Source organism: Arachis hypogaea, chromosome 17, assembly GCF_003086295.3.
Source record: "Arachis hypogaea cultivar Tifrunner chromosome 17, arahy.Tifrunner.gnm2.J5K5, whole genome shotgun sequence".
Classification (NCBI taxonomy): Eukaryota; Viridiplantae; Streptophyta; class Magnoliopsida; order Fabales; family Fabaceae; genus Arachis; species Arachis hypogaea.
The window spans coordinates 72,517,379-72,589,467 of NC_092052.1; the positions used below are offsets into that span (position 1 = coordinate 72,517,379).

Consider the following 72,089-nt stretch of genomic DNA (forward strand, 5'->3'; position numbering starts at 1 on the left):
TCTTCACTCTCTAAGTCAGATAACAAAGAAATTACAAGATAAATAAAGGGTCAAAAAATTATTGCACTCACATCAACATTGGTTAGTGAATACAAAGGTAAGATCTTTTTCAAAAAATTTTAAATCTATTATTTTTCTTAGTTCAAAGAATTATATTTATATAATACATTAAATAAGACAAATACAACACAATTTTATTTTATATAACCTATTATAATATTTTAGGTGATTATTCGGTTAGCACAACTTCAAGGACAAAAATCTACATCAATTCACAAACTGAAGAATTCACACAGCTGACTTATGTGTATTTCATAACTAATAAGTCTCTTAAAAATTAATTCATTTATTTAATTATTCAATTTAACAAATATAAAAAATTCTAAATAGGACTGATCAACATGAAGAAGTAATGGAGATACCAAGCCAAGACAACACCAACATAAATCCTCAGAGCAGAATGATTAGAAATCGAATAACAATCCAATATCTAATGGCCAGACAATGGAAATCTGATAATCAGGTATGACAAAAAAACTCATAATACGCATCATACATTCATACTTACTCAAATACCATATACCTAATGATAACATAAATTGAATATTGGAATACATCTTCACAATTTTAGCAACTATAAACGAAATTGATGACAAATTTGGATGAAACTATGTTGAATGTGAAAAGTGTCAGAAGAAAGCATATAAAAAAGGAGATAACTACATTTGTGACACATGTAATCAAACACCACAATATCCAACTATGAGGTAACTCTATATACTTTTCATAATCCCATCTATCAAATTATTAGTTACTAACCCAATACTTATTTTAGGTTTAGAATTCAATTAAAGGTTTCAGATCAAAGTGCTACAACAGCTTTTGTAGTATTTGATGAAGTAAAAAAATGCTTGGGCACAACTGCTTCAAATCTAATGACACTCTAGAAAAGTAATGACATTGAAGCACCACCCCATAAAAAATTTGTGCAACCTCACACTTATATTTGAAGTCAAAGTAAATGATTTTAATCTCAAAGAAGATTCTCAACAATACATTATTACCAAGGCATTTGTTCCAACTAAAAATACTGAATCTCAACACCCATTATTTTGATATATGCTGCTTGAATTTATAACTATACTTACAAAGTTACTGGCAAATGATTTGAATTTGACCTTAATAATGGATTTATTATAACTAAATATTTATTATTACGAAATTCATATCTTGAATTTGCACATGAGACCATATACTTTTATGAGAGCATATTCTTAAAACAAATTATTAATACTTACTATTCTGAAATGGTGAAATATGTTAGCATCTTTTATGATTTAAAAAATATGACTGAAAATAATTTATACCAGAAAGTATTGTTTGATTTGATTTGATTTGAGATTTTGTATATCTGAAAGATTAAATAGTTTGTTATAGTTTTAATTAAATGTTTTGAATTGGTTTGGGAGGCCCGTATTAGAAAATCGTCCTTAACAACGGTCATGACGTTAACCTAGATGCATCTGACTCAGACCTCAGCTAAATAGGGACGTTGTGTAACACCCTACCACACAGAGCTTTACACCTAGGATGTAAAACAGAGGTAGCGAGGTGCTACGACCTCTAATAATTGAAAGGATTTAATATACGTGGAGCCTTGATGAAAATGTAAAGCAAAAATCACAAAATATATAAAAGCGCAACGTTAAGAAAACGTGGTTACTTGCGTACGAAGAAATCTAAAGTCCACTAACATAACTATACAAAAGATAAGAGTAGAAGATCAATGTTACAAAATAACAAACTCCTGACTAAGCCTGCGAAGCTAAGGCTGGCCAGAGAATATATATATATATATATATATATATATATATATATATATATATATATATATACACACAAAGCCCCAAGTCCCAAAATGCACATGCATAAACCCTAGTTCTCCATAAAATCTCTAAGAGGTACATAAACAAAGCATTCTTATACACAAGAGGAGAAACTATAAATTTATACATAATAATATCAAAATAACAAAAGGAAATCCCAAAGTAAATCACTTTGCCGCAGAAACTCCAGACGCCTACCGAGGTGCCTCTCGACCTGCATCTGAAAAATGACAACACAGTATGGAATAAGAATCGGAGGTTCTCAGCATATTAAAGGTGCCCTGCACATAAGATATAAGGTCCTGAAAATGCTAGAGGCAATCCTAGAACGCCGACATTCAGATTATAAAACTTAAGAATTAAAACTGAAACCATATATAAGGGTGGTTTTCTAAGGATTCTTAAACTTAACCAAATACTTTAACCTAACCCTCCATCATCCTCCTTCCTCCAAAGCTTCTGTCACCAGTATAATCACACAGACAAACAAGCAGACAATAACAAACACAATTAGGATACAAGTAATGCAAGTAGCACGTATACAAGTAAGCATATGAAAGTCACATAGGCATTCCTAATTAGAGCATGAACAAGCAATTCAAGTAATATGCTTATGATGTATGCCTATGGCTGTTGATATTAACTGTCGGTTACTTAGCCAGCCCGACATGTCCTGGTAGCTAACCTGGACAGAACACCAAACACGGAGCAAGTGGGACAATGCCTCAACCCTTGCATCTTACCCGCATACTTGGAGTAGGGGACAACTTCACCCTGCCTCTTACCCAGGCAGTGTTATATTCTCGGCCCGGAGCAAGTGACAACAGAACATAGCCCTTGCATCTTACCCGAAGCCTTGAACTTTTTCGGAGTAAGTGGATAATACCACTGCATCTTACCCGGCTTATTGACTCTTACTCGGAGTAGGTGGATAACACCACTGCATCTTACCTGGAGTCACATACAGAAACACACTTTCATTATCATTATCATTCATTCATTCATCCATTCATTCTCAATTCATATCCGGAGCAAGTGGATAACACCACTGCATCTTACTCGGCGTCCTCGCCTCTTACCCGGAGCAAGTGGATAGCACCACTGCGTCTTACCCGGAGGCACATCACAATCAATTTCAATTTCATTATCATTATAATTAATTCATAATCATCTATAACCAATGCATAATCATCCTTTTCAACCATGGCATCACATATACTTCAATTCTCTGCATTTTTCATACATAATTCATCATTTTTAAACCTTGCTTCACCCCCAAGTTACCACTCTTTTCTAGTTCCATCTCATCACTAGGCTTACTAACAAAATCTAGGACCAAAGGAATGAAAATAGAGGTTTAGAAGTTTAAAATTAGGTATAAAATTCAAAAACCAGATTTGATAAAACAGGGGCCACGCGTACGCGTGGGCGTGAAAATCTTTGCTCGCGTACGTGTGAATCCCGACCCGAAAGGGTTGGTCGCGTCGCGAGCAGCTAGACGCGTACGCAAACCCTAGGTCATGCGTACGCGTGGGCGTACGTTTTGTCAAAAATTTTAACCAAGTCTAAAAAGCTGCAGAATTTCAATTTTAAAACCCAAACTTTCGACGTGCATAACTTTTTCGTTTTAAATCATTTTTCTTCCATTCTTCGAACGACGTAAACTTCACGGATCCAATTTTTATATAAAATAGATTTGAAACATTTGGGGTCCAAAAACTGAGTTATGGCTCGCCGAAATTCGGTCAAAAACTAAAGTTACACAAAACTTCAAAACCTCTACTTTCTTAAAAATCCAACTTCAATTTAACTTACTATACCCATAAATCCCAACACAACACATTTTTCTCAACACCACAATAACCACCATATCTTACCATATCTCAAATCAACAATGTCATGCATCAATCTCTCAAATACATCAACAAAATCATAATTCACCCATCCTAAACATATACATTCATGTCACTAACCCATTAATCATCAATTCATCAATTCACATTCTAATATTATCATCAGTAGCAATCACCCAGTCAAACACACAACTCATATTACAAATCATCACAAGGATGCTAAGCATTAATCATTCCTTTATGTTCTAACCTATCCTATGGTGGTCTAGCCTAAGTTTTCGTAGAACATTATATACTAAATACACGAAAACTAAACCATACCTTAGCCAATTTTCACGTATTATCCGAGACAAACCACACAAAGTAAGCTCACAAGTGCAACCACCAAAATTCAACCTCCAAAGTTTCACCAAGCATCCAACATTTGCAATTAAGCTCTAATTCACATTACCACATCCATATACTAGATTTTCAATACCCAAACACATATAATCAAGAAACTCCAATAGGGTTTAAGGGTTCTCACCTCACCAATGGAGAATTGGAATAAGACTCGGCAAGTTCACCAAGTTAATTTGATCCTAAACACCGAAATTACACAAAATTCCAATACCAAAGCCCAATGATTTTCGAAACTGAAACTGAGGAAATCGAGGAAAAAAATTTGACTTCCTTACCTTACAATATATCGGGCTTTGTAGAGCTCGACGCCGCAGACTCGTGGCCATAAATGGTGCAGCGATCGGAGTTCGGAGCGAAAAGTTATGTGGATTTAAGTTAATGCCAAGGGTTTGGAACCTTGGAAATGTTCTCCCTCATCTCTTGTTGGATTCCAGCGTTCTTGCATGCAGAAGAAAGAGAAATGAGCTGAAGCTCACCTAAGTAAGTGAGTTGGTTGGGTTCACGGGCCCGGTTCGGGTTCAGTTTGATCGGTTCGGTTCGTTCGACCCAATCTTGGGCCAAATTCTTTGAAATTGGTGTCAAAATTCTTGTTTTAATGAACTCTATCCTAATTTAATATAATATTCATATTTCTAATTTTTTTATTAAAATTTAATTTATTGACTAATTATTCGCTAATTTTGCAGGGTTTACACGTTGTTAAACTAATGTGTAGACCACACGTTAGATCTGTTATTCTATATAGACACACAAGAAGAAATGACTACCTTTAGAAGTGGAGCTATCTAAGTGTGAACTATTTGATTTGATTTATGTACTGAGAACTAGTACTATTTTTTAAATAAAATTACTTTGATAATAATGTTTATATAGTCTCGTGTGGATTATAGATGTATTACCTACTTATTAAGTTACAAAACTCATTTCATTTTTTAAAAAATATTTTCCAAAAACAAATACATGTATATGTGAGCCCTTCTATTTAAGAATAATGATCTGTAATTGATATCTATTTTTTGTTAAATTCTTAAACGTTATATGCTCCATATGTCACATATATGATTCAATTATATTTTATATTTTGTTAAAAATAATGTGTAACTATTTATTCTATTATTTATAAATTTATTAAAAATATTTATAACTTTTTTATTTAAGTTATATTTAAATTTATTAAACTTGTTAAGGAACAATTTTTTTGGAGACTAGTCATAGCTCATTTTAGATTAGGACAAAAATTATATTGTTTTTAGTCCAAAGTTCAAACACCATGTAATGGAGCAAATACAAAAGGAGAAGTGGTTGAATTTTTTCACAGAGAGAGAGAGAGAGAGCATGTAATATAGTCATCCGCTCTCACCAACTCTTCTTAATTTTATGATGATCGTAAAAATTGTGAACATTTTTTCATTTTAAATAAAATTCAAAATGTAAAAAAAAAAATCACATTGGATAAGAACTCATGGATTTTTTTCAATGACTGAAGAAGTAAGAATACACGTGTATGCTAATATTGCTTGATGATTAATTTATATGTATTATTTTTGTATGTTGTTTTTGTATATTTTTTATTTTATTATTAAAAGTAGTTGAAAGAAGTAAAAGAAAATTAAAAAAATTGTCTTTTATACTATAAAAAAATACATATAAAAGAAGTGTTTACAAAAAATTATGTAAACATTATCTCTCTATAATTGGTTGTGCAAGATTTTTTTTGGATGCAAGATGTATGTTATTAGTTACGAAGAAAATATTAAAAACAAAGGCCAAGCACAAATGGAACAAAATTTCAGCTTTTCAATAACTTAATAAAAACTCAATAAATTATTGTCTATTTAAAAGGCTTAGATATAGATTAGTCAATAATTGTTAATCAGTTTTATGGTGTCTATTATTTTGTATTGCTTATTTTTTATAGTAAACTTCAAATCTTTAAAGTTTATTAATTTTTATATTTTTAAATTAAATATTAACTATTTAATTCAGTGTTATCAAACTCGGCTCGACTCAGTCGGTTTGACAAAAAATTCGGTCACTTGGCTGAGTCGAACCACTCGTCGAACTGGATAAGTATTGGATTCGGTAAAATCCGGTTTGATCCAACCGATTTTTATTAAAACTGTGACCCGGCCGGTTGATTTAACCCAGTCCTGGTCATTTTTTTAAAATGCCTGCAACGACGTCGTTTCAAGTCCCTCCCCCTGTGTCGATTTGAATGAATGAAAATATGAAACCCTAATAGTTAATGTCCCTAATCTGAATGGAATTGGAACCCACCCCTAACCCCAACAAGCCTCGTGTCTCTTCTCTCTCAAGCTCGACAGTCCATCACTCACGGTGGCTCACGACCTCACCTTCACCTCGTCACTCACTCATCTCTCCCTTCACCTCGTCAGTCATCACTCTTAGTCTCTCACGACCTCACCTCGTCACTCTCTCGGTCTCTCACCCTATCCCCTCACCTTGGTCGTCGTCGTGGTCTCGTACTTCTACGTTCGCTTCGTCGGCGGCAGAAGCAGACGTCGAAACCAGTCAAGTAGCATCTACTCCCTCGGATGGTGGTGGTTGTCATCTTCTTGTGTCGTGGTCTCGAAACTAGTCAACTAGGTGAGCTCCCTTCAATTTTCGGCCCTGTTCTTTCACTGGTTCAGTGTCAATTTCGGTGAAATTAGAATTATTGTTGAACCTGAGTAAATTTTAATTAGAATTATTGTTGAATTTGGTGGTTGTTGTTGTTGTATTTGATTTTTTAGAGTTGTTATTGAACCTAAGCAAATTTTAGTTAGAATTGTTGTTGAATCTAGAAGTTGTTGATGTTGTATTTGATTTTTTTAGAGTTACTGCTGAACCTGAGCAAAATTTAGATAGAATTGTTGAGTCTATATGTTGTTGTTGTTGTTGTTGTTGTTGTTGTTGTTGTTGTTGTTGTTGTTGTTGTTGTATTTGATTTTTTTTAGAGTTGTTGTTGAACTTGAGCAAATTTTAGTTAGAATTGTTGAATCTAATGGCTGTTGTTGTTGTATTTGATTTTTTAGAGTTGTTGAACCTGAGCAAATTGTTTTTTGCGGGATAACATAATTAAATACTTGAATGGTTAAATTTGTTGATTCTCATCAGTGAACTCTGGTGGCTGATGAGGGAAAAACAATTCCACACAAAACTCACCGGCAAGTGTACCGGGTCGCATCAAGTAGTAATAACTCACAAGAGTGAGGTCGATCCCATAGAGATTGATGGATCAAGCAACTTTAGTGAGTGATTAGTCTAGTCAAGCTAATATTGGTGAATTGGATGAAATTGAAGCAACAGAAAGTAAATTGCAGAAATTATAAAGTGCAGAAAGTAAATTGACTGAAACTTAAAGAACAAGGAATGTAAATTGCAGTAAATATAAATCAGCAGAATGTAGATTGGACAAAAGCTTAAAGAGTAAGAAAAGTAAATTGCAGCAAAATGTAAAGGGGGCTGAGTGCTGGAAAATTAAATGGAAGCAGTAAATTAGAACTCAGAACAATTGACAGAATCTTAAACTTGCAGGAAGAGTAAATCAAATTGAATCAAGAACAGAAATGTAAAAATTACAGAGAAGTAGAAGTGCAGAAGAGTAAATCAGCAAGAAGAGTTAGATCAATTCTGAAATCTCAAAGAGAAATTAACAATTTCAATGAAATAGCGAAAACAGAAAGAAAGCCAAGAGCTCAATTGCTCTCTCGATCAAAACAGAAAGGAAATTGCAGAGGAAGGAAAATGAAATAGAAAGAAAAGAAAACCCAGATCTGATTGTCAATTCTCAAGTTCAAAAAGGAAAATTTAAACAAAGAGCTCTCTATTCTACTCCTACTCCTACTGCTCTCTAGCAGAGCCAGCCTTTTTAATGAAATGAAATTGATGCCTTTATATAGGCTTTACAAAATGAAAATGAAATTAAAATTGAAAACAAATTATAATTTAAATGAAATTCCTATTCTAACTATCTCTTGAGCCTTTGAGTGATGATAGTGGGCTTTGCTTTGTTTGGATTTGAAGAAGAGTGGATCCGGATGGCTTGGTTCAAGTGGCATGGGTCAGGGTTGCTTGGTTAGCTGCCAGGGGAGCGCTCCGTTTGGTTTTGTGAACTTGGCGTTCACTTTTGTGCCAAATTGGTGCTCTTTGTGTGCGCTTGGCCTCCCCTAGCTTTGCCTCTCCTAGCGTTCAATAAGTGAACGCTATGTTGCCTTTATGAACGCTGGCCTTGCTCCTTTGGAGCTCCCTCTTGATTGAGTGCGATAAAGTTCACAAAAGTGAACGTGGCGTTCAAACTCTTGAACGCTGCCTCTTGTTTTGCTTTGTGTGCGCCCAGCTTTCCTTGGTTCCAAGCCCAAAAACGTTAGCTATAGTGAATGTAGCGCTCACTTTGCTGAACGTGGTTTCTTGGCATGCTGGGCGCTCTCCTTTGATGAGCGCTCCGTTTGAAATTTTGAGCGCTGGCCTTTGTTGAGTGCTGTTTTTTGGGCCTTAAAGATGCCTATCACTTGTGCTTTAATCTCATTCCAAATATAGATTTCTATATATCGTTGGAAAGCTCTGAATGTCAGCTTTCTAACGCAACTAAAAGCGCATCAATTGGATATCCGTAGCTTAAGTTACGGTCCTTTGAAGAAGGCATGGTCGCGTTGTTTGGAAGGCCGAAAACGTTCAATTTAGTGAACGTGGCGTTCACTAAAGTGAACGCTGGCTGTTTGGAGGCCAAAGTTTAGCACCCGCTTCTGAGGCCTAAACTTGATGTTCATCCCATATTATTATATATCGTTGGAAAGATCTGGATGTCTACTTTTCAATACATTTGAGAGCGCATCATTCCAAACTCTACAGCTCACATTATTTTCCTTGGAAAGTGAAGAGGTCAGCTGGCCTTACTGCAGGTTGATACTATGTTCATCTTTGCACTTTCGGAGTAAGTTTTCTCCCTTAGATTTAGTGTCCATCATACCGTGCCATATATGTTTGGAAAGCTCTAGATTCCTACTTTTCAATACCACTTGAATCACCTCATTTGGAGTTTTGTAGCTCAAGTTATTCTTGTTGGAGTGTAAAGAGGTTAGGGTTGCAAATCCTCTTTGCTCCTCCTTGAGTTTGTTTCCACTCTTTTGCCACCTTGGGGTTGTGATTCTTCTTTTAGTGCTTTTGTTGCTCCTTCTCCTTCATCTTTTCACCTATCAGCAACCAAACAAATACATCAAAGCCTTGGCATAATTATCAACTCTTGCATCATTCATATTATCAACTAAATCTTGCAAGAAATCTAATGAAAATGCATAAAATTACCAATGTTTGGTTGAATCTAAATAAGCATGAAATTCTCACTCAAACACTTACTTATTGCCTAAAAATGTATGAAAACCAAATGAAAACTAATGAAATAGGCTTGTGAAACTAGCCTAAGATGACTTGTCATTAGTGGTTGTTGCTATGTTGCTTAAAAACTCTTTTGTTGAATACTTAAATAGCTAAATATTTTGTTGCTTAAAAACTTTGGTGGTTGTTTCTTTTGCTAGAATATTAAAATGAAAAAAATATTGATCAAGCTCCAAAGTTTTCCTATGAAGATATTGATGCCGACTTTGAGATCACCTATTGAACTTGATTTACCGATTGCGTTATCTTTCGCTCGCCTTTGTTGATTTAAATTGAGAAAGTATTTTGTACGAGAAACTAGTTTATTATTTTTTTAGATCATTAGTTATGTTTAAAAATTGATATTAAATTATTAATGTTTGTAAAGAGTTGAATTTCTAGTTTTAAGAGATTATTTTAATTTTATTTATATAATTTTATATTTTCTTAATTTATAACTGAGTTAACCAGGTGAATCAATAACCCACCGGTTGAACTAGTAATTCGATGACTCCGTCATATGACCGAATTGAATACCAGTTCGGTTCTGATAACTATAATTTTAACTATTTTTAAAAATTAGATACTAAAATTTTAGATACCATAACAAATACTATAATTGTTTAAATATTTTACTCTATGTTTCTCAAATTAAATTTTTTATTTATTATAAAACTAATATCTAAACAAAATTGTATCAATATATATTAATTCTTTATAAATTTAAAAGAAAAAGAGGTAATTAATTTAAAAATGAGTATGAGTCAAGTTACAAATTATTTTTCATATAGAATACACATTAGTGTATTTGCTGAATATTGAGAAGTGGGATATTTTACCGCGTTGTGAGTGTCAGATTCAATACGTCGGAGACGTGGTGACAGAGCCAGTCAGTGGCATGGCAGTTTTCAGCCAGCACGCAGGGAACGTGGTGATGTGGCGGGTAGAGATGGGTGGCAGTGCCCTTCCAACACGCGGGGAACATGTTGCCCTGGAGTCCGTGAAGAATTACAGATTTTTGCTTGTTTCCTATGATGCAGCAGTAACACGGGACATCGTGTTGCAGACCTATCAGCATGCAGGAGACAGCCCCCATCCCGATAACCAGCGACGAGGTAATGAAGCTCTATAAATTGAAGCTTCATGAAACTCATTCATGCATATGTACCAAAAGAGGGGCATCACCGAAAAAAAAGAAGAAAATTTTGTTAACAGTGTGTTAATAGTAGTAATAGTGTGAGTAGTGGCTTGAAAGAAACAAAAAATTATATTAAAAAAAATTATTAGTTTGTAGTAATTAAAAATGGTACGTAATTATACGACACCCAAAAAACATATTATCAATTATTTGGATGCTCCAGTTTATGTAAGTTGATAAATTTTATTTTTTTATGTATTTAAAATTTTTTAATTTTTGTTATTGTTCGTATCATATAAAAATATAGAAGAATTATTTTTTTTGTATTTTATGAATATTTTTAATAAAATTTTTATTTGTCTAATATAATTATATTTTATTTTATATAAACATGAATATATAATTTTTTTGTTATCATGGGATTAATTTTCTGTATATTTAATAAATAATTTAAATATTAATAAATAAATAAATATTTTTATATTTTACAAATAAATATTTTGATAAATAAATATTATTAAATATTTACTTATAATATTTAAAGAAATAAATGTGAATGTTTACTTTTTTGGAATTTTTTTGTTATAATGGAATTATTTTTCTGTACATTTAATAAATAATTTGAATATTAATAAATAAATAAATATTTTTATTTTTCAAAAATAAATATGTGAATATTTATTAAATATTTTAATAAATAAATATTATAATAAATATGTGAATATTTATAACAATATTTATATTGATGTCAATTTGTATTATAAATAAATATTTATTTGTAATAATTATTATTTATTTAAACTAATAAATCTATTTTTGTTAAACCAACCTAACAGGAATTTGATAGTTCGTAAATTGGATCCACCGCAGATGTAGAATCCGATGGTCGAAAACTACTTATGCTCAATGGGATTCTACCACGTTTCTAGGATTGTGTGATAGGAGGATTTTACCCCTTATTAGCTGCTCTGGTGGAAAGGTGGAGACCAGAAACTCACACTTTTGTATTGCCGGTGGGTGAGGTTACTGTGATACTGGAAGATGTCACTTATATATTTCGCCTACCCATTGATGGAGAGCCTGTGAGAGACTGGACAGATAGTAGCAGTGACTTCGTACATAGCCAAAGCATCGCAATATTCGGTTGCGAACCGGGTGTCAATAATTCTTAGAAATCTTATATAAAGTTGGGTTGGGTTCGGCGTATCAGAGATATAGATCCATTGGACACTGAGCAGTCTATTAAGAGATACATCAGATGCCAGATTTTCTGTTTGTTGGGTTTGACCCTATTCACGGATAAGTCAACCGCATATGCCCACGCGAAGTATCTCCCGTTGCTTCGCGATTTCGAGTAGATCCATACTTATAGTTGGGGGTCAGCATGTCTCACACATCTTTACAGAGCACTATGTCGTGCATCACCCTATGATACAAAAGAGATGGTGGGCCATCTTAATCTGTTGTTTGTTTGGGCATGGGAGCAACTGCCGTGTATTGCACCCGTACCGAGACAGGCCTTTCCACCGGCTGAGATACCAGTTGCCATGAGGTAACAGTTCTTATTTTAGTCCTGCATTATATTCACGATGCATATTTGATTTACGGTGACTTTTTTATATTTTTTTCAATGAACCATGTTTCAGGTGGAGTCATTCGGTACAGACCACAGCATGGTTATCGAAGATCGCAACGAGATTTAGGCAGGATATAGACTACATAGACAAGGTAAATATTTAGGGTTTGTGTGATTTCCATTTCCAAACATTAATATTAGGGTTCTAATTTTCCTATAATATGTGGCAGTTTGAGTGGCAGCCGTACGAAAGATTGATCAAACCCGACGAGTTACATGTACACCTTGAGGTGTGTGACATTATTGCTCCGTTGTTATCGTTTGAGTGTGTCAAATGGCACCCTACAAACCGAGTAATGTGTCAATTTGGGTATGCACAACCACCCCCGCGAGTAGCAAGAGACATTCGACTGGACCAGCACTGCATCACTCTTCGTGGAGTGCAACTTCATGACTAGACAGTTTTACATGAGAAATGGATAGAGGAATGGGGCAACCGCCGAAACACTCGGCTGCGGGATCTACACCCCCTTCCAACCTGAGACTTTAGACCGTCGGTGGGGTACCGAGATTGGTATGTGAGTTCGTATGGACATCTACTGAGATTGTCGGAGCACGTTCCTCAACATCCATATCAGCCACTAGCACCTCAGGGTCCACCTCAATATACAGTGTTTGAGCTGTTTCCTTATTATGTATCATAGCCACCAGACCACAGTCATGGTAGCCATCACAGTCACTATAGCCAATCTAGCCACCACGTTCAGTCTGGCGACCACGGCGAGGGCAGTCATCACAGATGTCGTAGTCAGCATAGTGGGTACAGTTAGCACAGTGGGCACAGTTAGCACAGCCAGCACTCTCAGCACAACCAGCATAATCAGCCCATACTTCAAATTCCGCTCGGATAGGAATGGTTTGACTTTTCGTCAATTCCATCGTAGGATCCTATTGACGGTCATGGAGATTAGCAAATACAGTATTGGGCAAACGCTGGTTTGGGTGGTCGGCCAGATCTCACCACTCTGCCTTCACCGTCAGAGTCGGCTGATCCACATGGGGCATCTGTAGATATGGCCTATGGTATGTGGGGTCCTGCTTTTGAGCACACGTCAGGGCGGGCATCATGTGACAATGGTTTCATCCAGCCGCATGGGAGATTCGAGGTTGTTAACGAGTACAATCCTGGTGTATCTGCTCCAGCAGAGGTAGGTTGGTCGGCCACTTCAGCAGAGGCAGGTGGGTCGTGTAACGATCCAATTCCCAATACGTCATGATCATACTGGAAACCGAGCGTCACCAACTTGCTTACCCAAAACTTTAACTATTTACTATTAAGCCTGTAATCATATTAGCGCACTATCGAACTTTTGGAAAAACTTTTACTTTATAAAAAGATTTGCGAGGGTAGCTAATTAAACATACACAAGCCATAATGAGGAATCAAGTAAAGCATACACAAGGCCAACCTTATATGTGAATATAACTTATATCATAGATCACACATACATATAAAGGTACTGTCATATATATCATAAGTTAGCATACAACTCTTCACATCCCGCTACTATGTACAAAACCAACACTCCAGGCCCTGGTCCATATAGGAAGCCCCTAAGCTAGCGCCAGAAACTAGCCTAATCAACTATGTACACCCTACTCTCACAGTGAATCTAATCAAAAGTGAGAAACTAACACAAAAGCTAGGCTAACATAAAAAACTATCAAAAACACAACCTCAGCTCCTAGGCATCAACTATCATCGTCAGAGAAAATCACAACCACGTCAGAACACTCCTCAGGATCCTCGTCCTCATCATCAGAAATCTCGATAATCTCCAGAGGGGCACTAGCGCTCGTACTACTGGTCTAACCAACATTCGTCGGTCCACTAATGGAGGCGGTGAGCGGCTCCATAGAAGATGGCTTAGATGAAGATACTGAGATCTGCTCTATAGGAATATCCTCCCCGATATAGGCTCTGGTATATGATCATCCATAGACTCAGGCTCAGGGTCCACCTGATCCGCAGGTTGATCGGGATGCTGATGAGGTATCGGCCCGTCATGGAACGGGTGAAATGGAGCATCCGGGTGAAGCCACTGCAACGGGAATTCATAAGGCATATCGGGGTTGAAGTGCAGAGTTTAATTGGATGACGGAAGGGGTGGTCGCGCAGAATGTATATACGAGTCCTAATCAGCTGCTACGTAAAACATATGCTGTACAATATTCTCACATATATAGGGAGGGTCTATCTCATAAAACAGGACTCCAGTCTCTATCTGAAGGGGAAGAAGAAAAGGGGTAAGAACTGGGAGGTTCTTAGTAGGGTCAGGAGTAGTCAAGTCAGGATTATCACAGTTCAATTAATTCACAACGAAAAATACAAGTGTCACGAAGAAGTATCTAATCACCACAATTCAGAATAACATTAAGGAATGCATAAATACAAGAAGACAATCACAAACAATTTCACCATATAAAGTAAAATGAAAATGCGCAATAAGGATGATGCATGTCTAGTCCTATCAAAGGTAATGAGCTCATTTGTCGGTTTCGACCCGCTCCCGACGCAATCCGACTCGCAAGTTAGATAAGGCATTCCAGCGGTATAACCTCTCCAAGGTTTCAACCTCTTGCAGGCGCTGATTCTCCAGCTAAAGTATGCCAAACATGATCCTTGCAAGTACTTGCAAGCACTGATTCTCTAGCTGAAACATGTGACCCTTTCTTCTGGAAGCCACTACATATACACGGACATCCCCACACAATCATTCACGTATAAAGCCCATGGCTTAACATTTTTACATCAGCACTATAACTATTCACTTTCCGTCACCCTCTCGTGACTTTTAATCATTTGATAATCACATGTGCCGATTTATCTTCTCTTTTTCTTTAAAACCAAAACCAATCCCCTTTCATCCTTAAAATTAATTCTTTAACTTTTTCTAAGACGTTGCAAAACTAAATCATTCAATAAAATTTCAATTACTTTTAAAGTTCACTAAAACTCCTCCGAATGTAATCCTTAAGTCAAATTCAAAACATAAGCCCTTTTTGTATTTAAATCAAACTCAAAACATAATACTTTTCTTAAATAATTTAAAATCATAAAATAATTCTTTTTTAAATAAATTGAACTCAAAATATATATACTTTTCTTAAATGAATTAAATCCGACTTATAACTATTTTCTTAATAAATCAAAAATCAAATAATACAATTTCTCAAATCTAATCTTTTTTGTCTAAATAAAATTTCAAATAAAGTATTAAGTTTTATAACAAAATTTTGGCGGCATCTCCCTTAAAACCCAGATTCTGCCACGCTTCTCGAGTTCCATTCAAACCACTTTCCACACTCTTTTCAAATCATTTCCAATAAATCAAATCGATAAATTCTAACATTCTCAAATTATCCTATCATAATCTAGAAATTAAATTCATCAGAATAACTCATTTTCTGGCTGCACCTAAACCCTCCGAACCTCAAACTTATCACAAATATCAATATATCACAAAAATTTAATATAAATTCAATCGACAAGTAATCCTGACATCAATTCACTTATCCAATACCAATTTAACCGGTGAGAAATTACTAAAATCCTACCTTTGTACGAAATAAAACACTCGAAGTTCTAGAGAAGCCTTCTGACCGAGCTGCTAAAAGGAAAAATATTAGAAATCGTCTATGCCTCCTAGAACTCCAATTAGCTGAACCCAAAAAAAAGGTGAGCTATGTCTCCGTCAAATTTTATTGAACAAAAATAACGCTAACACGTTGAGAAGAAGGATACGAACTCTTTTATCGGATTAGATTTTTTATTGGAATTACGGATTAGAAGAAATCGAGAAAGGAAAATGGTGGAGGATCACGGTTTCTCTCAAGGGTTACTCTCGGTCTCCTTCTCCTTTCTTTTTTTTTGAAAGTTTAGTTCGATTGAGTTGAAGAAAGAAGATTAGAGGGAAAGAATATTAGAGGGTGATAGCAACATTGAACAAGGATATGTGTAGGGGGTTATGTGTCATGTTTTCTTTCGTTTTTCCTTTTCTCTTTCTTAATTCATTCGGTCAATAAAAAGCATTAATCAAAAGATAAAGGCATTGAATGATAACTCATGATTAAGTGTCTTTGGTTAATAAAAGAAGGAGACATGTGTTATGTTTTATATATGTATACATATGTATATAAGCCATGCTAATGAAATCCTAGGTGGACGAATCATGAATCAAAATACATGGATTCTGTTTGTATACAAGGTCTAATAATATATATATATATATATATATATATATATATATATATATATAAATAAAGGTTGAATAATAATAATAATAATAATAATAATAATAATATTATTATAATAATATAATATAAGGTTAAATATATATGAGTCACTAATATAAACGATATTAGTAGTTTAAGAATTAAAAAATATTTGATAAAATTTTTGTAACTCTAAACTCATCAAGAAATACCGATATTTACTTATATCGGCAAAAGTCGGACTTGATAATAATATTAATATTATTATCTAGGCTCTATTATAATTGAAGCAAGTAAAATAAATAAATATCATAATAATAAAATTAGATTACCATTTATTTTACTTCGGGGGTTCAAAGTCGACTTGTCAAAATAAAACTAATCGCTTTAAAATATTATTTTAAGAAAAACTCGCGTTAGTGCAAAAATTAGAGTTGTTACAGGTCGGCCACTCTAGTTGTGGATGACTCAGTTCAGGATCACCCGTATGACCTACGGACGGAACAAAATCTACCTGATAGGTTTACTCCGTCGCGGTTCGGTCAGGACATGATGGGCAAGGGACTGAACTAGTTGGTTCGAAAGAAGTGAGTTTGGGTTTAGGATTTTTAGGTTTAATTTTAAGAATTAAGTTAATGTAATTCGTAGTTAATCTTTTGTATGTTTACGTATGTTTATTTTTAATTATGGTTTCAATATTAGGTGAATGTAAATCTTAGTTAATCTTTTTAATGTTTACCTCACAAAGGTAGTAAATGATAATATTAACCTAACATTAAAAATATAAAAAACATCAATGGATAAACCCAAATTTAAAAATACAAACACGATGAACATCAAAAATATCAACTGAGAAAATCCAAATTTAAAAATACAAACACGACAAACATCAAAAACATTAATTGACAAACACAAAAACCAAAAAAGATCTAGGGACTACCATCATCGCCAACACCACTCGTTCCAGCACGCTGAGGACATCGACTCCAACTATGACCCTGAGCACCACAGATACGGCATATCCGAGGACCACGCATGTCGCGTGAGTCCATTTCATTCAAGTGTCGGGTCAATTTGGGGTGACCTTTTGACGTTCGCCTCAAGGCGGGATTAACGACCAATGTGGGTCCCTCATAAGCAGGCTATGTCTCTGGATCGCCTAATGGTGTGAACTCAAATCTATAGACCTTATGAACCTCTGTCATCTTATACACATCATGCACATACAATTGCCAATTGATAGAGAGAATTATCGTCGGTCTAGATTTTCTCTTATAGAAAAGAAGAACTTCGTTGTAAGCATAGCTCCAAACCAACAAACAACTCTCACATCAAATTTAAATTAGTTTTATCACAAGTACAAACCCCAATGAAAATTAACCGAAGTATTGAAACCTCGGGTCGTCTCACAAGGAATTGCAATGAAGTGGTCAATTATTGGCTATGAAGGGACAAGGGGTTTGGTTTATAAAAGGGCAAGAAATTAAATGGGCAAGAATTTAAATGACAAGAAGAGTAAATCAAGAATTAATAAAGGCAAGGTAAAGAACTCTTGGCTAGACATAGGTAATTGAGATCACCATCCTTGTCTACAAAACATGTATTGACAATTATGAGGAACCAAGCTCATTAAGTCTACTTACAAAAGCCTTAAGTACATAATATCTACTCCTAGGCTCGAAGTACGTCAAATGGCTTGATCAACATCAATCCATAAGTCCTAACCTAGCTACTAATTAACTTAGTAGTAGGCTAGAGTCAATGGTTATCAAATTGACCACTAAGGGTTCTCAAATCACCAATTCAATGAGATCCAATGACTCAAGGTCACTCAATTCCCTTAGCCTAGGCCAAGAGTAAGAAAACTACTCAATAACTAGAGAACATATTTCATCAAACACTTGGAAGGCATAAAAGGGAAGCATAATAAATGTGCAAGAAATATGAATCTACCAACTACCAATTGTAAGAAAAGTAAATCAACAACTTAAATCATCAATAAAGAACATCAAACATCAATTGCATTAAAAGGAATCCAAATCCAACATAAGTGTATGAACATAAAAGAGGCATAAAAGTAAAATTAACAAGAGAACTAAGAGGATTAGAGTGTAGAAACAAGAAATTATAAAGGAAACAAGATGAAATCAAGTAATCAAATCTAGATCCAAGAGAAATTAACCTAATTCTAACCTAATTCTAGAGAGAAGATGGAGCTTCTCTCTCTAGAAAACTAACTAAAGGATCATCATGACTAACTAAGTACTCCCCCTTTACTCAAGCTTGAATTCTGCATGAAATACCCTCAGAAACGAGTTTGATTTGGGCCTGGACAGCTCAGAAATTGCCCTAGCGATTTCACTTTAAGTGGGTCACGTGCCGAGCGTCACGCGTAGGCGTGGGTGACGCGTGCGCGTCGCTGGCCAAAACCTTTACTCACGCTTACACGTACGCGTGTGCGTGGCTTGCAAATCTTCAATGCACGCGTACGCGTGCATGACGCGTGCGCGTGGCCCTCAATTTTCCAAAGCTCATTTCTTCATGAATTTTCTGCTTTGCATGCCTTTCTCTTCACTTCTTCCATACAATACTTGCCTTATGAACCTAAAATCACTCAACAAACACATCAAGGAATCGAATGAAATTAAAGTGAATTAAAATCACTAATTTAGGGCCTAAAAAGTATTTTTTTACACTTAAACACAAATTAAGGGAGAATTACAAAACCATGCTATTTCATTGAATAAATGTAAGAAAAGGTGATAAAATCTCCTAAATTAAGCACAAGATGAACCACAAAATTGAGTTTTATCAAACCTCCCCACACTTAAACCAAACATGTCTTCATGCTAAAATCAAGAAAGAAACAAAGGGTATTAATATTTATTCAATGTAAACTACCTATATGCAATCTATCTAAATGAATGCAAGTACTTGGTCAAAATAAATCAATTCCCAAGAAAGCATATACAAGTACAAGGGCTAAAGCACTAGCAATCAAAATAAACCCACAATTGAATTAAATTATTGAAAAGATTTTACAAACTTGCAAGAAAAGACGATCATGGGTGGAAGCATATAATTGAGCGATCGAACCCTCACCGGATGTGTATCCGCTCTAGTCACTCAAGTGTATGGGGTTGATTCACTCAATTCTCCCCTAATCATGCTTTCTAATATTTGTTTTTCATCTAACAATCAACAATTATCTCATGCATGCATACAAATATCATGAGGACTTCCCATAGGTTGTAATTGGGCTAGGGTCAAGGTAGGATGCATATGGTCAAGTGAGTTTGAGATTTGAATCTTTGATAAGCTTAAACTTCCCACCTAACTTATATAATAACCTATACAATTTCAAAGCTAACCTAACTTCCCATTCTTCACTTTTTCACATACTCCTGCATTCTCTTTTGATCACCACATATATGCATTGATTTTTATTGAACTTTACTTTGGGGCATTTTGTCCCCTTTTTATTACTTTTCTTTTTCTTCTTTTTCTATTTTTTTCTTTTTTATATATTTTTTTCTTTCTGTTTTCCTCACTCTTTTTTTTTTCTTTTCACAAAAATATATATAAGAATATCAATGCATATGGTTTAACATTCAATGCATGAGTATGCGCCCAATTCCTATGATTTTCAACAAAACCACAAAATACACTTTTATCTATACCCAATGTTCCCAACTCTCCAAAAATTAAATGATAAACACTCTCACTAGCCTAAGCTAATCAAAGATCCAAATAAGGGACCTTTATTGTTTTTCACTTAGGGCTTGTAATGTGCTAAAATTAAAAACAAATGGGTTTAGCATAGGCTCAAAGTTGGTTAACAATGGAAGATAAAAGGTAAGGCTATTTGGGTAAGTGAGCTATTTGAAACAATGGCCTCAATCATATAAGTGCATGTATACACAAAATAATGGACATAAAGAATCAAACAAATCAAATATTCAATCATAGAAAGAGAATAATGCACACAAGAATGAAAATAAGTGGTCATATAATATAATCACACAATTAGGCTCAAAACTCACATGCTTGTGTTCTTAGCTCAAAAATCATGTTCCACAATATATGTAATTCAAGCAAGTTCTAAAATTTTTTTTCAATTAATTGGGGTGTCCTATAGATAAATTTCTTGAAAAATCTCATGATTTTGACTAAGCTTATTATGTATATGTATGCAGAATAATAAAATGCAACTAAAAATCCTAGAAGGCCCAAAAATGAAATGCAAAAGTGTTGGGATTAGAAATTTGTCACCCAAGAATGCCGACTGGTCGGACGACCTCCCCACACTTAAAAGTTTGCACCGTCTTCGGTACATTCAAAGATGAGCAAGGGGGTACGGCGAATTTCTGAATTGCCACCTTCAGCTGGCGGATCAACCGGTGCTACGTGTTCTTTCTTCCGTTTCCATTTTTGCTTATGGTGCGTCGGACATGAAAAATAGAAAATAACACCGTAAGATGAGAAAATACAAAAGCAAGGAACCATGCATTGTTAGAATGAGGTGAATCACTAGAATGGAGTGAGTGAATTAGTGTGACATTAGTGAAAAATAGGTGTGTGAATTCTAAATTAGTCACCCTTTAGAAAATACACACTATCATAGAGAGATATGTCACAATTACGCAAAAAAAGTATGCACATCACTCATTCTAGTGTTCTTGAGATACTTTGAAGAGAACTTGTAGGTTAAGACAACCAGACAAGCAATAAGAGAGCATAAAAGCATTCAAGCAAAGTCAAGTAATTGTGAATTGGATAATGGATGGATATTGATTGATGTGCAAGGTAACTTTAATGAACAAGGTGTGATGTGAAACTTACACATCAAACGATGACACATATTGAAGTTTATTTGCAACACCTAAGTGACATAGAAGTGGAGCACATGGATGCTATGGAACTTAAGAAAGAGAATATAAAAGTGAAAATCAATCACATAGCAAGCATGGTCCACAAAGTTTAGAGAGCTCAAAAATATGTCACTTAGGTAAACTTTCGATCCAATTTCACAATTTCACAATCTCAATGAATGAAATAGGTGAGGTAAATAAGGCTCAATCATAAATAAGCAACACCTAAGAAACAATGCATCGATAACGTACAATTGCCTAACAATAGATGATGAATCCATGGTGGCCAAAACATGCAATTCAAAGAGTTAAGATGCATGAAGGCAATGTTACATGTACTTGGTATTCAAAAATATTAAGCATGAAAAGTTCCAAGCCAAGTAACTAAATATAACCTCAACAAAGGATCCAACAAGGAATATAAACAAAATTGATGTTAAGATAACATCCTATTAGTAGTCAACAGTAGTAAACAGTAAACAAGATTAGTAATCCAATACTTATAATGGAAAACAAAAGTTAAACAAAAATTAAACTAACTAACTAACTAAAAGAAATGGTGTTACATGGTGTTTAGTAGCGTCAGATGATAAGAAGAGAAGGGAAGGAGAAGAGAAGAAGAAAAGAAACTGAAAGGAGAGAAGAAAAGAAGTGTGTGAAAGAATACGACCCACACGTACGCGTGAAACGACGCGTGCGCGTGGATTGGGTGAAATGGATGCGACGCGTACGCATGCTTCACGTGTGCACGTCGATGGGTTATTTCGAGATCGACGCGTACGCATTCTATACGCGTACGCATGAGTTCACTTGCGCAAAAGGCACAAAACGCGCACAGTGCAGGCACAACTCTCAGGAAAACGGCCACGCGTAGCGTGGTTGACGCGTGCGCGTGGATGGTCGAAAATTCTTGAGTCACGCGTACACATGAAGCACGTGTACGCGTGGATTGGTGCTCTGTTTTTCAAAAATTTTCAAGTTCTTGCACCAAACCAAGTATTCCAAGCCTCCAAACAGCTACCAAAACATCATAAAACCTTATTTAACCTACTAGACTCCCAAATAAACTCAACTAACTAAACAAAACATGAAATTAAACCTAAATTACCAATATTTACAAAGAGTAAAAAGGGAAAGATTTTAGTATGGTGGGGTGTCTCCCACCTAACACTTTTGTTTATTGTCCTTAAGTTGGACTTATGGGGAGCTCCTCTTCATCAATGTGGCTTGTGCTTGAATCCATCCTTGAAAATCCACCAATGCTTGGACTTCCATTGTGCTTCATCATTCAAAGTTAATAATTCCAAGCTTTGATGGAGTCCTTCACAAATCATAGGCTCCCAAAGTTGATCCACACCTTGTAATCCGGGATCCCATACTTTGTTTTCACACCCGTCTTCAAATTGATCACTTTGATTCTGTTTGGATGGTGGAAAAGATGAATTCTCATGAAGGGACCAAACTACCCTCCTAGACCCGTCCAATTGAGCACTACACCAATCCATGCTCCTCAATTTTGAGCTTCCAACCATAATGAGCCTAGACTTACAATGCCAACCACTAAACATTCTCCTCTTATGCTTAATTCCACAAAGCGCCCTAAGTTGGCCATCCGTTTCAAGCAAACTAAACTCAAGTAGGAAAATAAAGCTAAGAGTTAGGAGTTTTACCCATTCAGATGAAGGATTAGATGGCAACCTAGGTGGAGGAGTTCCCAACGGTCTTGATAAGGCGCATTCCGCTCCCGTCAATCCTCTTCTAGAGGCGTCCACCACTTGGCAAGGTTCTTCAAGCTCTACCTCTTGCCAAGCTTCCTCAAGTTCACATTCTTCTTCACCAAATTCTTCTATCTCTTCCCCATCACTCAAATCATAAATAGGAAGTTTAGTAAAGTCTACCTCATCGTTAATTTCAAGCATAGTGGGGAAGGACTCATCATGCTCAAAAGAATCATATGTTGATGCAGAATCATCATAGATAGGAGGGCTTGTTGCTTGGAACACTTCTTCCAATTCTTCACTCACAATATACCGTGGAGGTTGTACATCCCCCTCAACATTGCTTTCTAATACGATGGGAGAAGGCTCAACAAGATCATCAAAGGGATTGATCAATGTGGACAAAAAATTACTAATGATGGAATCTACTTCTTGATCAATTTCCCTCCACTCTCTATCCACATTCTTAACATCACTCTCCTCTTTAACATTTCTTCCAAACTCCGTGGAAGAAGGTTCTTCAGCTTGAGATTCCTCTATGTGCCCAACATATCCTAAACATCCAATCATTACTTCCTCTTGTTTAATAATCTCTACCTCCTCCTCTTGTTGTATTTCTTGCTTTAACTCCTCTTCTTCCCCTTGAATCTCCAAATTTACTTCCTCGCTAAGCTCTTTGGGTGCTTCTCCACATTCAACAATGGGAGTGCCTTGATTGCATAGTTTTAGGCGGGATGAGACCATGTTGCTAACGGCTTCCGCTATGATAGCCATCTTGGCTTCTAGCTCCTTGAACGCTTCTTCATGATTCATACACCTAGCTAGAAGTTCTTGTTATTAGATCTTCCGATGAAGGTGGTGGTGGAAGAGAGGGTTCATTGTTGGAGGGGGAGGTATTATAGTTGAAAGGTGGTTCATATTGGTGAAAGTCTTGAGGTGGTGTGTATGAAATTTGTGGTTCTTGGGAGTATTGGTGTTGGAGTGGTGGTGTCTCTGGATATGGTTCATATGGTGGTTGGTATGGTAGATATGGATTGGGATCATATGGAGGTGGATGGTGGTATGAGACTTGTGAGTATGGTTGTTGAGGGCTATATTGAGGGAATGGGTCATATGTATGTGGTGGTTGTGGTTGACAATCACAATAAGGATCATCACACCATTAGATTGATATGCATTAGGATTTGGATTATACCCATAAGAGTTCGGAGAGTAGCCATGTTGGGATGGCGCTTGAATGGCTTGGATGAAATAGAATGCCTTTTGGTCCTTTTGCATCTCCGTGAGGAGAATAGTCATGTCCCCAAGCACTCTTGTCAAACTTGATTCGGAAGGAGGTTGTTGCCAAGAAGGTTGTCCATAAGCTTAGGGCTCCTCCCACCGTTGATTTCCAAATCCTTGATGCACATCCTCATTGAAGCTTCCATTTCCTACAACATAGTTTGAACCCAACTCATAGCCACAGTGATGAGAATTCATGATGACTAGAGAAAATAAAAACAAAAACTAAATAAAGAAAGCAAAGTCCTACAACTAGCAACAACTAACAAAGAAGAAAAAGACAAACATATTCACAATATATACAATAGCCAATAACATAGCACCATTGCAATTCCCCGGCAACGGCGGCATAAATTTGATAGAGAGAATTATCGTCGGTCTAGATTTTCTCTTATAGAAAAGAAGAACTTTGTTGTAAGCATAGCTCCAAACCAACAAACAACTCTCACATCAAATTTAAATTGGTTTTGTCACAAGTACAAACCCCAATAAAAATTAACTGAAGTATTGAAATCTCGGGTCGTCTCACGAGGAATTGCAATGAAGTGGTCAATTATTGGCTATGAAGGGACAAGGGGTTTGGTTTATAAAAGGGCAAGAAATTAAATGACAAGAAGAGTAAATCAAGAATTAATAAAGGCAAGGTAAAGAACTCTTGGCTAGACATAGGTAATTGAGATCACCATCCTTGTCTACAAAACATGTATTGACAATTATGAGGAACCAAGCTCATTAAGTCTACTTACAAAAGCCTTAAGTACGTAATATCTACTCCTAGGCTCGAAGTACGTCAAATGACTTGATCAACATCAATCCATAAGTCCTAACCTAGCTACTAGTTAACTTAGTAGTAGGCTAGAGTCAATGGTTATCAAATTAACCACTAAGAGTTTTCAAATCACCAATTCAATGAGACCCAATGACTCAAGGTCACTCAATTCCCTTAGCCTAGGCCAAGAGTAAGAAAACTACTCAATAACTAGAGAAAATATTTCATCAACACTTGGAAGGCATAAAAGGGAAGCATAATAAATGTGCAAGAAATATGAATCTACCAACTACCAATTGCAAGAAAAGTAAATCAACAACTCAAATCATCAATAAAAGAATATCAAACATCAATTGCATTAAAAGGAATCTAAATCCAACATGAGTGTATGAACATAAAAGAGGCATAAAAGTAAAATTAACAAGAGAACTAAGAGGATTAGAGTGTAGAAACAAGAAATTATAAAGGAAACAAGATGAAATCAAGTAATCAAATCTAGATCCAAGAGCAATTAACCTAATTCTAACCTAATTCTAGAGAGAAGAGGGAGCTTCTCTCTCTAGAAAACTAACTAAAGGCTCATCATGACTAACTAAGTGCTCCCCGCTTTGCTCAAGTTTGAATTCGGCATGAAATACCCTCAGAAACGAGTTTGACTTGGGCCTGGGCAGCTCAGAAATCACCCCAGCGATTTCACTTTAAGTGGGTCACGTGCCGAGCGTCACGCGTACGCGTGGGTGACGCGTGCGCGTCGCTGGCCAAAACCTCTACTCACGCTTACGCGTGGGTGACGCGTGCGCGTGGCTTGCAAATCTTCAATGCACGCGTACGCGTGCATGACGCGTGCGCGTGGCCCTCAATTCTCCAAAAGCTCATTTCTTCATGAATTCTCCGCTTTGCATGCCTTTCTCTTCACTTCTTCCATCCAATACTTGCCTTATGAACCTGAAATCACTCAACAAACACATCAAGGCATCGAATAGAGTTAAAGTAAATTAAAATCACTAATTAAGGGCCTAAAAAGCATGTTTTTACACTTAATCACAAATTAAGGGAGAATTACAAAACCATGCTATTTCATTGAATAAATGTGAGAAAAAGTGATAAAATCCCCTAAATTAAGCACAAGATAAACCACAAAATTGGGGTTTATCAGACGTTGGTTAGCACAGCAAGCAATAACATGGCGAATGGTAGTCGTTCCATCTGAAAGTGCCCACAGTCACACGTCCGTCACGCAAGATCAACAACTAACACCTTTCCACTAGTCATTTCGCGCACCTCAAACACGTCATTTCGTCTATCAAACCGGTGCACAACTATATTCCCAACCTGTTGGATATTTGCTTCTATCCACTGTTGTGCAATTACGAAGTAAGTAAATCCAATACGCTTGCATTCGTGAGTCTTGACACTCTTTCGCGTAAAAAGTTCATTTAATCGATAATATGTTGCTCAGACGAGCAGCAACATAGGTAGGTTTCGGGCACTCTTCAACACTAAATTAATGTACTCAACAAAGTTCATCATCATATAGTCCCATCGATGTCCCTCGTCGAATGCCAATACCCAGTGTCTAAGTCCAATGGCATCGCACCACTTGGCATATGCCTCGGCTCGCTCTTCCAACCTCTTATAGTTGATGTTGTACTCCTTCACCGTCCTTGAATACCTTATGTTGACAAAAAGTTTTTGTAAGTGCGGAATTTTAAATGCCCTTAAGAAGTTGCTGCCGACGTGCCTTATACAAAACATCCATCATGCTCTTGGAGGTTGCCAGTCACCTCTTGAACGATTTACTGCTGCCCGGATTGACTCATATCGATCTGAGATCATACCCACACCCTCTCTTCTAATAACATGGATTTGCATATTCCTGATAAAGAAGTGCCACGCATCAGCTGTCTCCCCCTCTACTAAGGCAAAAGTGATAGGCACAATGTTCTGGTTCCCATCTTGTGCAACAGTAACCAGAAATGTACCTTTGTATTTTTTCCGTATAGATGTGTGCCGTCAACTTGAACTAAAGGCTTGCAATGCCTGAACGCCCTAATGCATGGTTTGAAACTCCAAAATACGCGATGAAGTATTCTGACACCGTCTGCCTCGTCACTCCTGTTGTACAGTGGTCGTGTTTCTATTTGGACAATTGAACTAGGCATCTTCTGAACCATGACCGAGAGCCACTATGGCAAAGCTTTGTAAGAATCCTCCCAACCACCGAAAACTTTGGCCATGGACTTCTGATTTGCCAACCAAGCCTTTCGGTAACTAATGGTATAGTTGAACCTTGACTAGACTTCCGCTATTATAGATTTCACCTTGATGGATGGGTCGGTCTTGACCAATGGCCTTATCAGCAACTTTATCCGAGTCCAACTTGGAATGATCATGTGAAATCATTCCCATTGTGCACATGTGCCTACCGTTGTATCTGCGTATCTCCCAACAACCTTTTTCGTATCAAGCTAGCTCGGATAAGCCAATCGCATCCACGTCCGTACGTCTTGCATTTTGTATAGAACGTCTGTGGCTCAGACTCACACACATTGTAGTCAACTCCTCTAGAAATAGTGTAACTTCTAATTGCTGCGATGACCGACTTTCTAGAACTATAATCCAATCCAATCCGGAACTCTCCGTCCTCAAGATCAGCAACGCCTACAGAAAGAAGAAATCATCATTCATTAATCAATCCAAAATATAAATTAACAAAAACATATTATTCATTCATCACGTACCTATGTTTTCATATTCCATAAATTCTGGTGCATGCATGGCATCAATATCCAAGTTACGTTCATCGGTTGACTAAATAAGAGATGAACCACTACATTCTCCGCTGCTGCCTCAACTCTCCCATCACATCCTCGTCTTCGTCGCCGGCTTTATAAGTGGCTTCAAAGTCCTCTTCGTTGTCACTATTCATTCCTTCGTACACTGCAACTCTATCATCCTCTATATCTAAATCATTTTGAAACTTATTTGCCTCTACGTTTTCAAAATCAACATACAACTCAATATGTGGCTGTCGCCTCTGAGTCTGCTAGTGAATTTGGAACATATTCTGCATACGCGCTTCGTCAATGATCGGCATAATATCAAACTGTATTAGACCACCAAAAACTACAACCGAATTTTGGTGCAGAATACTGCTCACTCTCCTCAACATACCGTTCTCCATGCTTTGACAGAGACTGTTCTAAAGTTCCATTAACGTCATGGTGCATGGAACCACAAATGAAAATGGATTCTAATGCACAAACCTCACTCTCTCATAAGTATTCCGTATAATCTCACCGTTGTGATACACTACCAAATTTGCAGTACCTTCTATTACACTATCAACACACTCAAAAAACACTCAAATAACACTCTTCTTCACACTATCAACACACTCAAATAACACTCTTCTTCACAATGAAAATGGTACCTAACTTTGCCTTATATAGAGGGGAGCCCTCAGCACGCCCTCCATGTGTTGTTTCATCAGCTAATCAAAGTGAGTCACGTGTCAATACGCCCCATGCGTGTTGACTTAGCACGCCCCCACGTGTTGCAGATCCAACCAAGCAAACTTCGTCACGTGTCAACACACTCTCTGAGTGCTCACTCAACACGCCCTCCCACTACAAAAAAACTGGTATAAAATGGCATAAACATAATGGCAAATTTAAAACATCGCCGTTATATTGATAAACTGAGGCGGTTTGTGTGACTGCCGTAATTTGCTTGTGGAACGGCGATTCTTTAGCGAATTTGGCGGTTTTAAACGGCAGTATCTTATTATCTACTTCACTAATATAAAAAGTTAAAACCTAACTCTTATATTTTACTAATAAATACTGTGCTAATCAATCTATGGAAACTCCATCACAATGTGAGAACCAAGAAGAAACTCCATTGCAGCGGCGTGAGATCTGCGATCTCATCCATGACGCTCTCTTCTGGCGACTGGCGGCAATCTCCTCAATCAACGCTTTTCTTCCAGCTGCGATCTCCTCCATCAAAGTTTCCTGCTCCACTGTGTTGTGCTCTGTGAAGCTTCTCCTTCTCCATCTTGGTTGAACTAGTTTTATATACAAATGCACATTCTCCTCTTTTAATTACTCATATTTGTATTTGCTAATTGTTACTACTTCTATTTCTTTAATGCTATGTTTTGATTTTCTCTTTGTTAGCAGAAATTGGGGGTAAGATCTTCATGAAATTTCTTCGATTTTTTTGCTTACATGCATGTATACAAATATGCATTCGCTTCGCGGTTTTGATTTGTAGATATGCTCGTTGATGCTGATTTACATAGCACATGTTTGATGAATTGCTTCAATGAATTAAGAGCAGTTATTTTCAGGTCCCAAGGAGGACAGTCGGGTTTCAGAAGCAACTCGAAGAGCTGTGCAAGAAGAAGCGGAAAGGCTAATTTTGCAGAAAATTCCACTCCAGAAAATTTTGTTTGAGATTAGTAAGTGTCATTTTCATGTGTTATCTCCATCTATTTTAATTTTTCCTTTTGAGCTTATATGGATACAAACTAGCCACAACAGGCCTTATAGACAGTTGTTTTGTGTTATTACTGTCAGTGTTTAAGTATGGCTTGAAGGGTGTGAACAATGATGTGGAGAGATGCTTGTCACTGGTGAGATTCAACTAAGATTTCAATTTTTATAACAGTAGGTTTGCATGTAATCTTACTTATTCAAACTGAGTTTTCAGTGTGTGGAGGAAAGAATGCGTGGACTGATAAGTAACCTGATTAGAATGTCAAAACAGGTTAGTTGTTCTCTACCTGCTTGCAGGAATATTCTCTCATAACTTAATAAAATTTCTTACTTTCAAGAATTTTCCTACTAGCGGGTTGATTTTGAGAAGACAAGACATCAGACTGTTGTCACCTCAAATGTTTAGCCGCAAATCATGACAATAAATAGGAAAGTAAGAGAGGAGTGGGAGAAAAGACGGATAGAAGCAGAGAAGCTTCTGAAACAAATGACGTGAGAATTTTTTCTTATTTAATTTTGCATATTTATCAGTATTAATTTGGATTTTAGAGCAGTTAAACATAAGTTTGGCATCCATCCTCTTGGCTTGGTCTCTGGAAAAAGAATGTTAAAAGAAAAATATATTTTCATTAGGAGTTATACTATTGATATATGAAGTAATTTATGTGTGTTTATTTTAAAAATGAGTTTGTCAATATTAAACAAGTAATCTGAATTCAAGTTTCAACACAGAATTAAACATGCAATGTAACTTGTTAGGAGTTATACTATTGATGTATGAAGTAATTTATGTGTGTTTATTTTAAAAATGAGTTTGTCAATATTAAACAAGTAATCTGAATTCAAGTTTCAACACAGAATTAAACACGCAATGTAACTTGGTTTCTTGTTTTGTTCTGAGCCCTTAATCAAAGAATATTTGAATTGTGTAGTGGATCTGAAAGGTTTGGGTCAAATTCATTCTTTCAAGTCCTTTTATTCTTGTTTAATTCAATTTAGCAATGGGTTGCGTTTTCAGGCTATGACAATGGCATTATCCCGGCATCATCATTCGGTACTTATCATACTCCACTCAACAAGCATGTAGGATTTCTTGTTGTTTGTTCTATGATTACCGTAGCATCAAAGAGTCCAAAGTTTAACAGTAAAATTTTTTTAGATTTACTATGTTAATTCCATGAGGGCTGCTCAAGAGTTTGCTTCAAGAGTTTCTGATTCTTTTTAAGGTGATGTTTCATTCATTTCTACTTGGTGAATCATGTTAATTTTTGTCCTTTTAGATATATAATGTTGAGATAAATAAAATCAGACTAGCCATGTATGTTTATATATATATAACAACTTAGACTACTTGATCATATTCATGCATATATACTTAACCAAATTATTTAATTCATGCAGTAATAGCTAGTACTGAAATTATATAAATATAAGTAAATTTTCTATGCCAAAAAGTTCATTGATTCTTAATATGAAAGCTCATGCTTTATATCTTACTATGTGGTGGATTGTTTTGTTGAAAGCTTTAAATTTTGGTGTCGTGGGACAGGGGCAACCGTGGTCGAGATTGCTTCAGGAATCTGCTGTCAAAGAATATGGCAAGTCTGGAGACCCCTTTCTTCATTCAATCCCATTTCAGGTGTGACCCTTATAATCTCCTGTTCCTTCATGTTGAACTTTAGAAGGAGAAGGAGGAGTATTAATATATTTGGAAGTTTAGTTAACATCAGCAGTAATTTAGATTTAATGGAGACTTTAGACACCCTTTCTACTGATAAAAAGATTTAGAGTTTGATTTGACTCCTAAAAAAAATTTCATTAGACAAATGAAAAGAGAAATAAACTCTATGTGAATTTCTCCGTGTATAACTAATATATTTTTCTATGTGAATTCATTTTTATTTTACTAGCACACAACCTGCTCGATGAAATGCTTCAACTAAATTCTGCCCTTATCAATGCTTTTATGACAGAACTGGAACCTGATTCTCCGGTTATCCAGGTGATAACTATGATCTTCTTAAGAGGTTATTTTGGTTATTTAAAAGTTTACTTTATGTTATCAACTAATGTTTTTCCATTGCAGTGTGATTATGATCGTCTTCAATTGTCAACTAATTAATGGAGTATAAATTTTGATTCCACTTACATATTATGGAGTTTAGCCTTTACTCATGAAAGTATTTTATCAGTTTAGCTTTAACTGATGACCAATGTTATATTTATCTATCTGATTTGCTGTTACCTTTTAATATTTGAAGGTACATTATGTTTGAACTTTGCAGGTTCGAGCTGGTTCTGGTAGTATTTCTTCTGGGGCTGCTGACAAAATTCAGCTGGCTCGTTCTGAGGTTTGGACCAAAGATGTTATCAATTACTTGCAATCTCTTTTGGATGAGTTTTTCTCAAAAAATGCATCTCATTCTAATCATAATAAAGAGCGATCACCATAAATTTCTTATGCTGGATCGCTACAGTTATATATTCACCCTAATATATATTCATGAACTTAATTATATATACTCTACTCCACAACTACTACTCCTCCTGTCCCATATCCTGGCACCAGATTGATGCTGCTACTTTTGAACTACTACATGTCACAACTTTATACAGCATGACATTATATCATTGTAAATACTGAAATATTTTGTGTATGCATTGCAAGCAAGAGATTTAGTCCAATTCGTTCATAGCCCCTAAACTTCAAAGAGACACAGCTATATGTTTTGCCGAATAAATATTTGGGTGATATATAAATGTACGATATATTTATTTAAATAAGAAGAGGACAATATTTATTTGTGTAGGCCTTGTTGCTGAGAGTAATAAAATTGTAGAGATATATGTATGGTGAAACGTTTCTATCGTATGATTAATGATTGCCTTATAATTGTTAAATATTATATAGTATGGTCAAATATAAGTAGTATGTTACTGTAAACAAGCACTACTATATACAGTATAGTAGTGATATTTATTTGGGGGCATAAAGGGAACAAAAATGCAGGCATTATATATAGGTCTTAGCTAATTACAAAAAGCCAAAAATATCATCCTAGATCCCTGCCTACCGATGCAGATTAATTGCTTTGATTTAATCTCTAAAGTTTATTACTTTATGGAACCCACTATACTCTTCTTTCATAGGACCATGACTTTTGGTGTTTAATTAATATCCATCCATTTAATTAATAGGGGCCACGTAAATCCAAATAGTAATTAATATTTGAAGGTACATTATGTTTGAACTTTACTATCTATTTCTGATGGTGAAGAGCCATCCTTACATTTTATATGGTGGTATATTGTTTGGCTACTTCAATGGCATAATTCTGATGTTTTGAGTGTAGTAATTTGAATTTTTCATCCATCCATTGAAGACTAAAGCCTCCTCTTCGCAGCACAGGAAACCTTGTAATGACAGCATCTCTTACTAGTTAATAACACTATAATTGAGAATGCGTTATTAATGAATTTTCCCAAAAGAATATCTTAAGAATTTTCCCAAACCTCCTCTTCGTAAATGTTGTTAACCACTTTTTTTTGTTACTATATTTGTTCATTTTTCTACTAGTACATCTATTACACCTGCTTGCCATCATTTAACACCTTTCTTTGAGATTGTCCATGATTTGGCTGTTGTTAAGAGCTATCTAATGGCTTCTTGGGAAATCTAAAGACTTATATTCCGACAATTATCTTGAAATCAAAATTTCACTATTTTTCAAATTTTGATAAAACATTATTTACATGGTTTTGCTTAATTGATTGCCTTCCATGGTCCTATGCCATGTATCTTCTATCAACCAGTGAGTACCGACTGACACATATGCATCCAATATCTTTCAGTGTCAACAAAATTCGTCCTCCTATAAACCATTATGTACCATGGCCTCCTTTTAGTTTATATTTGATTGTGATATCATTGTGTTCTTAAGCTGGGTACTTATCCTTTGGATCCCAAAACTTACCAAGTTCTAAGACATTTCTATTCATATCTTATATCTATATGTGCCTGTGCTAGTATGTGCCATTGAGTGAATTCTCAGCTTCAAGTCTTTCTTGTTCAGAAGTAAGATTTTCTGTTACAACATAGTAATTCTAACATCTAATGTCTAAGACTTGTTCCCAATGCAAAGCATGCTATTGAAGCCATAAATGGGATAATAGATGGAACTGTGCATTTTTTTTTGTTACATGATCTCAACTGCATGAATTGGTTAATTACGGTGCTGTAAATTGTTCCAGATCTGGAATGCTAGAGAATGCCTTAACCTATATCCAAATAGTGCAAATGTCAAGGCAGAGGCAGATATTATTGATGCACTTACAGTTAAGCTTCCCAACCTTGGGGTGAACATTCTGCCCATGCAATTCAGGCAAATAAAAGATCCTATGGAGATTGTGAAAATGGCAATCACAAGTCCAACTGGAGCATATTTTCATGTTGATGAACTTATTGAAGTTGCTAGACTTCTTGGCCTGAGGTCTGCAAATGAAATAGCAGCTGTTGAGGAAGCTATTGCTAGAGAAGCTGCAGTTTCAGGTGATTTGCAATATATATATTATTTTTTTCTGCTTTCCACATGTCATTCATATCCATATATAATTAGAGCGTATTTCATCTTTTTTGTATACATATACACTTAGTATATGATCATTTTCTGAACTTGAGTCATTTTCTATCTCAGATTCTCCTTACAAGATGGAGTAAGAAACAAAGATGTTGGAACAAGTTCTCAGGATGAAACTCACATAAGAGACCAAAAAACTAAGGCAAGCTTGTTTTAAAGTTAATTACAAAAGGAGAAAACTTTTGGCCTCCAAATCTTATTCATCATCACTTAGCTAAGCTAAGCTAAGCTACTTCTCTTGTATATTCATATTCTAAGTAGTAAAAACAGCACTTATTAGATGATTTAAATACATTATTAGATATTAACATAGTTTAGTGAACTGGATGGTAGATTTAACTAATTAGTGTTTATTGCAAATTTGCAATGCTTGTATTTTGGTAAGTTTAGTAAGACAAGGTTTTGTATAAGAGTTATTACTTTTGATTTTCAATAATAAAAAATTATATATTATATTAATATTTTGTTTATGAGTTATATAATATTTCATTTATGGATTATGATTTTTTGCTATTGTGAAATTTTAATCACAAAATTATTTATTTAACGCAATAAAAATAACAGTAAAAATTATTTTTTTAAACGATAAAAAATGTCACTGTCAGGGTAAAACGGCGGTTCAAAAATGCCATTTTAACTAATCAAAATGCTACTGTCAGGGTAAAAATGGCGGTTCAAAAATGCCGTTTTAACCAATTAAAACGTCACTCTGTCAGGGTAATAATGGCGGTTCAAACCGCCGTTTTAACCTATCCAAAACCGCCATTTTAACCTGAAAATAACGGTGGTTTGAACTGCCGTTTTAACCTATCCAAAAACCGCCATTTTAACCCTGGAAATAATGACGGTTTGAACCGCCGTTTTAACCTATTCAAAAACCGCCGTTTTAACCTAAGGAATTGTGGCGGTTTTCAGAAAACCACCGTAATAACCAGAATGGCGCCCAGAATTACGTCACTTCACGAAACCGCCATTATTGGTAATAATGGCGGTTCAAACCACCGTAAATACCGAAAAAAATCGCCGTTTTTACCAGAATTTTTTGTAGTGTCCACGTGCTGCAAATCTAACCATGCAGACTTCGTCACATGTCAACCATACCTCCCACGTGCTACATGCACCACACCCTCTGTGTGTTGAAGCTTGGATGTGATACATCCACTAAATTGTAAATACACTCCTTATACCCATTTTCAAGCAAAATACCAATAATAAATCCATAATCAAATTCTTGAGTCTGAGTCAAGTAGTAGACGAAATCCCATTTAAGTATTTAACATTTAATAGCATTGGGACAAGTGACAATTTATGCACAATAAAGAGAAAGTAATAAAGTCGCATGCGCGCCTCACCCTCTATATATACAGTTTCTTTCTGCACTTATTGAAAGCCTTAGACAAGAGTAGAGAAGTAGATAAACGAAATATATTAATGGCAGCAGGGGGATTCGCCATTGATGCTTCGGCTAACGGATTCGATGGTAGGATCACATTCTCCGTTGTCATCACTTGTATTGTTGCTGCATCCGGTGGACTCATTTTTGGATATGACATTGGGATTTCGGGTATTTTCATTTTTCTTTTATTTAATTTAATTTGTCTAAATTACCCACAGTTACGTTTTGTTTTTCTGTTTCGAAATATGTAGTCAGTCTTACAGTCTATAATAAATTTTTTTTCTCTAATGACAATTGTTCATATTCATATAGGTCTCAAATCTAAGATATTGTAAAGAAATCAAAATTAATTCCCAACAATTTCACAACTGTGATTTGCTAATTTTTGTTTTCTTATATATTCAAAGTGTTTCGATCCAATTAATTATCCATTTTCTAGTTTAGCCCCTTCTGTAAGGTCAGGTGATTGTTTAATATATGCTATTCATTTTTGTCAGTTAATTGTTGTAACATTTTCAATGTCTAATCCCTAAATTCGCCTTTGAAAATAAAGCGGAAGATTTTTTTGGTACCGATTGAACTTCTGTTGAATTTGTCAATAAGTAGTGCAAAGTAAGGTGGGATCTATCCCTTCATTTTTGAGTCCTATAAGTAAATTTTAAGCACCGTAGACGAGATCTTGAAAATTAGTAAACCATTAAAAGAGGGGAAAAAACAGAGGTAATAGTAAGGTTGTTATGTGGTTGGACTATTCCTTATCTAACGGTCTTCGTTATGTCATGAGACTAAATTATGCAAGGGAAAATGCTAACAAACCAAACTGACTTTGCATTTTTCAATAATATAGTACCAAACAGTCAGGATGTCTTTCAGGTTGCAAACCGTTAGGTAGATATGTAATGTTAGTTTGTGCTTCTAGTTATGATAGTCATACGAAAAATATATTTTTTCTTCTAATTCATGTATTGCTCTAATTTTCAACTATTTATAAATATGCTATTGAAAAAAAAAAAAACAATTACAATTCAATATTTTTTTTTGAAATTACCTTTTCAAAATTAAAATTGGTGGTTTGGTATTGGACTAACTAGTGTTTTTAGTCGTAATAACATTACGAGAATATAAATTTTTTGAAACTATATCGATTTTGTCACGATATTATAGAATATAACAAAAAAGATTTACAAAACCAAATTGTTTTTATAAAAAGGTTGTAAGAGACAAAAGTTCTTATCAGATAAGAAGACTAGGGTCTTTGTAGATAAAAAAATCAAATAATAAGTTTTTTAGTTATCATTTTCATGTGAAAAAGATTAATTTTTTTATTAAAAATTAATTTTAACATTCATTATGTAAAAAATTGAAAGAATTTAATGTTTATACTTTTATATTTGATTAGGTGTTAAGTTTGTTGTATAAATAAAAATAATTAATTTTTATGTTTATTATTTAAAAAAATATTTTTCTCTTTTTATATATAAAAATATAATTAAATATTAGTATAGAAAAATTATATTGATAGTTATAAAATTAACTCAAAATTAATTTTTTTAAAACAATTGAATATTGATTCTAATTATTAATCACAACATTAATATTCTCTCCAAATTATATGTAGTAAATATTTGAAAGAAGAGAAGTAAAAATATAGATTAGAAAGATAAGCAGTAAAAATATGAAACTAAATAAAAAAACTAAAAAAATATGTATATAATAATGATAATATATTTTTATGTGAATAATATTATGAAATAAATTTTAATTATATTTAATTATAAATTTAGTGTATTTTTTATAATTTTATGAATTTATTTGAATTGTATTATTTTATTAATTTTATTTTTAGTAGAACAGAAATGTAGAGAGAGATAGAGAATGAGAGAGAAAAGAGAAAGAAAGATAAAGAAGAAGAAGAGAGAGAGAGAGTTTGCTAATTTTAGAAAAAATATTTTATTTTAATTATAATGAAAGAATATATTGAGACACATTTTGGTTTGTCAAATTAATAATATAAAATATAAATTATAAGTTATATATAGAGTAGGAATAGTAGAGAAAAATAGAAAATGAGAGAAAAGTAGATAAGAAGACGGAAGAAAAGAATTTATTAATTTTAGAAAAAAATATTTCGTCTCAATTTTAATGATATAGAGTGTCATGTGATATATTTTTGTTGTTAAATTAGTAATATAATATAATTATATTTTAATTTTAATTTTAATTATAATTAGAGAATGCCATGTTGTATCTTTTGATTGTTAAATTTATAATTAATTATTGATAATGATATATAAGAGAAATAAAATAGGTGAAGAAATGAGAGAGAGAAAGAAAAAAGAAAAAGAGAAAGAGGAGGAAGATAAAGAAAGGAAGAGAAAATTTATTAATTTTAAAAAAATATTTAATTATAATTATAATAAAAAAATAACATGTGATATATTTTAATTACAAAATTAATAATACGTGATAAATAATAGATAAAATTGAGTAAAATTTATTTTCATTCCACCAAGAACGCGTAATTAGCTATTTTGTTGAGCCAGCCTAAATGACCAAAACTTATTCAGGTTAGAATTATAAAATATGAGGGAAATGTTATGTGTATGATTTTAGTATTAATATGTTATGGTGATTACGGTAGATATGTTCTTTTTATTGATAAACAATGTTTTTTAATTAAAAAATGTTATTTATAAAGAGTGTTATCAAAATATAAAAAATATGATTTTAATTATAATAATAAAATATTAAAATATTATTACTATTTTTTAAAAAAATTTATAATTTATATGTATACTATTCTTGTATCTTAAATAATTTTAAAATTTATATATCGATATAAAATATATCATATCGTATCTTATATCTCTATTCGTATTCGTGCATTATAGTAGTTAGCCAAGTATAGTCTTATTAAAATCCATGATGCTATTATTGCTATATAAGGTTGCATGCACTAATAATCACTATGCACCAAAATTTTGCAAAAGACGAATAATGTGCTGTGGATAATTAAGTTTTTAAAGATTATTAAAGTTCAATACATTAATTTTTTGTTTCCTTTTACTGTCAATTGACTTCTATGAAGGCTGTGCCTATTTGTCTGATATGGTGACTGACATGATAATTAGATTTCGGAAAATTTTTGTAAAAAATTAATAAATATTTGAAGAAACTATTAGAATAATTAATGAATCTCTCAGAATTATTAACGTTTGCCATATGTTAGATCATTTTATTAATCTCTTATTGGCTTCGATCAAATTCATGCCTCTGTGTCCATTAATGTGTTATGTGTCCAACATATTTGCTCGATAAAATGGCACGTAAACATAATATAAATTTGACGGAAATCAAGACTAATGAACGGATCTAATGTCTTAATGTTAATAATTTTTGGAGACATTTTATTTGTCTAATTATTTTTTTAAAAAGACATTAGTTCTTCGCAGAATTTTTGAAAGACTCAAGTGTTTGGTTTACGTTTCTATTTTTTATTTTTATTGTTAATATTTTTATTTTTTAGATTTTGTAAAAAAATAAAAATAATAAAATCTTATTTTCTATTTTTATTTTATTTTATTTTATTTTTTTATAAAATTTAAAAAATAAAAAAACACTAAAAATAAAAACAAAAAAATTAAAACACAAATCAAAATTTTTAGTTGTCCTACACCTTTGTCATATTTATTAGTTTATACCAGCAAATATTTGCATATTTTTATGTGAAGACCCAATTGAAGCTTCCAAATAAGTAGATAAAGCAAACAAAACATTTAATTTTCGGTCATCCCTTTTTTCAACTACATACGTATAATTTGAATTTAGATCATCCCAAAAAAAAAAAAAGAAATTAACAAAATGATAAAGTGAGAGATTATTTAATTATTATTAATTTTGTAACTTTCATAAAATATGTATTTTACTATTTTAATTTAGAAGTGATTATTTCTTTACTTTATCACTTTACTAATTTAAATTATATTTAATATTTTTTAATTATTCAAAAAATAATTAAATTAACTGACATGTGCTATGAATAAATATTCTATTGTTACTGCTATATTAAAATATGAGAAATGTTAGAGACAGTAATTTTTGTGGTTTGTATTCATCAAATAGCCATTAATGATAGTTTTAATAGTGTGAAATTAGTGTGAGATTTCATCCAATGACTCATTTTTTTTGTTGGTTATGGCCCTAAACCTAGACTTTTCCTTAAAATATTTACTAGGTTACATAAAAAATTACAAAATATGATAAATAATAATTAAAAAATAAAAGAAGATATTTTAAACCATTTTAAATTAATTTTTATTATCACCAAAATATTTTTTCTTTTCAAATTTCAGGAGGTGTAACAACTATGAGACCGTTTCTTGAAAAATTCTTTCCAGCAATACTTAGAAAAGCTGCTAGTGCGGAAACAAACGTATACTGCGTGTATGATAGTCAAGTATTGACATTGTTCACGTCCTCCCTCTACCTGGCGGGGCTGGTGTCGTCTCTTCTAGCTAGCCGAGTCACCACGGCATTGGGCCGGAGAAACACCATGATCTTGGGTGGTTGTATCTTCTTCGCCGGTGGGGTCATTAATGGTAGCGCTGAAAATATCGTCATGCTCATATTGGGTCGCATCTTGTTAGGCTTTGGAGTTGGTTTTACTAATCAAGTGAGTGGAAACATACTTAAATTCGCTTATAAATGGTAATTTAGAGAAAAATGTTTGTTTTAGGAATAACATAAGAATAGTTGTGCTTGAATGACATATATATAGTTCGAAAATATATTTTTTTTTTGGTGACTAGTTCGAAAATATTTGATAATAAAAATAAATTAGTCCAAAATAGTTAGAATTTATTTTATTTGATATTTATTAATTATTTTTTTAGCATTATTAGGTAGGTATTTTTGGAGCGAAATTAGGAGAGAAATAAAAAAGAGGAAAGAGAAATTAAAATATTTTCTACAAAATTATTTTTAAAATTTTTAATTTTTTTTCTCTTTTATTTTTCTCTTATTTTACTCTAAAACAAAAGATATTTTTAAAAAAAATATTAGGAACCAACGTACTATAATATTTACTCATTATTTAATTATCATATAATAGAATATCAATTTATAACTAAAATAAAAGACAAATTCTTTTGGCAACAGAGCAAAACTCATCTAGGATGAGTTACTAAGTTATAGAAGTAATATAGGAAGTAATTTTTAATGGAAAAATCTAGGGGATGAGCAACTTTGTTAAATTTTGGCCAGCATGTAACTAGAAAAAAAAAAAGTGAGCTATTGGATAAAATCTCACATCAATCTCACACCATTAAAATTATCTTGATGGCTATTTAATGACTACAAATCACAAAAATTGCTGGCCCCTAGTATTTCTCATTTTTAATTAATTAGTCAATAATTAACAATTTTTTTATTGTAAATAAAGTTGTTTTTTAACTTATTTTTTTGAGGATTTAGAGGTTAGGATTATAATAATTTAAGATTTAATATTTAAAATTTAAAATTTAAAATAAAATAATTTTAAAAGATTAACTAATATTGAATAAAAAAAGTTTGCTCCATTCTAATAAGTAACATTCAATATTTGAATGAAAAAATATAATATTTACATCACTTTTAGTATATATATATATATATTACAAATTTTTTTAGAATATAAAAAATAGATATTTTATTCTTAGTTTCTATTAATAATTTTTAATCCAAAAAGTAAAAGTTACATTAATAAAAGTAGTATATATATCCTGCCATTTCTTTGACATGACTTCATGACTTTCATGTTACCAAATAATAAAGGCCACTCCAGTGTACCTGTCTGAAATTGCACCACCTAAATGGCGAGGTGCCTTCAACACAGGCTTCCAATTCTTCATCGGAGTCGGCGTGGTGGCCGCGAACCTTATAAACTACTTCACAGCAAACCACTCGTGGGGCTGGCGACTCTCTCTCGGCCTCGCCGCCGTCCCAGCCACCTTCATGACTGTCGGAGCATTCCTCATCCCCGACACCCCGAGCAGCTTAGTAGAACGTGGCAAAATAGACCAAGCACGACAAGCGTTACAGAAAGTAAGAGGCCACACAACAAATGTGGGACCCGAACTAGAAGAACTGATTCGGTTTTCGAAAACCGCCATGATGGATCAAGAGAGATTCGTAACCATATTTGAGAGGCAGTATAGGCCTCAGCTGGTTATGGCTTTTGCTGTGCCATTGTCTCAGCAACTTACTGGGATCAATATCGTTGCATTCTATGCGCCTAATTTGTTTCAGTCTGTGGGATTTGGTAACCGCTCCGCTTTGCTTTCAGCTGTTATATTGGGACTCGTCAACCTTGGTTCCATACTGGTGTCTGCTTCCATTGTTGACCGATTTGGTCGCAGATTCTTGTTCATTGCTGGTGGTATTCAAATGCTTCTCTGCATGGTAAGCAAATCTTTAAACCTTTTGATCTACGAACATGTATCTTTTGTCTTTCAAATATGACATACTCATAATAATTAACCGTACCATAGCCACTACATATGCACCTCCCTCTAAGTTGAAAACTTATATGCAATTGTTTGTATATAAATTTCATAGTGGAAGACTCTTAAATTATAACTTAATCAAACATGTCAAAATTAATTTTTTTAGTTATCAGCTGCATGCATAAAACAGAATTCGAACCTCTTATAATACTTACTTAAATAAACGAGTGAGCTAATCAAAGAATTTAACTAATGCATACAAATTAGCTAACATCTTTTCTAAAAACACATGTCAAAAGTTATTAATAAAAAATTTATTATAAAAGTTTGTACAAAATTTAATTTTCAATACAATTGTTATGTATTTATTAAAATAAAATATTTAAAAATTTTTATTAATAACAATCTTAATTATGCTCTAAAATCACATTATTAGCCAAACCCAAAATTATAAACATACTACATATCCAATTTAACCAATTTATTAGCCACTTATATTCAAATAGGTAGAGTAGAATTCCGTATTTTTTTCTAGTCTAATTAATGGGATTGTAAGGTTAGATCATATTTTAATAATAAGCTGCTAATGGTAGCTGATGTTATTTTGGTGCACTATAAGAAGAGAGATGTTAGAGATTATAAGAATTTATTATTTTTTATTATTATTATTTAGTTATTAATTTAATTTTTTTAGTTTAATTTTTTATAGTTTAATAATTAAATAATATATTTTATTTCATATTTTTAAAAATTAATAGTTAATTAATGGCCAAAAAAATAAATTCTGATTGTTTTTTAATATTTTTCCAATAAAATACACACAATTTAGGTTGATTCTTTAAAAATATATTGAAAGTTGTCCTAAAAAAACTAACGTTTTTTTAATTAATATCAGTTAATTATTTTAAAATTATTTTATTTATCTTAAATTTTAAATTATAAACTATAAGTCGTAGATCCTGAATTCTCTGCAAAATAAATAATTTTAGAAAAAAAAAAAAAGGATTTGCTAATTTTAGTCAACTGAAAATTGATTTTCTATACTCTCTCTCTCCTCTCTTCTGTGAATAAGACGTAAATAAAGTAATTTTCGCTTTACTTGCTCAAACCATGAGGCTTCAGTAATCGTATTCTGTTATAGGTCGTATGACGGTTATTAATGTTAAAATTGATAGCATAACTTATACGCATGTCACATATTTATCATGATTGTATGTCATATGGTTGTGAAGACTGCAGTGGGTGTGGTGTTAGCACTAGTGAGTGGCGTTGAAGGCACAGAAAGCATTTCGAAGGGGAACACTATACTCATATTGGTGCTGCTCTGCTTCTACGCCGCAGGATTCGGTTGGTCATGGGGCCCCCTCTGCTGGCTGATTCCTAGTGAGATCTTCCCCTTAAAGATCAGGTCTCCTGGCCAAAGCATTGCCGTTGCAGTTCAGTTATTAACGGTCTTTATTTTATCCCAAACGTTCTTGAGAATGCTATGTCACTTTAAGTTTGGGACGTTCCTGTTCTATGCGGCTTGGATTGCACTGATTACTATCTTCATTATTCTGTTCATGCCTGAGACCAAGGGGATTCCGTTGGATTCCATGTATATCATATGGGGAAAACATTGGTATTGGCGTCGGTTCGTTGTTGAACCACAAGTTAATCAATAAAATCTTCCATGAATTGCAGGGTCATGCTACTGTAAAGAATAAAATTTTGGTGAAAAATAAAGATGGCTTCTTTTAGTAGAAGAAGCTCCAAGCAAAAATTTTATGATTTGCATTGTATATATTCTTTAAAAATTTAACAAAAATCTTCATTCTCCATCAAATTGTACTCATCACTAAAGAAATTTCCTAAAACAGAGAATAAAACTCCCGTTGGGTTGCCTTTGATTTGTGATATTATTTTGTAAGCCGGGAATAATGTTTGATTTATTGACTCTTCTTCTGTAATGAGTACAAGAATTTATGTATGTATTTGTACCTTCAGAAGTCTTATGTATATGTTTTGTTTCCCTTTTATTGAAAATTTGAATTTATTCGAACAAAAGTATCCTGATGAGCTAATAAGGAGCAACATGCATCTAGCAAAGATTTTCCCACAAGATGTATGTTGTTTGGCAATAAAGCTTTGAGGAGTATCTAACTCTGAAATGACTAAAAGCATTGAGGCAGCAGTGATAATTGATAAAGACACCATTACTAGTGTATTAGAGGTCCAATGTATCTTCTAAATAATCATAAAACCTTAGCGTATACCAAATGAAACCTGCACCCTCCTTAGCAGTCACAATCTCTGTTTTGTGGGCCTCGGTCTTTCCATAATCATATGCTCTGTTCTGAGTTTTATAAAGAAATGACGTAGAACAACTAAAAATATTGTCAAGACTCTAAATTCTAATTGTTATAGGGTAAGGTAAAATCTCTTGTTAGCTAATAAGAGTGAAGCTGGTTTGTTAGTTTGATATAATCTGCAGCTTTATATATTGTATGCTGTTAGTGTAAGCTATATATACACAGGGAGCCACTTAGATAAGACGAAAAACGTCTTTTTATAGAGATGATTTTTAATAATTAAAATTTAATACATATAATCGATTAAATCGTATTTTTTTTTGTCAAAATTAGGCTAGACAAATTAATCTGACCGAAAAATGATGAATTAAATCTTGAACTGGTTTAAATTAATATTATTTTTTTATAGAAAATGACTACAATACCCTATTATAGAAAATGACTAAAATACTTCTACAATATATATTAATTTTGAGAATCCTAAATTTTAGTCCTTTATTTTTCTATCATAGTATTAGAATTTAGAATTTTTAAAATATATATATATATATATATATAATAAGAATATTTTAATTATTCTCTATAATAAGAGTATTGTAGTCATTTTTTATAAAAAAATAATATTAATTTAGACCAGTTAAAAATTTGATTCACCATTTTTTCGGTTAAATCAATTTGTCTAGCCTAATTTTGACAAAAATAATATGATTTAAATTTTAATTACTGAAAAACATCTTTAAAAAAAGACGTTTTAAGCGAACTTGATTTGAGTGGCTTCCATATATATATTATATATATAGGACCTCCCTTTTGTAATACTCTACAAAAAAATTAATCATATATTCATTTCAGTTTTCTTCTCTGTTTTCTCTGTCTGTTACAGTAATTAAAATAGTATCAAGAGCCTCTTCTTAAAACCTATGTTTTTCTTTTTTTCGTTCTACAACAATGACGTTCATTCCCTCTGGAGAAGCTGACAACACCAAATCAGCATTAGTGCCAATTGCAGAAAAGCTGAATGAAGCAAACTACAACACCTGGAAACATCAAGCATGGCTAATAGTTCAAACATTGGACATGAAAAATCACTTAGATGGATCAAAAGCGCCACCACAGTTCGAACAATCTTCAAAATCCACCACTGATACAGCTGCCAAAGTGGCGAAGCCTTCAACCACGACCACCACACCTGAAACGCTCCAAGAATAAAAAGAATACAAAGAATGGAGGCAGATTGATTTAGCTCTCACCACTTGCCTCCTTGATTCTAGTCCACGAGCTTCCAAAATAGATTCTTCATTGCAACAAATTTTGTGATGCTTGGTCTACAATTTTGAATTACTTCTCTGTAACCTCTAAAATGTGTGTCCAAAGTCTAAAGTCGCAGCTCAAATGTATCTAGATAACTGGTACAATCACTGATTATCTTGCGAAAATTCGGAAACTTGTTGCAATTGGTTACCAATTACAAGAAGATGATCGCACTTAGGCGATTTTGGATAGATTGACTGAAGACTACAGTGGATACATCACCTCCATCATGTCAAGATTAGGAATGTTCTCTGCGATTGAGGCTGAGGCCTTTCTTCTTGCTTATGAGGACATGCTAGTGAGGTTCAAGAACCCCTCACAAGGAGTTGCCATTGCAAATCTCTCATAGAGTCTTTCTTCACAAATTCTAGACGTGGTGGCTTAGTAAGGAGAGGAAGAGGAGGAAGATTTCAGAGGTGGGGTAGATTTTCATGGAGTAATCAAAGACCTTCTTGCCAAATTTGTGGCCGAAACGGCCATGTAGCTTGCAATTGTTATTTCTGCTTCGATTATTCCAGCAAGGTTCAAGTTCTTCTTAAACACAACCAACTCAAATCCCAACTCAAACATCATCCCGCCACCACCAACCACGAGCATTCTAGTAGTGAAGCTTCTTGGTTTGCAGAATCAGGAGCGAGTCACCACGTGACTAATGATTCGAATAATATCCTTTCCTCCTCATACATCAATCATGATCAAGATCAGCTCTTTATAGATAACGACACAGGTATTTCTATTCAAAATTCTGAAGTTTCTTGCTTAATTGATAAAAATAATGTCCAATATAAATTACTTAATCTTCTCTATGTTCCTCAAATTACTTAAAACTTATTAAGTGTGTCAAAATTAGAGGACAATTGTGTATTTTTAAATTTTGGCCTAAACATTGTAAAACGTGATTAGGTATCTCGAGAACTTCTCCTGGAATTACTAAGGATAGCATGTATGTTTTTGAGAATTCAAGTGTTCCCAGAAATTTACCACCTGGTTCTTCGTATTCTGTTAATTGTACCTCAACAAAATCTAGTTCCGTTAATAATAGCTCTAGCTTGCCTTTAAATTTTCTTTCTAATAAATCAATTTGTACTAGTCAGATTCAACCCTTATCAATAAATGGAAATTCCAATGATTGCATGAATCCTGTTTCTTGTCCTGATAGCATTTCTAATTCTAATACTATTTCATGTAGCATGACTAAAGATTCTATTTGTAATCAATTTACTGCACAAACACAAACTAAATTAACAAATTGAAATATAACCGAATGCATGAATTATGCTATGTGCCTCTAAAAAAATCTGATTCGGCCACTAACATACCCGATATGTTTTTACTCAATCAATTGGCATTAGTAATATTAAACATTCACCTATAAATGTCACATTAACTAAGACAAGTGCTTATGACCTTTCAAGCAAACTCTTTATGTAACACCCTAAATTAAATCCTATCCTTAAAGGCCTTTAGATAAATCCTATCCTTAAAGGCCTTTAGATAGGGTGTTACCCTTGACCCAAAGCAAATTAACTCAATCGTTATTTAAGGAAGGAAAAAAATACGCATGAAATTTTAGATAACAATCAAATACTAATAAAAAGACGGAATTGGACACACTCAATTAAGTTCGAGCAAATAGAACAAAATTCCCATGAGTACGGAATTTAAAAAGGCCTTTAAGGCATTATAAGGACAATTTAAAAAGAAATTATATGGCATGACATGTATTATGAACTTTTCTTGTAAAATGTAAAACATAATAAGTATAAAAGAAAAGCATGTGACGTTGACATAGGCAAGTCAAATAGAAAGGATAATAACTTATCAAAAAGGGGAATACTATTTGTACACCAAAATCAACCACTAAAATCAGCCACCAATGTATTTATGTATAAATACATGTGTAGTTTAATTTATGTTCAATGTGTATTTGTATTCTAACATGTATTTTATACTGGTGGCTGATTTTGGTGGCTAATTTTGGTGTACACCTAGTATAACGCAATAAAAATCAACATAATCCTAACTTAAGAAAATAACCTTAAAAATATAATTACAATCAAACTTTTCTTTATACTTTTCTTTTCTTAACTTGTAGCTTTTATGGAAGGTTTTTAGCTCAAACTGTTATAAAGATGGAGTCTCATTCCCTTACCAAAGGTTCTTATCCCGAACATTTTGGCGATCACATTCCCTTACTGAAAGATCATCTCGATTGATCACCCTCCCTTATCGAGAGGTCATATCGATATCTTGTCTTTGCGGTCACCTTCCCTTACCGAATGATCATTCCCTCAGTTCAATTTACAAATAGGGTTGTTTAGGCATACACAAGAAGAAAATCATGCAAGAAGATGGACAAATATGATGATAAAAGGGACATGTGAGATAATGATACCAAAGTTATATGGCATAGGATATGCATGTACTCTCTAATTAACGAGATATTAGTAACATAATGGCATAATTAAAGGATCATATTAAAGCACATAAAAATAGAACATATTCAATAATCGAACAAAGCTTATAAAAGGGTATGTACTCTTAACCTAAAGGAATATTAATAACATAATGGCATAAATTAAAGGATAATATTAATACACATAATGAAAATAGGACATATTAAATAATTGAACAAAACTCATAAAAAGAGTATGTACTCATGACCTAAAGGAATATTAATAACATAATAGCCTAAATTAAATGATCATATTAATGCACATAATGAAAATAGGGCATATTAAATAATTGAACAAAGCTTATAAAAAGGCATATACTCTTGACTTTAAAGGGATATTAATGACACAATGGCATAAATTAAAAGATCATATTAATGCACATAATGAAAATATGGCACATTAAATAATTGAACAAGATTTATTAGAAAGACATGTACTCTTAACTTAAATGGCTTGTGAGGTAGTGATTACAATTATAGGAATAATATTCATCACGAAACTACACAAATATGCATGTACTCTTGATATAAAGGATTAAAAAAATGATAAATTTATGTGTGGGAGAAACCATGATGACAAACAATGTATGCGTGTAAAGGAAAGAAAAAAGAGGAATAATGCCATAAGACACACAACCATAATAATATGATAAGGACAACATAGATGGTAAAAAAAATAATAAAAACAAAGCATAATGCATATCAAACATAAAAGGAAAAAGCATAATTTCCTACTCTTTTTCTAATGCCTCTTTATTGCATATGAGGTTGACTCTTGTGTTTACACACAGAATATTTTTGTAGAAAGAGGAGGGGGATGATTAGTGTTTGAGAGGAGTGATCTTCTACCTATTGGTGTACCCCCTATTTATATACTTTTAGTGGTAGGTGTGGTTGGGATAATTTTAAATTCAAAAGAAGGGTAGTTGTTAGATTCCTATCCATAATTCAAAATTCTAATCCCATCTCCTAACTGATTTTCAAATTTTAAATTGAATTGTTTCTAGAAGGGGGGGGGGGAGGGAGGGAGGGAGGCTGTTGTTACATTATCACCCCATAAAAAATAGAATTTGTCCCCAAATTCCACGGCTTGGATTGGTCGATGAAGGTTATTAGATAGCTTAGGTGTCCTGTCGGTAATCCTCTACTGCTGGAAAGGAAAGAAAATCTCGTCATGATCATTACCTATAAACAAGTCCAGAAACTTTTGTCTCATGTTTGCCTCTATATCCCATGTGTAGTCCCTTGAACTGCCGCTACCCCATGCCACTTTCACCAGTCGTATTGTCTTGCTCCTTAGTTGCTTCACACTTTTGTCTACAATCTTCACGGCTGGTAGATCAAAAGTTAGGTCATCCTTGAGTGCTACATCCTCTTGTTGCATCATAGGGCTTGGATCGTGCTGGTATTTTTGAAGTTGAGACACATGGAACACATTATGTAGTCTCGACAGATTCAGTGGTAGGATGAGTTGGTACGCTGACTTTCCTATGCGCCGAAGGATTTGAAATAGACCCAGGTACAGTGGGCTTAATTTTCGCACCTTAAGAGCCCTTCCTACCCCGGTGGTGGGGGTGATTTTTAGGAACACATGATCACCCTCCTGAAAACTCGAGGGGTTTTCTTCAGTGATCTGCATAACTCTTTTGTCGACTTTGGGCGGTATGTATTCTTTTCCTTATCCTTTTGATATCTTCTGTGGTTTGTCTTACTAATTCTGGTCCTAAGTAGCCTCTCTCTTATGGTCCATACCAGCATAAAGGAGATTGGTATCTTTGTCTGTAAAGGACCTCATATGGTGCCATCCCGATGCTAGCATGGTAGCTTTTGTTATAAGCAAACTCGATCAGTGGTAGGTAACTCTGCCACTTTCCAGGTCTGTCTAGGACACAAGCTCTTAATATGTCTTCCAACGTCTGGATGGTCCTTTTTGTTTGTCCATCTGTTTGGGGGTGGTATGACATGCTTAAGCACAATCTTGTCCCGAACGCCTTTTACAACACGTTCCAAAACCTAGAGGTGAATCTTCGGTCACTGTCCGAGACTATGGTTGATAGTATCCTGTGTAACCTCACAATCTCTTTGATATATAGCGTGGCTAGTCTTTCCAATAAGTCAGTCGCCTTGATTGGTAAAAAATGGGCAGTCTTTGTAAGCCGGTCTACAATAACCCATATGGCATCACGTCCCGCTTGAGTACGAGGAAGTCCCATGACGAAGTCCATCGATACGTCCTCCCACTTCCATTTTGGAATGCCAAGGGGTTGCATTACCCCCCGATGGTTTCTGGTGCTCAATTTTTACCTTCTAACAAACCAAACATTTATTCATGATGGTAGCCAAATCCTTTTTCATCCCTGACCACCAGAACATCTTCTTCAAATCATGGTACATCTTTGTCATGCCAGGATGAATGGTAAAATCTCATTTATGGGCTTCTTCCGCGATCTTGTTCTGAAGATCGCCTCCATGTCTTCAGTGCAAATACTATCATGGCTAGTTCAAGGTCGTGGGTTGAATAGTTGGCTTCGTGGGTCTTTAGTTGCCTTGACGCATTTGCCACTACCTTCTTGTCTTGCATTAGTATGCAAGACGCAACCCAGTCCCGGTCCTGAGGCATCGTAGTAAACTTCAAAAGCTATGTCAGGGTTAGGTAAGACTAGCACTGGGGCAGATGTCAAGTGATCTTTTAATTCTTGGAAGCTACTTTCGCAATCTGGTGTCCAAATAAACAGGGTGTCCTTCTTGGTTAGGCGAGTTAATGGCAGGGCTAGTTAGGAAAACCCTCTTATAAATCTACTATAGTAGCCTGCCAATCCTAAAAAACTTCTTATTCCGTCACTGATGTCGGCCTTTCCCAGTTTAGTACAGAGTCTATCTTACTTGGATCTAATGATATTCCGTTGCCAGAAACCATATGTCCAAGAAACTGAACCTCCTTCATCCAAAACTCACACTTGGATAGTTTCGCATACAACTTTTTCTCTCGAAGGGTCCCCAGTATTACACGTAAGTGCTCCTTATGTTCTTCTGTTTTAGAGAAAATCAAAATATCATCTATGAATACCATCACGAAACTATCAAGGTAAAGTCAAAAAATTCTATTCATGTAGTCCCTAAAGATGGCGGGAGCATTGGTCAGCCCAAAAGACATCCCTGTAAACTTGTAGTGCCCGTATCTTGTTCGAAAAGCTGTCTTTGGAATGTCTTCCTCTCTTATCCTTATTTGATGGTACCCTGATCTCAAGTCAATCTTAGAGAACACCATTGCACCCTGTAATTAGTCCATTAAGTCATCTATTCTTGGGAGGGGATACTTGTTCTTCATCGTGATTTTGTTGAGCTGTTTATAGTCTACGCAGAAACACATACTGCCATCCTTTTTCTTCACAAACAGTGCCAGAGATCTCCAGAGAGAGGCGCTTGGTCTGATGAATCCGTTTTACAACAATTCTTCTAGTTGGTTCTTCAGTTTAGTGAGCTCCAACGGGGCCATCTGGTAAGGGACTATGGAGATTGGCCCTATCCCAGGTACTAATTCTATGGAGAACTCGACTTTTCGTCTTAGGGAAAAGGAGGGTATATCTTCGGGAAAAATATATGAGAAGTCTCGTACTACTGGTATCTCACACAAATCCTGATTAGAGTTTGCTTTTACCAAGTTAGCAAGGCATATCCTCGCCCTAAACTTGTACCTTTGGAGGGTCTTCGGGGTGCAATGAGAAGGTCACTTGTATTTTGTATGGATTGAGGGAGAAAGATGACTTTTCTCTCAAAACAATCTAACAAGACTCGATTTTTATTGAGCCAATCCATTCTTAGGATGATGTCTAATCCTACTAAAGGGAGGTATACAAGGTTAGCAAGGTATAACCTATCTAAAATGAGGATACAAGTCCTCTGACAGACCTGCTGAGTTTTGACACTCTTACTAGCTGGAGTGGTCACTAGTAGGACAAAAGGTAGTTTGGTCATGGGTAAGCTAATTCTACTAGTAGCAAAGAAAGATATGAATGAATGAGAAGCACCAGTATCATATAGAATAGTTAAAGGAACTCCATCAATTGTGCACTTACCCTCGATTCAATCTTTTGACTCGTGGGCTTCCTCGTTGTTGAAGGGAAAGACTCGTCCCTGACGCTGTGGTGGATCAGCAGGTGGTGGGGGAACTGCTGGGCATTCCCTGGCAATATGCCCCAGCTAATAACACTGGAAGAAGACATTTTTCCCAGCAAAGTACCTACCCCTATGATGCTTCCCACATGAAGCACACTCCTTGAGTTCGGTGGTCTTTGGTGAGGCATCAGTGGGAGGTTTCTGGCGATTCATGTCCTGTTGAAGTTGCCTTCTTGTAGGTCTTCCAAGAAAGACCGTCTTCTGCAGTGGCTGCTGAGAAGATCCTTGGTTCAGCTGCCTTTTCTTAAAAGCTTCGCTTCTTTCTGATGCTAGTTTTTTGGGTTCATGGATAACCATAGGGAGAAGTTTTTATTAGTCATACCTCCTAAGACAGGGTCCCTAGGATTGACTTTTTTCTGATACCAATAATGTAACACCCTAAGTTAAATCCTATACTTGAAGGCCTTTAGATAGGGTGTCACCCTTGATGCAGAGTAAATTAACTCAATCGTTATGCAAGGAAGGAGAGAAATATGCATGAAGTTTTGGTTAACAATCAAATAGCGATGAAAAGACAGAATTGGACACACTCAATCAAGTTCGAGCAAATAGAACAAAATTCCCATGAGTACGGTTCTAATAAAAAAGAAATGCTTAAAAGTAAATATGACAAAAACCCAATGCATCCTAACTAATTTCATTGAAGAAACTCCCGTCCTTGTGTCATATCCTGTCCTTGGTCAGGACCTTTTAGTCTTTCATGAATTGGGGTACTAGCAGTCCTCTTCCAACACTTTTCTGCGGGTGAAGATCCGATTCCGTTGTGTGGGGTGAACTAAGATCAGACGGGGTGTTGAAGTGGGAGAATAGAGCACGTACTCCACCTTTGGACTTCCGCAAGAGGTCAACTCCTCCTATGGATCCTCCTTCATTGGGTCCTCCTCATGGCTAGGGCTTCCAGACACCTCTTCCTCTGTCTTAGGATCTAATTCAAGGTAGACCACCTCAGGTGACAGTTTCTTAGGTGCTGAAGTCTTCGTATCTAGGAAGGTTACTACAGGCAGTTGGGGGTCTCTTTCTACAAAATGTCGACCTAAGTAGATAGTTGGGAGCACAGTAGTAGTGGTCTTAACTACCCACTCGTGCGTTGAGGGGTCATACTCAGAAGTTACCCTCGGGGGCGCTGCGTTATCTCTATCTGCTGTGCCATGTTCCTCTGGAGATAGTATGGGAAAAAGAAGGGATGAGAACTTAAAAGGTCTCAATAGGAGTGCTATATAACACCTCCATATCTATCTCCAGCCCACATTCGGGATTTAAAAAGAAATTATATGGCATGGCCTGCATTATGAACTTTTCTTGTAAAACGTAAAACATAATAAGCATAAAAGAAAAGCATATGACGTTGACATAGGCAAGTCAAATAGAAAGGATAATTACTTATGAAAAATCAACATAATCTTAAAAATATAATTGCAATCAAACTTTTCTATATACTTTTCTTCTCTTAACTTGTAGCTTTTGTGGAAGGCATTAAGCTCAAACCGGTATAAAGATGGGAGTCTCCTTCCTTACTAAAGGTTCTTATCCCGAATGTTTTGGCGATCACCTTCCCTTTCCGAAGGATCATCTCGATCGATCACCCTCCTTTATCGAGGGGTCATATCGATATCTTGTCTTTGAGGGTCATCTTCCCTTACTAAAAGATCATTCCCTCAATTCAATTTACAAATAGGGTTGTTTAGGCATACACAAGAAGAAAATCATGCAAGAAGATAGACAAATATGATGATAAAAGGAAAATGTGAGATAATGATACCATAGTTATATGGCACAGAATATGCATGTACTCTCTAATTAAAAAGATATTAGTAATATAATGGCATAAATTAAAAGATCATATTAATGCACATAATGAAAATAGGACATATTAAATAATTGAACAAAACTTATAAAAAGGGTATGTACTCTTGATCTAAAAGAATATTAATAACATAATGGCATAAATTAAATGATCATATTAATGCACATAATGAAAATAGGACATATTAAATAATTGAACAAAGCTTATAAAAAAGCATATACTCTTGACTTTAAAGGGATATTAATGACATAATGGCATAAATTAAAGGATCATATTAATGCACATAATGAAAATAGGGCACATTAAATAATTGAACAAGGTTTATTAGAAAGACATGTACTCTTGACTTAAATGGCTTATGAGGTAGTGGTTACAATTATAGGAATAATATTCATCACGAAACTACACAAATATGCATGTACTCTTGATCTAAAGAATTAAAAAAAAATGATGGATTTATGTGTGGGAGAAACCTTGATGACAAACATAATGTATGCGTGTAAAGGAAAGGAAAAAGAGGAATAATGCCATAAGACACACAACCATGATAATATGATAAGGACAACATAGATGGTAAAAAAAATAAAAAATAAAAACAGAGCATAATGCATGCCAAACATAAAAGTAAAAAGCATAATTCCCTACTCTTTTTCTAACACTTCTTTATTGCCTATGAGGTTGACTCTTGTATTTACACACAGAATATTTTCGTAGAAAGAGGAGGGAGATGATTAGTGTTTGAGAGGGGTGATCTTCTACCTATTGGTGTATCCCTATTTATATACTTTTGGTGGTAGGTGTGGTTGGGATAATTTTAAATTCAAAAGAAGGGCAGTTGTTAGATTCCTATCCATAATTCAAAATTCTAATCCCATCTCCTAACTAATTTTCAAATTTTAAATTGAATTTTGTTTCTAGAGGGGGAGGGAGGCGGTTGTTAAAGTTTACTTCATAATTCTCGTCTTAAATATGCTTATTCAACTACTTCTCATAAAAATAATCTCATTGATTTATGGAACAAACATCTTGCCCATATTGCTATCCCAAATGTTATGAGAATTATAAAGACATCTGGTGTACCTGTTTCATCAAAAAATTTATCTAAACCTGTCTATGAATCTTGTTCTTTGTCTAAGATACATGCTTTACCATTTTCAAGTTCAAAAAGTGTCTAAATATTACCTCTTGAATTAGTTTGTGCGGATATATGAGGACCAGCTCTATTACCTCTAGAAGTGATTTTTGCTATTATATAAATTTTGTGGATGCTTTCTCCAAATATATATGTATTTTTTTCTTAACAAATAAATATCAAGCTTTATCTACTCTTGATACGGGTGAGTTTTGTGAAAAATAGATTAAGTGAAAAATGGTTAAGATGAGAGATTCGGGGTAAGTAAATTTGTGAGGAAAACACTTCTATTAATGATAAATAAGCAATACAAAAACTAATGATGAGAAATAGAGGTGGAGAACAAGTATTGAGACCTCCACTAATGTCACAAGAGGATGAATGAGCTTTTTTTAAAGTGGACAGGGGTTGATTAATTGTTGTCGGGTGTTCTGGTGGAACACCCGAATGCCAATTTTGCTTGTGAAGTTGATGAATAAAATAAAAATGACAGAAATTTGAGGAGAGAAAAAGATGGATTTTTAAACTTCTAAGTTTCAGAAAAAAAGTCCTTTAAAGAGGTGATTTGGGGTCTTTTTATAGTGTAAAACCATTTTGAAGAGGGAGTTCATTGTCCAATGGTTATAGTGTGATGTTTGGCCTACTCCTTTTACCCTAAGACTTATTACTAACTATGGTAGTTGACAGAAAATATTTTTAGGTGTTCCCATTACTTCAAATCTTTTTAACTAGAAATGGAAGAAGTTGATTTTCACAAGTTAAACTAAAGTTCTGTTGGGTGTCCATGATAAGGAGGTGTATGGGTAAAAGGAGTGCTCATGACATGTGACATTAGTGAAGGGACATCTAGTTTAGTTTTCTCTTAACTAGATGACACTCTTAACACTCCAAATTGAACCAATCCACTTCCACTAATTTAGTTTCCACTAAAGAGAAATTCAACTCCTCAAAGTATTCTTTTAAATTCTAACCTTTTACCCAACATTTTTAGGAAGAAATTGACTCTTTTTTTTACCATATTTTTAGATTATTTTTAAAATTATTTATGTACAAAAAATTATATTTTTAGTAGACAATCATAAGCCCCATGCAGTCTTTGAGGGTACAAAGTATTCCTTCATACTGCATTGAATTTTTTGTACTCAATAGAGCTATAATAATTTTTTTAACATAATAATAAAATAATTTTTTTAACATAATAGTAAAATAATTTTTTTTAACATATTATTACTCTAAAGAATCAAATCTCCCCTCTTTTATGCATTTTTTTGTTATAATGATATATATATTTGTATATATTATGGTACTAAAATATAAATATATTTGTATAATTTAAATATAATTATGTACTAAAAAAAATAAATAAAAGAATGTTTTTGTGAAAAATTTTTAATGTTAATAGAAAAAATAAATATATGAATAGAAAAATAAAAAATAAATAGATAGATTCTTAAGAAAGGAAAAGGGGAGAAATTCTTACCTTCTTACTTTGACGCATCTTTTAAATTTTTGAGTACCTGAGTTTGGAGAGAGTCAGACAGAGAGAGAAACATCAGGAAGAAGAGAGGAGAGCGTGTTCATTATGATCTCTGCTGGTACATTTTTTCTATACGACAGTATTTTCCAGTTCTACCACTGCTATCACCACCACCATCCAACCCTCTATCTTCTTCAATAATTGGGAGTTTTTTTCAGGGTAAAGAACACTCCCACATTTAACCTCACTCTGTCTTATTACTTGGTAAGATTCTTTTTCTTCTTCTCTTCTTTTTGGCTTCAGCTTTGCTCCTTTTTTTGTCATATAATGTGTACTCCTATTTTCTTGTATGAGATTCTGGCACTTGAATATCTGCTATTGTATATTTGACATTTTTGGTATTATTCTGAACTTTTGTTACTCTAAACTCGTGTCATTCTAAACTCTGATGATCATTCTGTACTCTTATTACTCTGAATCTTTGTTATTATGTTCTTTGTCTTCATTCTCATGTAACCCCTTTCAACTCTCATGTATATTGGATTGCTAATTTTGGAATTAGCTATAGAAATTTTTTGATAAAGGTCTTTCACCTTACAACTTTAGATGTTATATTCTCATTTGTATACATTTCCAATGGCATCAAAAAAAAAAAAAAAAGAAAAAAGAAAAAAATTAAATTAAAAATTATGAGCAATGTTCATTTGTAACTATAAAATAGATAATTAAAAATAAAAAAGATTTTTTTTGTATAGCATAGTCATAAGTAATTTGTTTATAAACTTTTTTCAATTAGAGCTGATGAGTTTGGAAAACTCTATATTTAATTTGATGATGAACAAACATTATTAAAAGCAATTAATTACAAAATTATTAATTTGATCTTAATTCATACTTGCTTATTTAATAATTTTGTTGGTGCAGATTTGTAATGGGCCGAATGTTGCAAGCTCAAATATAATTCTTACATTTCAGCCTTGTGCAAAAATTGTCAAATGAATATATGGCTGAATTGTTTTTACACCAATTGGGCCAGATTGAATTACTATTATTACTAGCCCATTTGAAACTTTGCTACCAAGACCAAAGCTTGGTCCGAAACAAATAATGAAAGAAAGCAAAGTTCTATGTTTCCAACAGATCCCATTTTTGATTTGGGATGGATTTCAAACTCAATTAACTTGCATTGGAAACATGAGAGAGAGTTAGCACTTGATTTGATGGACATCATCAATGCTACACGCTACCTAAAGCAAGGGAAGTGGGAAACTTAATTCAATTTATCACATTCATTAATTATTGTTCAAGTTTCTCTTTCTTCACTCTCATCTCTCTTCTCCTACTTCGGTCACTTTACAGAGAAAGTATGGAAGCTATGGCTAGCTACCGAAATGAAGGAAAAACAAGCAACAAGACCATTGTAATGATGGCAAGAAAAAGAAAACAAAAAGTATGTTGTGGCTGAGATTTTCATCACTTATGGTAAGATTTGTAGAAGAGATCTCAGCTTCTCCATACCAAAAATGGATGAAGAAGATTTCAATCAGAGGAAGAAGATCCTTAAGGGATGGCTTGTCTCAGCTTTTGATCAACCACCACAGGAGGTAGCTACAGTAGCTACGTGATGGAAAATGCAGAAGATAGAGCAGAAGAAGCTGTCATCATCAAGAACTCATCAAGGGCTAGGGATCCTTCTTGGAGTGCAAGTCAAGATGGATGGCTCGGATTGGTGAAGCTTGGTATAAAGGAAAGACACAGAGGTAATTGCATGTTGAGTTTACATTCAGTTTCCTCTCCTCTCTCTCTGGCCGAACCGATTTTTGGTTTGAAGAAGAAGAAGTTTAGCTTGGTTCAACAGTTTCAACCGTGGAGGCTTCCCCTTCTATAAATAAGGGTGAACAGCCAGGGCTTGAAGCAAGGAGTGAGAGTGCAAGGCACAGAGTTCTCATAGCTACCTAAGCTAACAGAAGATCTTCTACTTCAATGTTCTTTATTTTTTAATTTTTCTATTTAATTTTGTCTGTCTTGAGTCGTATGAAAAAAGGCAAACAGTGAGGTTTGTAAGAAAAATCCATAGAGCAGAAAAAGACTGAGAGTGAAAAATTAAAAGAAAAGCCATAGATGTCCTTAGAGGTCTTTTGTACATCTGTGTTGTGTTTCATGATTCTGTGGGAATCCCCTTGCAAGTTGGGTTAGCACTTTGCAGTTGAAAGCTTGGCAGTAACCAAGTCAAGTTCAGAATTGGGGTTTAGATTCTGGACTTGTCCCAGATAGGAAGGGTAGTTCTTAGGGAGAATTGGTGATTGTAATCAAGGATGATTATAGTGAAATTCCATCATTGTTGTGATGGAGACTGGATGTAGGCTGCATTGCACTTGGCAGCTGAACCAGGATATATCTTGGTGTGATTTTCTCTCTTTCTTCTACTTTATTTCTATTTCTGCTGCACAGGAGATAAAACAGAAAAATATCTCGTGCCGGGTCATGAGATAAAAAGAAAAAGTCTCGTGGCTAGGTACGAGACAAAAATAAAAAAATCTGCAGAAGTTGTTCCAAAGACCAGCAAGTGTTATTAAGTGAAAAAAGGGCTAAGATTCAACCCCCTTCTCTTAGCCACTGAAAACCATCAATAGGTATCAGAGTGATGAGCGGATAATTTATACGCTTTTTGGCATTATTTTTAGGTAGTTTTTAGTATATTTTATTCACTTTTTATTATATTTTTATTAGTTTTTATTCAAAATTCACATTTCTGGACTTTAGTATGAGTTTGTGTGTTTTTTCTGTGATTTCAGGTATTTTCTTGCTGAAATTGAGGGACCTGAACAAAAATATGATTCAGAGGCTGAAAAAAGACTACAGATGCTGTTGGATTCTGACCTCGCTGCACTCGAAATAGATTTTCTGGAGCTACAAAAGCCCAATTGGTACGCTCTCAATTGTGTTGGAAAGTAGACATCCTGGACTTTCCAGAAATATATAATAGTCCATACTTTGCCCGAGTTGAGATCACGCAAACTGGCGTTTAATGCCAACTTTCTACCCTATTCTGGCGTTAAACGCCAGAACTGGCATAAAAACTTGAGTTAAACGCCAGAAATAGGCAGCAACCTGGTGTTTAACTCCAAGAAAAGTCTCTACATATGGAAGCTTCAATGCTCAATCCAAGCACATACCAAGTAGGCCCCGGAAGTGGATTTCTGCACTATCTATCTTAGTTTACCCATTTTCTGTAAACATAGGTTATTAGTTTAGAATAAAAACTACTTTTAGAGATTTATTTTGGACCTCATGACATTTTACATCAGAACTTGTATTTTCTAGGGCATGAGTCTCTAAACCCCAATGGTTGGGGTGAGGAGCTCTGCTGTGTCTCGATGGATTAATGCAATTACTACTGTTTTCCATTCAATCACGCTTGTTTCTATTCTAAGATATCCACTCGCACTTCAACATGATGAATGTGATGATCCGTGACACTCATCACCATTCTCAACCTATGAACACGTGCCTGACAACCACTTCCGTTCTACCTTAGATTGAGTGTGTATCTCTTTGATTCCTGGTTCACGCGTTTGATTGCATCTCCTGACAACAGAACATTCAAATCTGTGAGACCAGAGTCTTCGTGGTATAAGCTAGAATCAAATGGACAGCATTCTTGAGATCCGGAAAGTCTAAACCTTGTCTGTGGTATTCCGAGTAGGATCTGGGATGGGATGACTGTGACGAGCTTCAAACTCGCAAGTGTTGGGCGTAGTGACAGACGCAAAAGGATCAATGGATCCTATTCTAACATGAGTGAGAATCGACAGATGATTAGCCGTGCGGTGACAGCGCATTTGGACCATTTTCACTGAGAGGACGGATGGTAGCCATTGACAACAGTGATCCACCAATATACAGCTTGCCATGGAAGGAGACCTGCGTGCGTGAAGAAGAAGACAGTAGGAAAGCAGAGATTCAGAAGACAGAGCATCTCCAAAACTTCAACCTGTTCTCCATCTCTACATAACAAGTATCATTTAATCCATGCTCTTTTACTTATTCCAATTAAAACTGAGAATTATTGTTGCTATCCTGACTAAGAGTTACAAGATAACCATAGCTTGTTTCAAGCTGACAATCTCCGTAGGATCGACCCTTACTCACGTATGGTATTACTTGGATGACCCAGTGCACTTGCTGGTTAGTTGTGCGAAATTGTAAAAGTGTGATTGTGATTTCGTGCACCAAGTTTTTGGCGTCGTTGCCGCGGATTGTTCGAATTTGGACAACTGACGGTTTATTTTGTTGCTTAGATTAGGAGAATTTGTCTTTTTGGTTTAGAGTCACTAACATTGAGTCTTCTATTATTGTTTTGGGTTAAATTTTTAAATCCTTATTTTATTTTTCTAAACTATTTTCGAAAAATAGAAAAAAAAACCAATAACTTCATAATTTAGTCTTCTATTTGAGTTTAGTTTCATATTTTAAGTATGGTGTCAATTGCATGATTTTATTTTTCTTTCAATTTTCGAATTATATGTTCTTAGTTCTTTATTGATCTTCAAATTGTTCTTGATAATTTTCCTTATTTGATCTTTAAAATTTTTTGTTTGGTGATTGTTGCTGTTTATCTTATACATTTTCGAATTATTACTGTCGAAAATATAAAAATTTTTAAGTTTGGTGTCCTTTGTGTTTCTATTTTCTTAAAAATTTTTAAAAATTTGTTCTTGGTGTTCATCTTGATCTTCAAAGTGTTCTTGGAGTTCATCTTGACATTCAAAGTTTTCTTGTTTGTTTTCTTTGTTTTTATCTAAAAATTCTAAGTTTGGTGTCTTTTTATTGTTTTTCTCTTTCCTCATCAAATTCAAAATATCTTTTCCCTTTATTTTAATTGAATTTTCGATTTTGACTTTTAAAAAAGTTTAGATTTTTATTTTAAATTTTTTATTCTATCTTATCTTAGTTTTAAAATTTCAAAATTCAAATCTCTTTAAAAAAAAATCATATCATTTTTTTTCAAATATTCTCTTTTATTTATTTATTTTTTTACAAGTATCTTTAATTTTAAGATATATCTTTTTCAAAACTCCCTAATCACTTTCTCTCTCTCCAATTTTCGAAAATTATATTCAAAATTTTTCAAATTTTTTTAATTAATTAGCCATTTTAGTATTCGAATTTTTTTATTTATTTTAATCTATTTTATTTTATTTTCTTTTAGTTTTTGAAAACTTATTTTCTAGTTTTAATTATTTTATTTTATTTTCTTTTCTTTTGAATTCGGTTATCCTTAATTAAATAAAATAAAAATAAAAATATTTTGATTTTCCTTTACTTTATTTCTATTTTATAATCCACACCATCTCTCTTTCTCCATCATGGACCTAAGTGGAATTGAACAGTCCAGAAGGACTCTGGGGCCCTATGCTAACCCCACTAATGCTTCCTACGGGAGTAGTATCTGTATACCCCCCATCAGAGCCAGCCATTTTGAGCTAAATCCTCAGCTCATTATCATGGTGCAGCAAAATCGCCAGTATTCCGATCTTCCTCAGGAAGAACCTACTGAGTTTCTGGCACAGTTCTTACAAATTGCTGACACAGTACATGATAAGGAAGTGGATCAGGATGTCTACAGATTATTACTGTTTCCATTTGCTGTGAAAGATCAAGCTAAGAGGTGGTTAAATAACCAACCCACAGCAAGCATAAGAACATGGAAACAATTATCAAACAAATTTTTGAATCAATATTTCCCTCCAAAAAGGATGACACAGCTAAGGCTGGACATCCAAGGCTTTAAACAAGAGGATAATGAATCTCTTTATAATGCCTGGGAGAGGTATAGAGGGATGCTAAGGAAATGCCCCTCTGAAATGTTTTCAGAATGGGTGCAGTTAGACATCTTTTACTATGGGCTTACAGAAAAGGCCCAGATGTCTCTAGACCACTCAACTGGTGGATCTATACACATGAGAAAGACAATTAAAGAGGCTCAAGAGCTCATTGATACAGTTGCTAGAAATCAGCACCTGTACTTAAGTAGTGAGTCCTCCATGAAAGAAGAGGCTAAAGCAGTATCCACTGAACTTAGTCCTCTAGAACAAGTTGTTGAACTCAATCAGCAATTGCTTTTTATAACAAAAGATTTAGCAGAATTTAAAGAGATGCTACAAGACACTAAAAAGGCTAACAAGAATGTGGAAGCACAATTGAATCAGACAAGACAGCAGTTATCTAAACAGATAACAGAAGAGTGCCAAGCTGTTCATTTATGGAGTGGAAAGACATTGAATGTCTCAACTCAAGGCAGCAGAAAGCCAAGAAAGGAACAGCTAATAGAGGATGACCAAACAACTGCCCAAAATCCCTCTGAGGACAGTAAGAGCCCAGAGAGGAAGGATTTTGGCGTTCAAACGCCAGAAAAGGGTAAGAAATTGGCATTAAACACCCAGTGGATAGCCAAGTCTGGCGTCCAAATGCCAGAAAAGGGTGGCAATCTGGCATTAAACGCCCATACAGCACCCAATTCTGGCGTTCAAACGCCAATGGGGAATCAGACACCTACAAGTGCTGATAACAACCCCCTTAGGCAGGCTTCTCCAACCACTTTTGTAGGAAATAAACCTGCAGCAACTAAGGTTGAAGAATACAAAGCCAAGATGCCTTATCCTCAGAAACTCCGCCAAGAAGAACAGGATAAACAATTTACCCACTTTGCAGACTATCTCAGGACTCTTGAAATAAAGATCCCGTTTGCAGAGGCACTTGAGCAAATACCCTCTTATGCTAAGTTCATGAAAGAGATCTTAAGTCATAAGAAGGATTGGAGAGAAACTGAAAAATTTTTCCTCACTGAAGAATGCAGTGCAGTCATCCTGAAAAGCTTACCAGAGAAGCTTAAAGATCTCGGAAGCTTTATGATACCATGCACATTAGAGGGTGCTTGTACCAAGACAGCTCTATGTGACCTTGGGGCAAGTATCAACCTAATCCCTGCATCCACTATCAGAAAGCTTGGCTTGACTGAAGATGTCAAACCAATCCGGATATGTCTTCAACTTGCTGATGGCTCCATTAAATATCCATCAGGCATAATTGAGGACATGGTTGTCAAGGTTGGGCCATTTGCCTTCCCTACTAACTTTGTAGTGCTGGAAATGGAGGAGCACAAGAGTGCAACTCTCATTCTAGGAAGACCATTCCTAGCAACTGGACGAACCCTCATTGACGTCCAAAAAAGGGAGATAACCCTGAGAGTCAATGAGGATTAGTTTAAGTTGAATGTTGTCAAAGCTATGCAGCATCCAGACACATCAAAAGACTGCCTGAGCGTTGATATTATTGACTCCCTGGTGGAAGAGGTCAATATTACTGAGAGTCTCGAATCAGAGCTAGAGGACATTTTTAAAGATGTTCAGCCTGATATGGAGGAACCAGAGAAAACAGAAGAACCTCTGAAGACTCTTCAGGAGGAGGAGAAGCCTCCTAAACCCGAGCTCAAACCACTACCACCATCCCAAAAAAAAAGTATTTCTGGGAGAAGGTAATACTTTTCCGGTGATCATAAGCTCTGCTTTAAATCCACAGGAAAAGAACGCACTAATTCAGGTGCTAAGGACACACAAGACAGCTCTTGGGTGGTCCATAAGCGATCTTAAGGGCATTAGTCCAGCCAGATGCATGCACAAGATTCTATTGGAGGATGATGCTAAGCCAGTGGTTCAACCACAGAGGCGGCAAAATCCCCCCATGAAGGAGGTGGTGCAGAAAGAGGTCACTAAGTTACTAGAGGCCAGGATTATTCTGATAGCCCCTGGGTGAGCCATGTCTATGTTGTCCCCAAGAAGGGAGGAATGACAGTGGTTCATAATGAAAAGAATGAACTGGTTCCTACAAGAACAGTTATAGGGTGGCGTATGTGTATTGACTACAGAAGGATCAATACAGCCACCAAGAAGGATCATTTTCCTTTACCATTCATAGACCAGATGCTAGAGAGACTAGCAGGCCATGAATACTACTGCTTTTTGGATGGCTATTCAGGTTACAACCAAATTGCAGTAGATCCTCAGGACCAAGAGAAAACAACATTCACATGTCTATCTGGAGTGTTTGCCTACAGAAGGATGCCATTTGGTCTGTGCAATGCACCTGCAACCTTTCAGAGGTGTATGCTCTCTATCTTCTCTAATATGGTAGAGAAATTTTTGGAAGTATTCATGGATGACTTCTCAGTATTTGGAGACTCATTCAGCTCCTGTCTTGACCATCTAGCACTTGTTCTGAAAAAGGTTCCAAGAGACTAACCTAGTTTTAAACTGGGAGAAATGTCACTTTATGGTGACTGAAGGAATTGTCCTTGGGCATAAAATTTTGAACAAGGGAATAAAGGTGGATCAAGCTAAGGTAGAGGTAATTGAAAAATTACCATTACCTGCTAATGTTAAAGCAATCAGAAGCTTTCTGGGGCATGCATGATTCTATAGGAGGTTTATAAAGGATTTTTCAAAAATTGCAAAACCTCTGAGCAATCTGCTAGCTGCTGACATGCCATTTGTCTTTGACACAGAGTGTCTGCAGGCGTTTGAGACTCTAAAAGCTAAGCTGGTCACTGCACCAGTCATTTCTGCACCAGACTGGACATTACCATTCGAACTAATGTGTGATGCTAGTGACCATGCTATTGGTGTAGTATTGGGACAGAGGTATAACAAGCTTCTGCATGTCATTTACTATGCTAGCCGTGTTTTGAATGACGCACAGAAGAATTACACAACCACAGAAAAGGAGTTGCTTGCAGTGGTTTATGCCATTGACAAGTTCAGATCTTATTTAGTAGGATCAAAAGTGATTGTGTACACTGACCATGCTGCTCTAAAATATCTCCTCACAAAGCAGGATTCAAAACCTAGACTCATAAGATGGGTGTTGCTTCTGCAAGAGTTTGATATAGAAATAAGAGACAGAAAAGGGATAGAGAATCAAGTAGTTGATCACCTATCCAGGATAGAACCAGTAGCAGGAGTGTCCCTCCCTCCTACTGAGATCTCTGAAACCTTTCCGGATGAGTAATTGTTTGTTATTCAGGAAGCTCCGTGGTTTGCAGACATTGCAAACTATATGGCTCAGTAATGTCAACCTATTGACAGTAAAGAAGCACTTATTGGGAGACAACCCAATCTTATTTATCTATGTTAATTACTTTTTTTTATTTTTCATTGTTATTTTATGTTTTCTTTAGGTTGATGATCATGTGGAGTCATAAAAACAGCTGCAGAATTAAAGCAGAATCAAAAACAGCATCAAAAATAGCACACCCTGGAGGACAGACTTACTGGCATTTAAACGCCAGTAAGAGTAGCAGAATGGGCGTTAAACGCCCAGTCTAGCACCATTCTGGGCGTTTAACGTCAGAAAAAAGCAACAAGCTGGCGTTTAACGCCAGAACAAAACACCAAGTTGGCGTTAAACGCCAGAAAGGGAAGAAAAATTGGTGTTAAACGCCAGAAACAGGCTACAACCTGGCGTTTAACGCCAGAATTGCACTCTAAGGGCGTTTTGCATGTCTAAATGGAGCAGGGATGAGAAGTCCTTGACCCCTCAGGATCTGTGGACCCCACAGGATCCCCACCAACCTCCATCTCCTCCACTTTTCCTTCTACTACCTTCTTTCTTCTTTTGCTCGAGGACGAGCAAACCTTTTAAGTTTGGTGTGGAAAAAAAGCGTTGCTTTTTGTTTTTCCATAACCATTTATGGCACCTAAGGCCGGAGAAATCTCTAGAAAGAGTAAAAGAAAGGTAGTTGCCTCCACCCCCGAGTCATGAGAGATGGAGATGTTTATCTCAAGAGTCCATAGTTCAGTGGTAGAGCATTTGACTGCGGATCAAAGAGCCATGAGGGAGGGGCAACAAAGGCAAGGAAGAGACAAAGAAGAGCTCAAGAGCACCATTGGTTCTTCAAGAGGAAGAAGACGCCACCCTCACTAAGGTGGACCCATTCCTTAATCTCCTTGTCTATTTATTTTTCTGTTTTCGGTTTTGAGCTTTATGTTTAACTATGTTCTGTATCATTACTACATGATCATTAGTGTTTAGTGTCTATGCCTTAAAGTTATGAATGTCCCATAAATCCTTCACCTTTCTTAAATGAAAAATGTTCCTAATTACAAAAGAACAAGAAATACATGAATTTCAATTTTTATCTTGAAATTAGTTTAATTATATTGATGTGGTGGCAATACTTTTTGTTTTCTGAATGAATGCTTGAACAGTGCATATTTTTGATAGTGGAGTTTATGAATGTTAAATTTGTTGGCTCTTGAAAGAATGATGAAAAAGAGAAATGTTATTGATAATATAAAAAACCATAAAATTGATTCTTGAAGCAAGAAAAAGCAGTGAATAACAAAGCTTGTGAAAAAAAAAAAGAAATACATAAAAAAAAGAGTGGCAAAAATTAAAAAAAAAAAGAAAAAGAAAAAGCAAGCAGAAAAAGCCAATAGCCCTTAAAAACAAAAGGCAAGGGTAAAAAGGATCCAAAACTTTGAGCATTAATGGATAGGAGGGCCCAAGGAAATAAAATCCAGGCCTAAGCGGTTAAATCAAGCTGTCCTTAACCATGTGCTTGTGGCATGAAGGTACAAGTGAAAAGCTTGAGACTGAGTGGTTAAAGTTGTGATCCAAAGCAAAAAGAGTGTGTTTAAGAACTCTGGACACCTCTAACTGGGGACTTCAGCAAAGCTAAGTCACAATCTGAAAAGGTTCACCCAGTTATGTGTCTGTGGCATTTATGTATCCGGTGGTAATACTGGAAAACAAAGTGCTTAGGGCCACAACCAAGACTCATAAAGTAGCTGTGTTCAAGAATCAACATACTAAACTAAGAGAATCAATAACACTATTTTAATTCTGAGTTTCTATAGATGCCAATCATTCTGAACTTCAAAGGAAAAAGTGAGATGCCAAAACTGTTCAGAAGCAAAAAGCTACAAGCCCCGCTCATCTAATTAGAACTAAGCTTCATTGATATTGTGGAATTTATAGTATATTCTCTTCTTTTTATCCTATTTTGTTTTCAGTTGCTTGGGGACAAACAATAATTTAAGTTTGGTGTTGTGATGAGCAAATAATTTATACGCTTTTTGGCATTGTTTTTAGGTAGTTTTTAGTATATTTTATTTACTCTTTATTATATTTTCATTAGTTTTTATTCAAAATTCACATTTTTGGACTTTACTATGAGTTTATGTGTTTTTTCTATGATTTCAGGTATTTTCTGGCTGAAATTGAGGGACCTGAGCAAAAATCTGATTCAGAGGCTGAAAAAGGACTGCAGATGCTGTTGGATTCTGACCACCCTGCACTCGAAATGGATTTTCTGGACCTACAGAAGTCCAATTGGCGCTTTCTCAATTGCGTTGAAAAGTAGACATCTTGGGCTTTCCAGCAATATATAATAGTCCATACTTTGTCTGAGTTGAGATCACGCAAACTGACGTTTAACGCCAACTTTCTACCCTATTCTGGCGTTAAACGCCAGAACTGGCATAAAAACTGGAGTTAAACGCCAGAAACAAGCAGCAACCTGGCCTTTAACTCTAATAAAAGTCTCTACACATGGAAGCTTCAATACTCAGTCCAAGCACACACCAAGTGGGCCCCGGAAGTAGATTTCTGCACTATCTATCTTAGTTTACCCATTTTCTGTAAACCTAGGTTATTAGTTTAGTATAAAAATTACTTTTAGAGATAAATTTTGGACCTCATGACATTTTACATCAGAACTTGTATTTTCTATGGCATGAGTCTCTAATTCCTAATGGTTGGGGATGAGGAGCTCTGCTGTGTCTCGATGGATTAATGCAATTACTACTGTTTTCCATTCAATCACGCTTGTTTCTATTCTAAGATATCCACTCGCACTTCAACATGATGAATGTGATGATCCATGACACTCATCACCATTCTCAACCTATGAACGCGTGCCTGACAACCACTTCCGTTCTTCCTTAGATTGAGTGTGTATCTCTTTGATTCCTGGTTCACGCTTTTGATTGCATCTCCTGACAACAGAGCATTCAAATCTGTGAGACCAGAGTCTTTGTGGTATAAGCTAGAATCAAATGGGTAGCATTCTTGAGATCCAGAAAGTCTAAACCTTGTCTGTGGTATTCCGAGTAGGATCTAGGATGGGATGATTGTGACGAGCTTCAAACTCGCAAGTGTTGAGCGTAGTGACAGATGCAAAAGGATCAATGGATCCTATTCTAACATGAGTGAGAACTGACAGATGATTAGCCGTGCAGTGATAGCGCATTTAGACCATTTTCACTGAGAGGACAGATGGTAGCCATTGACAACGGTGATCCACCAACATACAACTTGCCATGGAAGGAGACCTGCATGCATGAAGAAGAAGACAGTAGGAAAGCAGAGATTCAGAAGACAGAGCATCTCCAAAACCTCAACCTATTCTCTATCACTGCATAACAAGTATCATTTAATCCATGCTCTTTTACTTATTCCAATTAAAACTGAGAATTATTGTTGCTATCCTGACTAAGAGTTACAAGATAACCATAGCTTGCTTCAAGCCGACAATCTCCGTGGGATCGACCCTTACTCACGTAAGGTATTACTTGGACGACCCAGTGCACTTGCTGGTTAGTTGTGCGGAATTGCAAAAGTGTGATTGTGATTTCGTTCACCACAGTGCTTGGTCTCAAAGAGATCAAGCTTTGCAGCTTGGAGAAAAGATCCAGATGACAGAAAATAGTGGCTCAAACCTGGTGTCTTACAACCTGATAGAAGGACAGTCAAGCAACAGACCTCCTCTTTTCAATTGGAAAAACTATACCTATTGGAAGGAGAGAATGAAGATCTTTGTACAAGCAGTAGACTATAGGCTCTGGAAGATTATCTTGGAGGGTCCTCAATTTCCAACCACCACAAGTGATGAAGGAGTCGTCTCTCTTAAACCCGAAGCAAGCTGGACCGAAGAAGACAGAAAGAAGGTGGAGCTCAATGCTAAGGCTATCAACTTGCTCAACTGTGCTATCAGGTTCGAGGAGTACTGACGGGTATCACGATGCACAACGGCAAAGGAAATCTGGGATAAACTTCAAATCACTCATGAAGAAACCACCATAGTGAAGAAGACCAGGATATATATGCTGAACAGAGAATATGAAATGTTCTCAATGAAGGAAGGAGAATCAATAGATGAATTGCTTGAAAGATTCAACATTATCATTGTTGGCTTGGATGCTATGGGAATAAAGTATCCTGATTCTATTCTTGTGAGGAGAGTTTTAAGATGTCTTACAAAAGAGTGGAAAACAAAAGCTTTAATCATATCTGAGAGTAGTGGTCTAGATTCCATGACATATGATGACTTGAGAGGAAACTTACTTGCTTTTGAAAACACTTATTTGAAAAAAGATTCAAAGAAAAAAGGAATTGCTTTTACATCTGTTACTAACCCCCTGGATGATGAATCCAGTGATAACTCCTCTGAAAATGAATTTGTGTTGTTTGCCAAAAAATTTAGGAAAATGGTGAAGTTCAAGGAAAGAAGCAAGGGAAGCAGTTCTAGAAAACAAAGAAAAGATCTCAGCAAGGTGATATGTTACAACTGCAAGGAAACTGGGCATTTCAAATTATATTGCCCTAAGTTGAAGAAAGAAGAGAAGCCAAAGAAGGGAAAGAAGAAAGGTCTGATGGCTTCTTGGGAGGACTTGGAAAATGATTCAGAAGATGATGAAGAATCTGAAACCAAGTCTCAACCATGCCTCATGGCAGACCACGTTGAACAGGTAGTCACTCATAACCCTGACACTGAAGCTCTTCATCTTATGATAGACCACCTTTCTGAAAAAATTAGATGCTTCCTACTTGATAACCAAGATCTTGAACAACAAATCACCATTCTTAAAGTAGAAAATGGTTTTCTCAAAGATAAGTTAAGGGAGGATAAAACTGCCATTGATCTTGTTGAAGAAAATAAGCAGTTAAGAGCCCAACTTAAGAGCTGTGAAAGTGATTATTTTTGTTGTTGCATATGTAAATTGTTTTAAAGAAAATGAAGAGTTGCTTAAAGAGGTCAAAAGGCTTAAAGAAGACTTAGCCAAGTTCACTAAAAGTTCTGAAAATCTAAATCAAATCTTGGCTAGTCAAAAACCTCTTTATGATAAAGCTGGCTTGGGCTTCTTTAAATCTGTTGAAAAACCTTATTTTAAAAATATTGCTTCATCCTCTAATGATACAAGGTTTCAAAATCCAGCAAGCTTTAACAAAACAGCAACTCCAAGGTTTTGTAGACTATGTAATCGAAATGGACACTTTTCCATTCAATTTTTTTTGGTGAAAGAATGATTGGTGACAAAGTTTGCAAAGTTGTTTTTGACTATAATGGTTTAGGACAGAGGAGATGGTTTAACGTAAAAGGATCCAAGAAAATTTGGATACCTAAGGTCACTTGAGCTTGTTTTGTAGGTATGCCTAGCATCCAAGAGGAAGGACAACATGTGGTACATGGACAGCGGATGCTCTAGGCATATGACCGGAAAGACAACCTTCTTCATAAAGCTTGATGAGTATGATGGAGGATTTGTCACTTTCAGTGATGATGGTAAAGGAAAGATAGTGGCCATTGGAAAAGTTGGTAAAAGCTTTTCATCTTGTATAAATGATGTTCTTCTTGTAAATGGTTTGAAACATAATTTACTTAGTGTAAGCCAATTGTGTGATCTAGGATATGAAGTTATTTTTAGAAAGTTTGTGTGCTTAGTTGTATGTGAAAAATCTGGAGATATTTTGTTTGAGGCTAAAAGGTGCAATAATGTGTATGGATTGACTCTTGAGGACTTGAAAGAACAAAAAGTGACATGTTTTATCTCTCTTTAATCTGAAAAATGGCTATGTACCAAATTTCTAAACTAGTCAAGAAAAATTTGGTTAGAGGAATTCCAAATATCAAATTTGATAAGGATCTTACTTGTGATGCTTGCCAATTAGGCAAACAAGTAAAATCCTCTTTTAAACCAAAAGATGGAATTTCAACCAAAAGGCCATTAGAGATGTTACACATTGATCTTTTTGGTCCAACAAGAACTCAAAGTTTAGGAGGTAAACACTATGGCCTAGTGGTGGTAGATGATTACTCTAGATTTGGTTGGGTACTTTTTCTTGCTCATAAAAATGATGCTTTCCATGCTTTCTCAACCCTTTGCAAAACAATTCAGAATGAAAAGGATTTAAAAATTGCCCATTTGAGAAGTGATCACGGAAGA

The 72,089-nt window shown here is 34.9% G+C and overlaps 2 protein-coding genes across 11 annotated transcripts; both read left to right on the top strand.

Moving 5' to 3' along the window:
* Positions 1-28,817: 28,817 nt before the first annotated feature.
* On the top strand, positions 28,818-34,740 carry LOC112764415 (transcription initiation factor TFIID subunit 4b). Of its 10 annotated transcripts, XM_072222925.1 has the most exons (13): positions 28,863-29,168; positions 29,497-29,607; positions 29,726-29,781; positions 29,859-29,915; positions 29,997-30,136; positions 30,663-30,727; positions 30,804-30,870; positions 31,194-31,283; positions 31,618-31,646; positions 31,731-31,770; positions 31,930-31,995; positions 33,896-34,193; positions 34,339-34,740. In XM_072222925.1, exons 10-13 carry the CDS (start codon positions 31,738-31,740, stop codon positions 34,359-34,361), a joined length of 420 nt encoding a protein of 139 aa, XP_072079026.1. In that variant the 5' UTR covers positions 28,863-29,168; positions 29,497-29,607; positions 29,726-29,781; positions 29,859-29,915; positions 29,997-30,136; positions 30,663-30,727; positions 30,804-30,870; positions 31,194-31,283; positions 31,618-31,646; positions 31,731-31,737; the 3' UTR covers positions 34,362-34,740. The 10 variants fall into 10 exon arrangements, with proteins under 10 accessions (XP_072079024.1, XP_072079025.1, XP_072079020.1 ...); XM_072222923.1 differs by having other exon boundaries at positions 28,818-29,607; positions 31,555-31,646; XM_072222924.1 differs by having other exon boundaries at positions 28,818-29,607.
* Positions 34,741-35,526: 786 nt separating this feature from the next.
* On the top strand, positions 35,527-44,154 carry LOC112766945 (sugar transport protein 5). Its single transcript, XM_025812840.3, has 4 exons — positions 35,527-35,845; positions 40,030-40,349; positions 41,489-42,115; positions 43,392-44,154. The coding sequence occupies exons 1-4, from the start codon at positions 35,590-35,592 to the stop codon at positions 43,821-43,823; spliced, it is 1,635 nt and encodes a 544-aa protein (XP_025668625.1). The 5' UTR covers positions 35,527-35,589; the 3' UTR covers positions 43,824-44,154.
* Positions 44,155-72,089: the final 27,935 nt, after the last annotated feature.

Coding starts and splice junctions, on each gene's coding strand:
- LOC112764415 (XM_025809992.3), top strand. CDS start 29,004: ATGGAAACTCCATCACAATGTGAGAACCAAGAAGAAACTCCATTGCAG. Junction 29,206..29,496: donor GCTTCTCCTTCTCCATCTTG/GTTGAACTAGTT, acceptor AGTTATTTTCAG/GTCCCAAGGAGGACAGTCGG. Junction 29,916..29,996: donor TGATTAGAATGTCAAAACAG/GTTAGTTGTTCT, acceptor TTTTCCTACTAG/CGGGTTGATTTTGAGAAGAC.
- LOC112766945 (XM_025812840.3), top strand. CDS start 35,590: ATGCACAATAAAGAGAAAGTAATAAAGTCGCATGCGCGCCTCACCCTC. Junction 40,350..41,488: donor GAGTTGGTTTTACTAATCAA/GTGAGTGGAAAC, acceptor CAAATAATAAAG/GCCACTCCAGTGTACCTGTC. Junction 42,116..43,391: donor TTCAAATGCTTCTCTGCATG/GTAAGCAAATCT, acceptor ATGGTTGTGAAG/ACTGCAGTGGGTGTGGTGTT.